The sequence below is a fragment of the Nicotiana tomentosiformis genome, chromosome 9 (genome assembly GCF_000390325.3).
Source record: "Nicotiana tomentosiformis chromosome 9, ASM39032v3, whole genome shotgun sequence".
In the NCBI taxonomy this organism is placed as follows: Eukaryota; Viridiplantae; Streptophyta; class Magnoliopsida; order Solanales; family Solanaceae; genus Nicotiana; species Nicotiana tomentosiformis.
This window is the reverse complement of record NC_090820.1, coordinates 112620582-112680042: the sequence shown is the minus strand read 5'-3', so window position 1 is coordinate 112680042 and position 59461 is coordinate 112620582. Positions and strand designations below refer to the sequence as shown.

The 59461-nt window shown below is 37.4% G+C and overlaps 4 protein-coding genes and 1 long non-coding RNA gene across 5 annotated transcripts; 3 read left to right on the top strand and 2 right to left on the bottom strand.

Moving 5' to 3' along the window:
- Positions 1 to 9847: 9847 nt before the first annotated feature.
- LOC138899376 (uncharacterized) lies at positions 9848 to 11465 on the top strand. Its single transcript, XM_070185542.1, has 3 exons — positions 9848 to 10078; positions 10602 to 11171; positions 11238 to 11465. Exons 1-3 carry the CDS (start codon positions 9848 to 9850, stop codon positions 11463 to 11465), a joined length of 1029 nt encoding a protein of 342 aa, XP_070041643.1.
- Positions 11466 to 28132: 16667 nt separating this feature from the next.
- LOC138899629 (uncharacterized) lies at positions 28133 to 29388 on the bottom strand. The gene is made up of 2 exons (XR_011411379.1): positions 29204 to 29388; positions 28133 to 28428 (listed from the first exon to the last, which is right to left on the bottom strand). It is a non-coding gene; the product is annotated as an uncharacterized lncRNA (long non-coding RNA).
- Positions 29389 to 37292: 7904 nt separating this feature from the next.
- Positions 37293 to 39659, top strand: LOC104092268 (myb-related protein 315-like). Its single transcript, XM_009597817.4, has 3 exons — positions 37293 to 37471; positions 38269 to 38398; positions 38965 to 39659. The coding sequence occupies exons 1-3, from the start codon at positions 37339 to 37341 to the stop codon at positions 39530 to 39532; spliced, it is 831 nt and encodes a 276-aa protein (XP_009596112.1). The 5' UTR covers positions 37293 to 37338; the 3' UTR covers positions 39533 to 39659.
- Positions 39660 to 39746: 87 nt separating this feature from the next.
- Positions 39747 to 43464, bottom strand: LOC104092269 (cystinosin homolog). The gene is made up of 8 exons (XM_009597818.4): positions 43227 to 43464; positions 43002 to 43134; positions 42101 to 42190; positions 41847 to 41971; positions 41203 to 41245; positions 40881 to 40998; positions 40725 to 40774; positions 39747 to 40225 (listed from the first exon to the last, which is right to left on the bottom strand). Exons 1-8 carry the CDS (start codon positions 43343 to 43345, stop codon positions 40079 to 40081), a joined length of 825 nt encoding a protein of 274 aa, XP_009596113.1. The 5' UTR covers positions 43346 to 43464; the 3' UTR covers positions 39747 to 40078.
- A 4973-nt stretch (positions 43465 to 48437) lies between these two features.
- LOC138899375 (uncharacterized) lies at positions 48438 to 49631 on the top strand. Its single transcript, XM_070185541.1, has 3 exons — positions 48438 to 48450; positions 48563 to 48999; positions 49320 to 49631. The coding sequence occupies exons 1-3, from the start codon at positions 48438 to 48440 to the stop codon at positions 49629 to 49631; spliced, it is 762 nt and encodes a 253-aa protein (XP_070041642.1).
- The last annotated feature ends 9830 nt before the right edge of the window (positions 49632 to 59461 follow it).

Genomic DNA, 59461 nt, shown 5'->3' with positions numbered 1-59461 from the left:
CGTATGAAGGACTAATCGGTTTTTACCGTATACAGATAGTCCCCTCGTTTCTCGGGAAGGATGTAGCGAGAAACGACATGATTTCCCAACGGCTTGATCAGATATAAGCTGACGTTTACATTCGGCTCGATCATGACACACATGATAGTTGTCCCGTCGGTTTAGTTTTTCAAGGCATTTAATGCGTGTCAGACGGTGGTCGGCCATTATCGAAATTGAACCGCCATTGTTATACCTATAAATAACCGCTTATTTCACTTTTAATCACTTTTACATCTTCAAACTCTAAATTTTCTGACTTCTTTCTCATACTTTCTGAATTCACTCACAAATCTGTGATTCTTCTCTGCAAAATCTTTCTTCAAAAATACCAAATCTTTGTTACCTCCTTCTATTCTCGATCTTTAAATCCAAAATGGCGAAAACATCAAAAAATATTCCTCAGAAAGAAAAAACTTCTTCTTCACAGCTTGCCGCCGATAAAACACTGGTGGCGCCACGGCCTGAGGAATGCGTTCCTGGGGCGCGTGTTCTTACGTCTGATTTTAAGGTCGACAAAAGCTCGTCGGTTCCCGGCCGATGTGAGCCAGTATCGAGGTATATGTGTTCGATAACCGAGAGGCACTTCGAACAGCTAAAGAAAGATTGCAATTGGGAGAACAAAGAAATAGTAATCCCGTCTTCTGAAGAAGATATCACCACTTACATGAAAGGGTTTTTAAGTGTGTATACTTACCATTTCACGTTAGGTCCCCTCAACCCTGTTATTATTAATTTTTGTCGTCAATACCAAATAACCCTAGGCCATATCCATCCTTCTTTTTGGCGGATCGTTATTTTGATCCGTACTTCATGAACAAAATCTAGGGGATGCCTTTAACCCTCGACCATCTCATCCGATTGTACTGCCCTCGCCTCTTTCGAGGCGGGTTAATAAAACTTCAGTGTCGGGCTACCAAGGTTCTATTCTCGAGTATAGATGAGGACATGGATCGAGGCTAGATGGGAAGGTTTGTTTGAGTAAAGACTTCGGACCTGATTCCGATTGAAAAGATGCCTTTTCCCGAGGAGTGGAACATGAAACATAAGTGTAATTCTACTGTTATCTACTACTATTTTTCCCCTTCATTCATTTTCTCACCGATATCCCCATTTTTGTGATGCAGCGGTTCCTTGGATGCCCGGTGCAGTCCCTGATCTCAAGAACTGGGTACGAGATCTAGCTTTGACCTCCACATATGCCGAATGCTTGTGGCGTGATTTGTCAAAGGGCCGATGGGAGGCCAAAAATCATGGTGAGCCTCTTTCTCGTTGTCACGACCCAAACCGATGGGCTGCGACAGGCACCCGATACCTTACTCAATCGAGTACTAACATAACGTATCTTTTCATGTCATACTATCATAGATAACTAAGCCGGAAGGCTGCCGTGAGATAAGTAGAATACAACATGTAATACCAACTTATACATAAGACATACGGGCCTATAAGACCAAAATAACCACTTGTACACTGAACATAGGCCGACAAGGCCATACAATCTTTTACGTACAAGAGATCTGTCTACAAGCCACTAAGGATACATAATTTTCATAAAGGTCGGGACAGAGTCCCGCCATACCAAACAATATATGTCTGAATAATACTAACCAAACAAGCAACTCCGAAGCAAATGGAGTACACCAATATCTTCCGCTGAGCTAATAGCCTACTTGGAGGGATCTCGAAATGTCTATCGGGACCTGCGGGCATGAAACGCAGCGTCCCCAGGCAAAAAGGATGCCAGTACAAATAATATACCGAGTATGTAAGGAATGAAATTCAGTAAATAATAGACATGATAGAAACATGGAGTAAAGACTCAATATGTAAATCTGAATAACTTTGTGAATCATTGATATTTACAATGCCATGCATATACGTATAAATGTCATACCATGCATAGGTATATGCATTCATAACATCATCAAGCCTCTAAGGGCATCCCATCATATCATCTCGGCCACTATGGGAAAATCATCAACGTATACCAGCTGATCAGGTGGTGATGCGTATATAACGCCGTAACTATTTTCCATATCCCATATACATATAATATACATATATACGCGTATATAACGCCATCTGGTCATGGGTCAATGTACATGTATAAATGCATGAAATGCATAAGAAATACGTTAATAAGATTTCACAGAATGTCATAAATATAATATACATGTCGGATAAACTCTATCAAATACGTATTTTTCTGAGACCCATAAACAGAAGATATAATAATAATTCACATGGGGAATCAAGAATATAGACACCCCTAGTATTTCTATGAATAGAGTCATTTATGGAAGTTATGCATTTGCTCGTTTCGTTTGCGTCGTATAGATCATGCCAAAAAGAAAGAAGGGATAGCCTTAACATACTTGGAGTAGAGAAAAGTACGTATGATATTCTTGTAAAAGGTTGCACCGTACTCCTTTAGAACCGCAAAGTTTTATGTTGCTAAGGTGCTAATAATTCCCGTTGGATTTCTTTTGTAGGAATTGATTGAAGAGTTTGTAAGAAATCTCGTTGAAGCCAAAATAATCGTTGGAATTGTTCTTTTTGGATTGAGATAAATGTCCGTTTTTGAAATGTTGGAATTAGGAACAAAAGTTATAAGATTACCTTTGATTATTTTAAGGCCAAAAAATATGCTCAAAATGCCAAACTTCTAATATTTTTTACTTAAGTGTCATGTGTATGACCGTCTAAATAGCCACCTTTCATTCTAAGCTATGAGTCACTTGATGTGAAAGGGGGGTTGCCACCTCATGCCCTTTAATACTTATCCAATATAGCCCCAATTAATTAGGTAATATCCACTATCTAATAATTAATCAATTATTCACATAATTAAAAATTATCTCAAATTACTTAAAATACTACTTACTTTTAGCACACCTTATACACCTTACTATCATGGCCATATTGTACCTTGTATGGTACTAGTCCATAAATATCGGGTATTTTAGCTTGGGCCGTATTTTATCCCAACATGTCAAACTTTGACAAAAATTCATTTTCTTTAATTTTCTTACCCTCTCTCTTTCACGAATTTACTCATCACTTGTTTAAAATAACGTAATACTTATAATTCCAAAATAATCTCATTCCCGAGCTTACGTCGATTAACTTACGACGAAACTTTTAACGTACGAAAGTGCGGGATGTGACATCTCATTTCCGAGCTTTCATCAATTTATTTATGGAGTACTCTCACGTACGAAAATATGGGGTGTAATATCATTCCCACCTTTGGAACATTCGTCCTCGAATGTTGACTGATGCACTTATCATTTTTGTCACTTATGTCTTTTGAATACTTTAGTACTCTCCTTGCCATCTAGGCAACTGTTCTGTGAATAAATCCAAAGGCTAGGGCATTCCCCCCTTTAGTCCTCTTTCTCACACCATGACTTGTGGTCGGAATCTTTCCAATCTTGTGACTGTTGCTACCTTTTATCATGCAGCCTGTACGACTCTGACTTCGTAAGTGCGTCTATGCGACTCTTCTCTCCCTTTTCCTCCAGTTTTTAGGCAATCTCTAGCCCTCACTTTGTAAACATATACAGAGCTTGATAAGATGTCCCTCTGGGCATCTGTAGATATACTGAAGTTCTTCGCTCGGTACTTTGTTGAATTTACGAGTATTTCTATATCTTATTTCATAGACCCGTTTATCCATCCATATGACTTTACTGCATCTAGGTAGGTCATAGTATATCATAACTCTTACTTCGATTTATCATTGTTGAGGTCTGCTGCCAAATTCCGGCTTACTTTTGTTGCTTATCCCATATGTATAAATCTAGGTCTTTTAATGCTTCCTCATTACTGTTCATCTTAAGAATGACGACCTAATTCTCATCTCATACTTTGTGACTTTTTTTCATCCATTGTTGATTCACCTCAATATTGATCTATAATATACCACCAATAACTTGAAACTTCTTACGTAATACCTTGCCACTAGGGCTTACGTTGCATCGAGGAATATTTGAAGTGATTTTCCTAATCCACTTAGGGGCTATATTGTACTTCAATAAGCGTATTTTACAGCATCCCAATGTGATTCATTTACGTGGGTATTTTAATCCCATATAATTCATGAAATCCTCTTCAAATCATTACTCAACCGAAGGCCCAAACGTCATCCTTTATCTATCATAATTACATCATCATTGTACGCTAGGGCAGCATTCCATCTCTTCTAAATTCTACTGGTCTTAGACTCCTTTGAGTTCATTTAGGCTATACTGAGCTTTTTTTAACTTAGAGAAACTATCAACTCTCTTATTTCATAGGCTTAATCCCGAGGACTTATCCATTCTCATCACCTTCTCACTCGCCCTTTCTATTCCTTACTCTTGTCTTTCTAAAACCTTGTCTCTTTACCATACTTTAACTTGCTACCTACACATATCTATTTATACTACTCGCAACGTTCCTTCCACTTTCTTGCATCATATATTTTCTTGTGTCATTCTGGGACATCAAGCGAGATATCACATCGTCTCTAACTCTTCTTTACTCTCTTGGCTAGATCTCTCGGTACCTAGAAACCATAGGCTGGAAAATATGCCGCTGACGATGCCGCTATCATTCCTGGTTACTGAATCCCAGTACTTTTAGCCGTCTATCCGAAGTATGGACTATTCTCAACATTCTGCTTTTGAGTATCTCGTACGTTGTTCACCTTTACCTTACTTACCTTAAAGCCTCACATCACATCTTCTATCTCTTTCATGACCTCCCATCCACATATGTATAATTCACATCCACGTCATGAAATTCTATTATAATACATGCACCTCTTTACACAATCTCGTGAGAGCTTCATACTAACTTCTTATGAGGTTGGGACGCTTCTAACTGGCTTTATCATAGAACCGTTATAGAATATGGCTACTGCACTATCTCTCTTGTAGCTCTGATATTAAGAGTGATTCTGCAATGTTCTCAATTATGATGTCTATAAATTTATGGGTCCAATAAGAAGACTCCTAATTTACTTAGTTGATGTAACTCTTTAGTTTCCTCTTCCTTCTGATTAGCCTTTATGTAGGCTTAAGCTATCTTTCGATCTGTGGCTCATGGCATTTAGTTATTACTTTAGCCTTTCATGGACGCTATGGAAAACCATGATACAATCTTCTAATGATTCCATCCTTTGTCTATGAACTGGACCCAATTCCTTCTTTTAACTTATACTGGAGTCTTCTACGGCTGATCATTAATCGAATAATTCCTTTTGTTCCATTTCAACTTTCTTCAAACGTAAGCAATTGCTTTTCCTGGTCTTTTTGCCCCTTGTTGCGTGCATACTTAGCTTATCTGAGTTCTCACGCATGCCAAAATTTTTGTGCAACTCATATGGCCTCGAATATTACTTTTGATTTTACTCTCCACTCATTAGCCATGGTAGGTGACACTTTCTTTTGTAGTGCATACAATTTTGTAGTGGGATTGTTGTTACAAAACCATTTCCTCTTTATGTCACTGTGCTTTGGTTGAAGTCTTCTTCCTTATTTCCTCAGCTAGTCTTTCATTGTAGTACTTAGGGAAGACCTTCTGACTCTTGTAAAGCTGCGAGCTTATTACATCGCATACCCTATGGAATTCTTGATGTTCGTACTCACCTATAATTATTTGTAGTTCTTACCTCCACGCCCTTGTGCTTGTAGTGTTGCTTCTGAACTGATATTTTGACTGTCTCCCCAATGGACTTCTATTTTATTTCCATAACATTCATACGATACCTTTAACTACCCCAACTCCTATCTGAATATTTCTCAAGTATTACAATGTCATATCTGCGAGACTGAATTCCCCATGTTGGGGTTCACTATGTTTATCTTGCACGATCTGTTGATATGTATGTATCCTCTTGTCTAGCCATAACTAGGCTCTTCCTGAATCAACTACTCATTTGCTCTTTATCATATCAATATTCTGCGTAATCTTTCATGGGTCATTTCCTTTATCTTAACTTACCTTTCGCATTGGCTCCTTATCTATCAATAACATCCCGGGCAGGAACCCTTACTTCCTTTCCTTGACGTCGTGTTTGCATAATATTCTGGAATTTTAATATATCTGTAGGATTTGAATAAGTTCAATCTCATCCCTTTCTCATTTTTATCGCATTCTTCCATTACCATTCCATAATTACTAAAACCACTTAATTCAGACTTAATGCCACATCACTCTATATTCACTCCTTTAGGGGAGTACTAAGAGTTGGAGACATGACGATCTACCTATAGATGTTTTACCTTTTCACCTTTGGCGTCTTTTCACATCATCGATGACCCTTACTCGCCTTGCGGTAATCCTTTTGTACCAAGGGAAAACAAATTCCTTACTCGCGAGGGTGACACTTAGTATAACTGGCACATACAGTCCCTTAATCTTTACTTTGCTTACATTGGTTGTTATAGGGAAGCGTTTTCCTGAATGACCATTCTCTGAATTTCTCATGAATCTTCTTCTGTTGTCCATTCTATTATCGCCGGAACGAAATATGAAATTCTTAAGATGCCGACCATTATCAAATCACTCAGTCCCTAATTCATGTTTAGTTTATCTTGTTCACCAACCCATACTGATTTCTATTATTTTGGGGTCTAACTTTTCCTTCTGGTAGTCGCGTTAGAGTCACGAACTTATTTCTCGAAATGAGGATATGACTTTATGGCCTATAATCTTTTGTTGTCTCAAGGCCCGTCACTTCTCGTCTTTTCCTTCTTTTGACCTACCGTTGTAATCCATGTATCACATCTTACTCTTACTGCTTCATTAGCTCTCTTCTTATTTCCTGCTAACATCTCTGTCTATCACTTTATTTGAAAACTTCAACAAGATATTATTTTGCTTTTAGCTCCATTTTGCTCCATCCACTGGATCTTCGGGTTGTCTAGCATTATCTCTTTACTAAGGACGGGAGCCATACTAAGATAATATTCATCCCTTTCAGGCTTCTAGTGCCCATCTTTGTGGTACTCATATCTAGCTGTACTATTTTAGAGTGCACCATCTGGGTGTCTCACCAGGATATCTATTAGCACATTTGTAATATCCTTCAGAAAGGTAAACTAACGCAAATAATTCATCCACCATTTTGGGTCACTCTAACCCCAGCCGGATCCTGATATCCCGTCCTTCTCTTGAACCATATCTGTTAACTCCCATAAGGCATAACTAAGATCGACGTAGCCAATTGTACATACTTCTATTACTGTTGAATGTAACTCAAAAAGCTTGTATTCCTCTACCAGAATTGTAAATACTGTTAACCTTCATTAATTGGGCAGCTCGTACCCTTCTTCATCTTGCTTCTTTTGCTTGTTGAAACTTGTATTTATCATCTGAATTTCCCATTGTCTTTCACCATAAAGGTGGATAGGTATTCTTGCCTCAAGGCTCCTTATCAAGAGGCTTACATATCTTAGTACACACATGATCTACTGAAGACCTTATATTTACTTATCATGAGCATCATGAAAAATCGAGTACCTCTAACTCAACTCTTCCATTGTCGCATTCAATCTCTTACCAACTGTCTTTCTGGATGTAGGTATCGTCTTATTACGAATCAAGTAGAAGTTAGGAATTTGAATTCTTACAACTGAGCTCTACCACACGATGTAGAGTAAGAAGAAAGAGTGACAGTCCTAAATCCCCTGTAGCCTCCTGCTTATAAGTGTGGTGCACGACACACCCATAAATAAGACTCTACTAGACACGGCTTGTAGACTCCCTAGGACTAAACTGCTCCGATATCACTTTTGTCAGGACCCAAACCAATGGGCCACGACGGGCACCCGGTACCTTACTCAACCGAGTACCAACATAACGTATCTTTTCATGTCATACTATCATAGATAACTGAGCCAAAAGGCTGCCGTGAGATAAGTAGAATACAGCATGTAATACCAACTTATACATAAGACATACAGGCCTATAAGACCAAAATAACCACTCGTACACTGAACATAGGCCGACAAGGCCATACAATCTTTTACGTACATGACATTTGTCTACAAGCCTCTAAGGATACATAATTTTCATAAAGGTCAGGACAGAATCCCGCCATACCAAACAATACACGTCTAAATCATACAAACCAAACAAGCAACTCCGAAGCAAATGGAGCGCACCAACATCTTCCGATGTGCTGATAGCCTACTTGGAGGGCTCTCGATCTGTCTATTGGGACCTGTGAGCATGAAACGCAACATCCCCGGGAAAAAGGGACGTCAATACAAATAATGTACCGAGTATGTAAGGAATGAAATTCAGTAAATAATAGACATGATAGAAATAAGGAGAAAAAGACTCAACATGTAAATCTGAATAACTTTGTGAATCATTGATATTTACAATGCCATGCATATGCATATAAATGTCATACCATGCATAGGTATATGCGTTCATAACATCATCAAGTCTCTGAGGGCATCCCATCATATCATCTTGCCCACTGTAGAAAAATCATCAATGTATACCAGCTGATCAGGTGGTGGTGCGTGTATAACGCCGTGACCTTTTTTCATATACCATATACATATAATATACATATATACGCGTATATTACGCCATCTGGTCATGGGTCAATGTACATGTATAAATGCATAAAATGCATAAGAAATACGTTAATAAGATTTCACGGAATGTCATAAATATAATATACATGTCGGATAAACTTTATCAAATACGTATTTTTCTAAGACCCATGAACAGAAGATATAATAATAATTCACATGGGAAATCAAGAATATAAACACCCCTAGTATTTCTTTGAATAGAATCATTTATGAAAGTTTTGCATTTGCTCGTTTCGTTTGCGTCGTATAGATCATACCAAAAAGAAAGATGGGATAGCCTTAACATACCTGGAGTAGGAAAAAGTCCGTATGATATTCTTGGAAAAGGTTGCACCATACTCCTTTAGAACCGCAAAGTTTTATGTTGCTAAGGTGCTAATAATTCCCGTTGGATTTCTTTTGTAGGAATTGATTGAAGATTTTGTAAGAAATCTCGTTGAAGCCAAAATAATCGTTGGAATTGTTCTTTTTGGATTGAGATAAATGTCCGTTTTTAAAATGTTGGAATTAGGAACAAAAGTTATAAGATTACCTTTGATTATTTTAAGGCCAAAAAATATGCTCAAAATGCCAAACTTCTAATATTTTTTACGTAAGTGTCATGTGTATGACCATTTAAATAGCCACCTTTCATTCTAAGCTATGAGTCACTTGATGTGAAAGGGGTGCTGCCACCTCATACCCTTTAATACTTATCCAATATATCCCCAATTAATTAGGTAATATCCACTATCCAATAATTAACTAATTATCCACATAATTAAGAATTATCTCAAATTACTTAAAATACTACTTACTTTTAGTACACCTTATACACCTTACTATCATGGCCATATGGTACCTTGTATGGTACTAGTCCATAAATACCAGGTATTTTAGCTTGGGCCGTATTTTATCCCAGCATGTCAAACTTTGACGAAAATTTATTTTCTTAGATTTTCTTACCCTCTCACGTTTACGAATTTACTCATCACTTGTTTCAAATAACGTAATACTTATAATCCCAAAATAATCTCATTCCTGAGATTACGTCGATTAACTTACGATAAAACTTTTAACGTACAAAAATGCGTGATGTGACATCTCATTTTCGAGCTTTTATCAATTTATTTATGGCATACTCTCACGTACAAAAATATGGGGTGTAACACTCGTATCTTTGGTAATTCGAACGAGATGCCTTCCATATACTTAAATCAATTTTCATGTGTGTACGTGTGGGCAAAGATGCGGTTTTGAGTCCCTCATCCGTCGAGGAAGAGGCTTCGGCCTCTGATCCAAAGCCGATGAAGGATAATAAGAGAAAAAGGTCCTCCTCCTCCAAAGATCCAAAACTGAAGACGAGGATGGCTCGTAAGCCGAGGAACAATACCATTCCTTTGAGCGTAGAATCAGTTCTGCGTCTAAGGGATGAAGAAGAAGAAAAAAAACGACGGGTCTGTGCTGGTGGCTCGAATGAAGAAAACCATCGATGCCCCAAAGGCAGCTAAATCGATGGTGATTTATAAAGCTCCGCCTTAGACTGAGGAGATATGGGAGGAAGATTCGGGCAGAGTCCCCAAATCATTAGAGATCGTAGATGCTTCCCACCGAAGTCAACAAACAGTGGGTATATAGGAAGGGCCCGGTCCTGAAGCTCTCCGAACTGAGGAGAGTGCCCCAAGCGAGTCGCTTGGTGCAATAGTAATCGGAGACTCGCCCACTCTCCCTGCCTTTTCCAAAGGGGCGATTCGGGAAGCCCAAGCATTGGGGGCCCTCGAGATGAGCCAATCTTATGAAGGGGAGGACCCCTTCTGTGATTTGTTTACTAGGGTCGAGGACGCTGCTGGCCCTAGTGATGTGTCGGGCCTTTTCTGCGAAGTGCAGCAAGCTCTGAATCGGGTAAGCTTTAACTCTCTTCGTTGATATTATTTTTATGTTTGATAATCTTTTCTAACTTTTTTTCTTCTTCCTTCATAGGCCGCAGTAGTTCATCGAGAAGCATGTTCTCGGTCTCGAGCTGAGCTGCGTCGATACGAGGCCGACCTTCAATGGGTCATGGAGGAGAGGAACACCCTTAAACTCCTCTTAGGGAAAATGGGAGAGGAAATCAAAGACCTCCGAGCTGAGTTGGCCAAGACTCACCAAGATCAGACCGATCTGTCCGAGCAGGTAATGATACTATTAAAAGCCTATGGGCTCGATATCGGAACGAAGGCTAATTTTTCGGTCTCACAGCTGCAGCAGAAACTTGAGATGATCAGGAAACTCTGTGAGGAGGTCGATGTGATAAAGGCGGAGTCCTTGAAGTGGAAAGAAAGCATGGACCGCTTTGCTGCAGAAAAAGAGGCTGCTCGAGCTCAATTATCATCAGCCGAAAACCAACTCCAGAGCATGAAGGGGAAAAGCTCGGTTCAAGCAAGAAGAATAGAGGAGCTCGATGCTCGGTTGGCCTCCGAACTTGCCAAGGCCAAATCTGATGCCGAAAAGGCAAAGGTCGATGCGGATGCATTCGTGGCTGTCTATCGGGCCGATGCTGAAGCTTTTCAGGTACAAGAAAGAGAGGCAGCCGAGATCGCCAACACTTGAGCACATTGGGTTGCTGAACTTGCTAAGTGCCAATCTCGGAGGGAGACCCTTAAGGAGATCCATGCTCGAGGTTTCGATCTCTCCGAAGAGATAAAAAGGGCTAAAGATCTCAAAGCCGATGTTGAACCCTTAGCTTCCGATGATGGTGATGGTGATACTGATGATGATGGTGATGATGGGAGCAAGAGTGGGTCCGAGAGCGGTGAGGAGCCCGATGTAGGAGAGACTGCCCTCGTAGATAACCAAGAAACATAGCCCTTAGTTTTCATTTTGGTTTTTTGTGTAGGGTCTTGTTCGGACATTGTAAACATTCTTGTATATATATAAAGATCTTTTCTTTTCCTGAAAAGATCTTTATATATATACAAGAATATATATATATATATATATATATATGCTGAAAAGATCTTTTCCTGCCTTGAGAAGATTTTGTTTCATTCATGCCTTATGAAGGTTTTCATAAGGCTTTAGGCAATTTGATCGAATTTGGATCTTGTAGCCTTTATAACCGAGTGAGTGCTTGCTCAAACTCGAAATAAGGTAGCCCATAGGCTTAGTAGTCGAGTTGAGTGATTGTTTGAACCTGAAGTAATGTAGCCCGTAGACTTAACGGTCGAGTGAGTGCTTGCTCAAACTCGAAATAAGAGTAGCCCGTAAGCTTAGTAGTCGAGTGAATGATTCGAACTCGAGGTAATGTAGCCCGTAGGCCTAATGGTCGAGTGAGTGTTTTCTCGAACTCTAAATAATAGTAGCTCGTAGGCTTAGTATTCGAGTGAGTGATTCGAACTTGAAGTAATATATCATGTAGGCTTAATGGTCGAGTGAGTGATTTCTCAAACTCGAGATGATGTAACCCGTAGGCTTATTAGTCGAGTGAGTGATTCGAACTCGAAGTAATGTAGCCCGTAGGCTTAATGGTCGAGTGAGTGATTTCTCAAACTCGAGATGATGTAACCCATAGGCTTATTAGTCGAGTGAGTGATTCAAACTCGAAGTAATGTAGCCCGTAGGCTTAATGGTCGAGTGGGTGATTTCTCAAACTCGAGATGATGTAGCCCGTAGGCTTATTAGTCGAGTGAGAGATTCGAACTCGAAGTAATGTAGCTCGTAGGCTTAATGGTCGAGTGAGTGTTTTCTCGAACTCGAAATAAGAGTAGCACATAGGCTTAGTAGTCGAGTGAGTGATTCCAACTCGAGGTAATGTAGCCCGTGGTCTTATTAGTCGAGTTAGTGATTCAAACGCGAGGTAATGTAGCCCGTAGGCTTAATGGTCAAGTGAGTGTTTGCTCGAACTCAAAATAAGAGTAGCCTGTAGGCTTAGTAGTCGAGCGAGTGATTCAAACTCGAGGTAATGTAGCCCGTAGGCTTAATGGTCGAGTGAGTGTTTGCTCGAACTCGAAATAAGATTAGCCCGTAGGCTTAGTAGTCGAGTGAGTGATTTGAACTCGAGGTAATGTAGCCCATAGGCTTAATGGTCGAGTGACAGTCCCCGATTTGTGGGGTAATCATCGGCCCTTGAGCCTTTTTGCGTAATAGATCATGAAATAGAGGACGACACGAGATATGGGCAAAAGAGTTTCTTTCCATGTTGTTATACAAGTGTTTATATTTTATACCAGGGATCGAGCATGGTTTGTTTTGACCATTTGGCTCTTACAATTTTTCCTATCGGAACCCTGTTGTTATGAAGTAACTTTCTTGCATCGAACTTGATATATTTGAGGGTAATGTCCCACCAGTATTCGAGGTTGATTGTAAAGAGGCCTCGGATACTGTTAAATCGTTCTAAGTTAGCACGATCAATGGTTGCCTCATTAAAAACCTTGCCGAAAAACCTATTTGGGATAAAACCGGTCTAAGGAAAAAAGAGTGCAACACGTGCTTTCAGACCTAAGGCTTCGTGTTGAATGATCCATCCTTATTCTTTGATTGAACTCCTGCAAGGGTTAGTTTCGAAATATAAACGAATATGGGAGGGTCGTACCTTAGCAGTAGTATCGTTTTAGGTGTGACACGTTCCAATTGCTTGGTAGTTATTCGCCGTTTATAATACCGAGTTTGTAGGATCCTTTACCGATGTTTTCGAGTACTTGATACGGTCCTTCCCAGTTTGGACCCAGTTTTTCTTCGTTTGGATTACGGGTGCTGAGGGTGACTTTCCTTAGCACTAAGTCCTCGACTTCGTAGCCATATACTAAAGAGAATGGGGTTGCCCACGTACTGGATTTTGATGTTTTTCAATATGCCCAAAGAACTTCGGGCAGGATTTCTCTCCATTTTCCCTTAGAGTCGTTCAACCTTTTCTTTAGGTTTTGAATGATAGTCTTATTCGTTGATTCGGACTATCCGTTCCCACTAGGGTAATACGATGTCGATATTATCCTTTTTATTTTGTGGTCTTCCAGGAATTTCGTCACTTTGTTGCCGATAAATTGTTTCCCATTGTCACACACTATTTCGGCGAATCTCAAATCGACATACGATATGATCCCAGATGAAGTCTATAACCTCTTTCTCTATCACTTTCTCGAACGCATGTGCTTCAACCCATTTAGATAAATAGTCAGTCATAAATAAAATGAACTTAGCTTTACCTGGGGTCGATGGCAGAGGGCCGACGATGTCCATTCCCCATTTCATGAATGGCCATGGAGATAGAACTGAGTGAAGTTATTCTCCGGGCTGATGGATCATCGGTGCAAACTTTTGACATTTGTCACATTTTCGAACAAACTCCTTTGCATCTTTGTCCATATCGATCCAATAATATCCTGCTCTGATTATTTTTCGGACTAATGAATCGGCAGCGGAATGATTTCTACAAGTACCCTCGTGAATCTCATGTAGGATGTAGTCGGTGTCTCCTGGACCTAAACATACTGCCAATGGTGCATCGCATGTCCTTCGGTATAATGGTCCATCTGTATTCAATGTGAATCGAGCAGTTTTGGTTCGCAGGGCCCTCAAATTTTTAGGGTCTGATGGGAGTTTTCCATTCTTCAAGTATTCAATATACTTATTCCTCCAATCGCAGGTTAAGCTTGTAGACTTTATCTCGGCATGACCTTCTTCGATCACGGACCTCGAGAGTTGAACGACAGTCCCCGAGCTGATCTCATCTTCCTCGACCGATGATCCCAAATTTGCAAGTGCATCGGCCTCACTGTTTTGTTCTCGAGGTATATGCTGTAAATTCTATTCTTTGAAACGATGCAAAGTTACCTATAGTTTGTCCAAATACCTTTGTATTCTATCCTCTTGAACTTCGAAGGTTTTGTTTACTTAATTTACCACCAGTAAAGAGTCACACATGGCTTCAATGACCATTGCTCCCAAGCTTTTAGCTAACTCGAGACCTGCAATCATGGCCTTATACTCGGCCTCGTTGTTAGTCAACCTAGTAGTTTTGATAGATTGCCTAATAGTACTACCCGTAGGCGTCTTTAAAACGATGTCTAGTCCGGACCCTTTTAGGTTCGAATCCCCGTCTGTGAAAAGGGTCCATACCCCCGATGGCGTACCCGATTTCAACAAGAGTTCTTTTTCGACTTCGGGTACGAGGGTTGGCGTGAAATCGGCCATGAAGTCCGCTAAAATTTGAGACTTGATGGCCATCCGGGGTTGATATTCGATATCGTACCCACTGAGTTCGACGACCCATTTGGCCAATCGGCCTGATAGTTCGGGCTTGTGTAAAATACTACGAAGGGGTAACTAGTTAATACGCATATGGGGTGACATTGAAAGTATGGTCTTAACTTTATAGAGGCGCTTATCAGCGCCAGTGCCAATTTCTCTAAGTGTGGATATCTAGTTCCTGCTTCCCCTAAGGTTTGACTTATATAACAAACGGAAAATTACGTACCTTGCTCTTCTCGAACTAGGACACCGCTTACCGCGATTTCAGATACTGCCAAGTACAAGCAAAGTTTCTCGTCTGCCTTTGAAGTGTGCAACAGTGGTGGGCTCGATAGGTATCGTTTCAATTCCTCTAATGCTTGTTGGCATTCTGGGGTCCAGGTGAAATCGTTCTTCTTTCTGAGCAGAGAGAAAAATCGGTGACTTCGATCTGATGACCTTGAAATGAATCGGCATAAGGCATCAATCCGTCCCGTTAGCCTCTACACGACTTTAACACTATCCATGACGGTGATGTCTTCGATGGCCTTGATTTTATCGGGGTTGATCTCGATCCCTCGATTCGATACCATGAGGCCAAGAAACTTGCCCGATCCAACCCCGAAAGCACATTTCTCGGGGTTGAGCTTCATGTTGTATTTCTTTAAAATCATGAATGTTTCCTGCAAATGAGCCAAATGGTCCTCTATGCAGAGGGACTTAACTAGCATGTCATCAATATAAACTTCTATTGATTTACCTATTTGTTCCTTGAACATTTTATTTACTAGGTGTTGATAAGTAGCTCCTGCATTTTTTAGCCCGAAGGGCATTACATTATAACAATAGGTTCCATACTTGGTGATAAACGAAGTCTTTTCTCGGTCCTCCGGGTTCATTTGGATTTGATTGTACCTGGAATAGGCATCGAGAAAAGTAAGGATCTTGTGGCCGGTCATGGCATCGATCATGTGATCGATGTTAGGAAGTGGAAAAGAATCTTTGGGGCATTCCTTGTTTAAATCCGTGTAATCTACACACATTCTAAGTTTGTTCCCTTTTTTAGGGACTACAACCACAATGGCTAACCATTCAGGATATTTCACTTCCCGAATGGACCCTATTTTTTGAGAAGTTTAGTTACCTCGTTCTTTATGAATGCATGTTTTACCTCGGACTGGGGTCTTCTCTTTTGCTTCACCGGTTTGAACCTAGGGTCCAAGCTTAGCCGATACGTCGTTATATCCGTTGGGATCCCTGTTATGTCTAAATGAGACCAAGCAAAACAATCTATATTATTAATAAGAAATCGAATAAGCTTTTTCCTGAGTTTGGGGGTTAATCCCGTTCCCAAGTATACCTTTCATTCGAGCAGATATTCGATTAGTACGACTTGCTCCAGTTCTTTGACCGTTGATTGGTTAGCGTCGGAATCATCGGGGACCACGAAGGATCTTGGGATCCCTTGCTCATCATCTTCGTCAATCTTCTGATCTTCTAGTTGGTTCGAAGCTGACATTTGTAATTGCTATTTGGCATCACGTTCCCCCTTCGAGCCAGACCTATTTGTCGATGAAGGCGAGGATATCAGAATTGCTTTTTCGACGACAAACATTTCCCTTGTGGCCGGTTGTTCCCCGTATACTATTTTGATTCCCTCCGATGTTGAGAATTTAAGAACCTGGTGGAAGGTCGAAGGTACAGCTCTCATATTGTGGATCCACGGCCTTCCAAAAAGGGCGTTGTATCTCATATCACCTTCTATTACGTGGAACATCATTTCCTGGATAGTCCTGGCCACGTTTATCGGCAGAATTATCTCGCCTTTGGTAGTTTCACATACCATATTGAATCTGTTTAGAGACAGGGTTGCGGGTACGACCTGATCCTGTGGACCGAGCTGTTCTACAACCTTCGATATAATAATGTTGGGCGAGCTACCTAGATCAATTAACACACGCTTAACTTTAGTTTTATTCATAATTACAGATATTACCAGTGCATCGTTGTGAGGTTACATGACTCCTTCTGCATCTTCATCATTAAAGGACAAGGTTCCTATGGGTGCGTAATCCCAAGTTCGAGATCGCTTTTCTTTCATAACCGATGTCTTAGTGTGTTTAAGTACCGGCCCCTGAGGGGTATCGACGCCACCAATAATCATGTGGATGACGTGCTGTGGTTCTTCCTGTTCGTTTTGTTTACCGAAATCCCTGTTTTTGAAATGGTTTATTGAATAACCTGGCTACCTCCTCTCTTAGTTGCCTGCAATCTTCCGTTCTGTGTCCATGGGTGCCATGATATTAACACAATTGAATGGCGTTCCTCTGGGCAGGATCGGTTAGCATGGGTTGAGGCCATTTAGTGTCCTTGATGTGTATGATAGCCGACACGATGGCGGATGCATCGATGCTGAAGTTATACTCTGATAACCATGGTGCTTCCTTAGGTCTGGTATGCCTATCGAACCCATTTCTGTTCATCAGTCCCCGACACCCTTGGCTTCGATCATTTCTCTTTTCGCCTCGTACGGGGTTACGTGAAAGTTCGCTACCCCGACGATCTCCATTGTACGACCGGTATCGATCCTTGCTTGACCTTGGTTCTCGATCGGTATCCCTTTTAAAACCGGACCCGAAACCCAACTGGTCGTCTTCGACCCTTATTTGAGATTGATGTCGATTGTGCACATCGGCCCAAGTAATAGCTAGGTATTCGATTAAGTTATGCTTCAGCCATCATGAAGCCATCAAGCTTCGTTCGTTCAGACCTTGAGTGAAAGCTTGAACAGCCCAATTGTATGTGACTGGTGGTAGATCCATTCGTTCTATTTGGAAAAGAGATACAAATTCTCTTAGCATCTCCTTATCCTTTTGTCTTACCTTGAATAGGTCCGACTTTCGGGTCTCGACTTTTATGGCCCTGGCATGTGCTTTTACAAAACAATCTACAAGTATAGCAAAAGAATCAATAGAGTTAGATGATAAATTATGATACCATATCATTGCCCCCTTCGACAGGGTTTCTCCGAATTTTTTCAATAATACAGATTCGATCTCATCATCTTTTAGATCGTTTCCTTTAATGGCACATGTGTAAGAGGTGACATGTTCGTTGGGGTCGGTCGTCCCATTATACTTAGAAATTTCGGGCATGCAAAACTTCTTTGGGATTGGTTTAGGGGCCGCGCTCGGGGGGAAAGGCTTCTATACGAATTTTTCGGAATCTAAGCCGTTCAATATCTGGGGTGCCCCCGGGATCTGATCAACCTTGGAGTTGTACGTTTTCACCTTTTTGTTATTTTCTTCGATCCTCTTTTCTCCTGATTCTATTCGTTTTGTCGGTTCTTCGAACATCTTAACAATTTTGGGATTAGTCCCCAATTCTTGCTCATTTGACCTCACTATAGCTGGTTCTGTTCTGTGCGTGACTTCCCGGGGCGGATTGGGATCCGGCCTGCTCGGCATCTGGGTTTGACTCTGCAACTTAGCTATTGCTACCTGTTGAGCTTGCAACATTTCGAAAATCATACGCAAGTTGACTCCGTTTTCTTCAACGTTATGGGTATCTCGAGCTGCAGATCGAGTACCACCATGAATGCTATTTTCAGGTTCAGAACATTGGTCTGCCTCGATGGCCACATGTGAGTTAACGTCCAATGGTACTTCAACTCGAGCTCCAACGGTGTTGATGAGTGGCCTTCCGCCACCGGGCGCCAAGTTATTGTTCTTATCTTGAAGGCCAGCTTCGTTGTCGATAGGCAAGGCTATTGATCGGGAGTTCGCTGTTGCTAATCTGAAATCAGAGATGCTTCAAAATAAGCGTGAAACGGCCAGTATTTCAGAGATTCGTGTCAAATTGCCATTGTTATCCTTAGCCCCACGGTGGACGCCAAACTGTTTACCCGAAAAATAGATAGAGTTAAATTTGTACGTAGTTCTAAGGGTATGTGATGTACCTAGACACAAATCGTAAGTATAAATAGAAATATCGAGTATTTGACTGTAGAGAATGAAAAATAAGCAAAGTTGAGAAGAAAATGATTTATGGATTAAGCAAAGATGAATCAATCTATGAAGCTAAAAAAGAGATAACCCTTCAATATATGAGTGTATGATATCTCAGTTATAATGTATGTCAAAACATGGTCCTTACAGAAATAATAATCATCCCCTTTATAGTGAAAGGATCCTACTTTAGATATAATTACAAATACATAGTGGGAGACCCATGATAAATCAGTTTTTCCATAATTCCTGCCAGGATTCTCTCCTCTAGTGGAATTGCAACGGCTCTTGTCTATGAGCTCGATATTGACTCGAGCTTGAACTCGAGCTCTCGATCTTGACTCGAGCTCGATTCTGACTTGGATCCTTGTATTGATTCGGAGTCAGTGTTGGTCGGTCTCTGTCTCACAAGCTCGATAAATTCACTTTGCATCATAGTTCGATTTGGATTCGAGCTCGATAATGATATCGAGCTCGACATTGATCGGGACCTAGGGCTCGAAGCTTGGTGACCTGACTTCGGACCTCAACATGACATTATGAAGACACTTCTCCGATCCAATGCATTACCTTTTCAACCAGTTCGTACGAAGGACTAACCTGTTTTTACCGTATACATTCGCAGACCTGACTTCAAATTTGTGCAAGCACGATTCAAAGAGTTCAGCATCACTGTCAGAGAAGATTTTGCAAACATTTAACTTCAAACTTTTTACTGCATGATTCCAATGGCCTATAGCATTCTTCTCCAAAGCAGGGAAGATTATTGGCAATATAACTTTATGATTTTGTTTGATTAGGTTCCCAATATGATCATTTTTCCAGAGGAACAAAGCGCTCTCAGCCACCTGCAGATTCAAGACTTGGTTACTAAAATAGAACAAGAGAAATAAGAGAGAGACACCACAATTAGGACTGGGGGAAAAGAAAAAGTGGGAGAAATATCACCACGAGAATTCAGTTTATCCAATTAAATCAAATAATACTACTAGAAATTCGCTAAAAACCGACCAAAAAAAATAACCAAAGTTGGTCGATTATGGCCAATTACCGACCAAAACGCGACCATTAGGGTGTGGACGGTGTTTTTATGGTCTGAATCGCTTACCGACCAAATTTGGTCGGTAGCTTAAAACGACCATCTAATAAGTTTAAGTACTTACGGACTAACTTTGGTCGAAAATATATTTTATTAATTTAATTTTACCAACCAAAGTTTGTCGGTTTAACTAAATTATATTTTTTTATTAATTATTAAAATTTAAAATAACCGACCAACTTTGGTCGGTAATTGAAAATATATATTTTTTAAAAATAATTAAAATTAAACATTACCGACCAACTATGGTCGGTAATCTCAACAGTGCAGGCAAAATACCGACCAAAGTTGGTCGGTAATGTTGAATTCTGGGAATTCAATGGTCATTAACCGACCTACTTTGGTCGGTATTTTGGAATAATTTTTTTTTTTTATTAAAAACCGACCAACTTTGGTCGATTTTTTTGGGTTTAATTTTAGCATAAAATGCTTGTTTTGGCAGCTACACCACCTGCCAGCATACCAATACACCTAATAACAACAACACAACAACAACAATAACAACAACACAACAATAACACAACAACAACCAAAACATTCAATAAATACTTTAAAACTAACAAATTAAAGTTCAATTGAACATAAAAATCTAAAACCAAGTTAAAACTAATTACAACTAGTTCAAAACTGGTTCTATTTGTCTAGTTCAAAGTATATAAAAGTCAAGGGATATTTTCTACAACATCATCATCACCGTCTGATGAACTTTCATTTACAAGACGATATAGAGAACGGTCTTGTGGAGGACGGGAAACACGATCACGGGGAGGACGGGAGGAACGATCACGAGCAGGACGGGAGGAACGATCACGTGGAGGTCGACCTTCTGGAGATCACTCACGAGATCGGGGCAACGGAAAAGCTCCACTAGATAGGAGAGTTCTGATCTGAGCTTGCATGCCAAGGAATTGAGCATCTCTAAGTCTTTCTCTTTCCTTGGCCGCTTCTAGCTCGGATGTGAGCTTTGTCACTATCTCCCGCATAGCGGAGAGACTCTCCCTATTAAGTTGTTCGCCTTGCGAGGAAGTCCCTATTCCTCGCATTCCACACTTATAGCGATGAAAGTTTATAGTAGGAAGCCCGTATACCTTCCCCCATTTTGGACCGCCAACAGACGCCAACCATATTCTTTCAGCATCCTCGTCCGAAGGTTGGGTTGGCTCACCCGATTCACCAGCTGGATGACTACGGATGAATTTCTCAACGTTACTTTGGTAGCGACCCTATATTATTTTAAATTAAATCAGTATTTCAAAAATTTTATAAAAGTAAATTATAATATTTAAAGAAAATTGAAAGCTTACATATGTAGTCGAGGCCCAGTCCTCGACCCACCTATCTTGATCCCCTCTTTCTTCTTCTTCACAATATGCATCTCCTTGAATAGCTCATCATGACTCATTGGACGCCCATAGTTTTTTTCCTGAAAATAAATTAATTTAGTTAATAAACAGAATAGATATACTTAGAAAAATAAAATAATTTAAGCAATTACGTACCAATCTTCTTTTTATTGTCCCTAGGCTGATCGCACCTCCAGTGTGCAAGGAGCCTCCCTTGTCGGATGCGCGAGCTTTCTTTCCTTTTTCGCTCCTCTCTAAGAACTCTGCGGTAAGCCATTGCCTTTGCAAATCATTCCACAAATTCTCAAGTAACCAGCCAGGCCTCTTGTTCTTCTTTATAGCATCCGAGAAAGCATTCGCCAATCTCTTGCGAGCTTTATGATGAATATTTGCAGCCACTTCCGCGCTATAGTGGTCTTCCCATACACACTTGCTCTGTATTTCAAAAGTTAAATATTATATGGAAACATCATAAATATAAATTATTAAACTGTTTAAAAGAACATTTATACCTTAAATTGATTGAAAATTTGCTCCTTCAGTGAGAATGGGCAATCAGTTCAAGTCGCATAAGGGCCATCATAAAGCTTTTTGATGGCATTGGTGATTATCTTCGTAGTCTTATTCCCCGGCCTGAACCTGCAATTTAACAATAAAAACACATTAATATCTTAGTAAAAATGTTACAAATCAATAGACGCAAAAATAATGAATAACACTTACCCATCATCCTCAGGGACTATGATGATCATGCCATATCGATCATAATGCACTACCTCGTCATCACCATCCGAAGCATGTGTATCAGAGGCATGTGAAGACGGTGTAGGCGGGTCAGAGCTACTGCCTCGCAGGCGAAGGCCTACAATAGATGGAGTCGATGATGAAGATGGTTGTGATCCCTGTGACTGCGGCATAGCTGGATGCGACCCAAGTGGATGTGATATCGATGGCTATGACCTGAGTGGCTGTGATATGGATGGATGCGATCCATGTGGCTGTGATATATAGGGATGTGATCTATGTGGATGTGATGTAGATGGCTGCGATGCAGATGGCTGTGAGGCTTTTCGCAAAATTTACAACTGTCTAAAGTTGCATCATCTTTATAATATAACATGCAACCATCTTCACAACAATCAATTCTCATTGACGAAAGTTCTAACTTAGAAACCAATCTTTTTGCCTTATAGAAATCACCAGGTAAGTTGATATTAGGGTCAACTAGTTCACTCATAAGGTCAATGAAAGAGTCCATGGCTGCTTGAGAAATATTCCAATCAAATTTGATACTTAGTAATCTAACTGCAACAGACAGCTCAGAGTGCGGACTTCCTTCACGTAGTGGACGACTAGCTTCCTCTAACTGTTCATAAAAACGTTTTGCGTCATCATTAGGAGTTTGTTCAACATTTTCATTGGGCTCATCCCCGAAGTGCATCCCAAAAGTATCCGCAACCATATCCTGAATTCTAGAATCAATATTTGTATTCTCCACCGACATACTACTTTTACCAACAACCATGTTATGAAATATCCCACGGCTACCATCGATCTCTCCGATCTCTATAAACCCCTTCCTATAAAGATGAAGCTTAACTTCCTCCGATTTTTTAAACTTCATACAATCGCACCTGACACAAGGGCACCTAATTAGTCCTTCACTTTGGTATGGTGGAAGTGACATTGCATGTCTAATAAAGTCATCAATCCCTTCTAAAAAATCCTCTCGCAATCTTCGTCGATTAGGATAATTCCTATTGTACATCCAAGTACGATGTTCCATCTATACAAATAAAACAAGAATAAATTAATTTATTCTATAATTATAAATTAATTATATCTTTTTTAGTTAATTCAAGATAATAATTGGCTCCTAATTACACCAATTTATATCCTAAAAGTTCAATTCATATCCAAAAGGTCCAATCCATATCTTAAAAGTTAAATTCATATCCTAAAAGTTCAATTCACAAGAACAAATCCTAAAAACTAAAATTTCAATTCATATCCTACGAGTTTAAACATAAACTAACTAAACTAAAGAAATTCAACACATACCCTAAAAGTTCGATTCACAAGAACAAATCGTAAACCCTAGATTCTAACTAAACTATTCAAGACAATACAAAGTTAATAATTCAATTCTAACTAAACTATTCAAGACAATACAAACTCAAAATTGAAACACTCATCAATTAAAATTAATTCATAACTAATTGACTAATTAACAAAACTAATTAAAACAAGACCTAAACCCTAATCCTCAATAAAATATAATGTTCAAATAATTGAAACACTAATCAATTGAAACTAATTCATAACTAATTAGCAAAACCTAGAAATAATAAATAAATGGGTTGTAATTCAAACCTAGAATTTTTAGGAGATGGAGAAGGAGAGGGGCGGCAGTGGCAGTGGCAGCGGCGACGGCGACGGAGCGGCGACGGCGACGGCTGGGCGGTGGCGTCGCGGGGTGGGGAATGGGATTTATGTGAGAAAAATAGAGAAGGAGAGGGGAAGGTTTTGAGTGAGAGAAATAGAGAAGAAGAGGGGAAAATAAGAGAGAAATGGGGGTTCCCCCGTTTTTCAATTCTGATTTCAGAATTACCGACCAAAGTTGGTCGGAAGTTTTGGTCGGTACATTAAGTGTTGACCGTTTAACCAAAAAACGAATGGTCGGTTTTAAAAAAAAAAAAAACTTTTTTTTTTTGTGTTTTTTTTCTTAAAATATGATAAACTATAAAAAAAAATATTATAAACTACAAGCATTTATTTTATTTAACTATGCAATTATTATAAATAATTATAAACTATAAGCATAATCTTTATAAATAATTATATTAACTATTTAATTTTAATAAATTATAATAGCATCTATCTAAGTAAATTTTCTAAGTTATAATTAAGTATGTGAGTAATTTCTCTCACACACACATACACTATATGGTAATTGATGCTAATAACTTCTTTTTTCATTCGTTCATCACTAATAATGCATGACATAGATTAATCGATATATAGGTCGAGACGTTTTGATGAATCATCGATTAATATTCATCGATACATCTAAGTAAGTTATAAGTCGATGAATCAATTTACAAATAGATATATTTGATGATAAAGTATATATACTAATTAGTATCTTCCCAAGTCTATCCCTAAAAGAACCCGACCCTGTGATCCTAGCGCTTCGTGTTCTTATATATATATATATATATATATATATATATATATATACACACACACACACACACACACACAAACACACTTCACTGTAATACTTTAACTATATATATAGCTTGTTATAGTATATGTTAGTGTGTATATGTATAGCTTGTTAAAGTTTGACCATGTTTGACCTATTAATTTAACTCGTTTACTTAATACTAATAGCTTCTTTCGTTTATTTAATTTGTGATCCATATATATATATATATATATATATATATATATATGTCAAAGATGTTTAGTATTAATTCTTTTATTTTTCATTCATTCATCACTAATAATGCATGGCATAACTAGATTAATCGATATAGGTCGAGACGTTTTGTTTTTACTATTAGTCGATATAGGTCAAACGTTTTGTTTTTAATATTCATCGATGCATCTAAGTAAGTTATAAATCGATGAATCAATTTACAAAATAGCATGTTATATATAGTATATGTTAGTGTATTCATTATTTGTATTACAAAAGTGTTAACGAATTACATTTATATTATTTAGATAGTAAATATAAAAGTAATTCGAAAGTTTGACCAATGTTGACGTAATAACCGACCAACTTTGGTCGGTTATTTTGCAGAAAATAACAATTACCGACCAAAGTTGGTCGGTAAATGCTTCCCCTACATTAACCGACCAACGTTGGTCGGTAATTTTAAATATAAATTCTTAAATATTATAAAATATTTTAAATAATCAAATAATTATTAAAATTTAAAAATTTGGATCCAGATTATCGACCAACGTTGGTCGGTAATCCAAAATTTTCTTGTCTGACCAGTTGGGTCAATTCGTTGACCAATTTACTGACCAACGTTGGTCGGTATTTAGTTTTTAAAAAAATATAAAAAAAAATTCCAGTTTCTATCCAAGCTGGACGGTTTTTGGTCGTTTTTTTTTACCGACCAACGTTGGTCGGAAATATTTGGTCGGTTTTTAGCAGATTTTTAGTAGTGTAACCACATTATTTTTATATCCACTTTCATACTTGTAAAAAATATTCATACTCTAAGTGCAGTTGAAATTACGACTAATGAAACACATTCATGGCTTGCGATTTATGTTTAAGATTTCAGACTTGTACTCCAGAATATTTGTACTAAACGCATTCACGAGTTGCGACTATGTGAAATTACTTGTCAATTCAGACATAGCTCAGGCTTTTGCAGTCAGCTGTACCTAAGTCGCATTTGGATGCAACTTGTTAAGAAATTAAAGAGCTTGTGGTCTTGTGGAGAACCTTGTACTTAATTATGATGACTATAGTTGGGTTTGAATCCCATCAGAAGAGGAAGAAGACAACGACATCGAAGTGCCTTAGAGCTATTATGTTGTTTCTTTAAATTTCCGTACTTGTTATGAATAAAATTTGTGGCCTTTGCAAATAATCGACCTAAACTCTCTGAGAACGTTTTTGGAAAATCAAAACAGCTACTAATTCTCCGAATACCAACTATTCAATTCATTTATCTTTCATGAGTTTTTAATAATTTAAACACTAACAAAATGTCTTCATAAGTCAAAATAATAAAGAATATCATAGATTAGTTAAAAACTTACCTAAAATCAAAAAAACATTGCTGAAGAAGAATAAGTCAGAGATCGTGAAGCTTGGCATTGAAGTTCCGTTCGTCGGAAGGGGGCGGGGATGGTTTCTGATAGCCAGCGAAGAAGGCAATGAAGATTATTAGTGGCTATTTCTGAAACCCTCTACCTCGGATTAAGTTTATACGAGGTATGAGTCAGCCGAAAATGGCAAAAATGGTCCCATTTGAGGATATGTTCAAACTAGACTCTCAACAGTTTTTATCCTTACCCTGTTTAGAAAACTACCTGTCAATTGAATTTGAGTGTAATTTGGCTTAATTACACAGTTGGGATATTTGTTTGGCCAAGTAATTACTTGGTCATTATGAAATTGGGTGTAATCGGAGCGGTATAATTACATTCTCTAATTCTTAAGGGGAAGTGAGAATCGATGCTAATTATACTGTGTAATTACAATATTGCATTTTAGTTTTTTTCTTTTTTGTTTTTATTTTAATTTATCTTCTTTATAACTTTTTATTTCTATTTTTTTTAAATAATTTTATTTTTACTTTTTAATTTCTTTTGAAAATTTAAAATATATTTGACTTTGTACATTATTTATCGTTTACTTCTCTACTTTTGCTTCTTGTAATTTCATGTAATTGCTTATATTTTATTTTTTATTTTTTTTATTATTCTATTTTTTGAAATTACACCTCATAATATTAGAAATAATAAGTCACTAACAAACTTGACATATAATGAGTGATGCAATTAAAATAAAATTTCGTTGTTGAACGTGATACAATCCAATTATCTGGTGGCTTTCCAAACATACCCTTAAGTTTGCAAAAACTTTAACATATTTGGTATCAAAGTCAAATAGTTACGAAATTTGTAAGTTAGATTTGACGAGAACTTACATTTACGGGTATAATTTTTTGTAGCTATTGCAATTTGATATATTTATCAAGACTGGTGCAGTTTTTGAAGTGCAATTTCTACTATTTTTGTTTTTTATGCCTTTTATTGCAATTTGCAACTTTTAGAATTTGATGGAGCTTTTCTAGATTAACTCTTGTTTTTCACAGTTGATGAGAAATATAATATTATTTTAACAAGAACTCTCTGATATTTTAAATAGGAAAATCATCAAAATAAAGGAATAAACATGCTAAATTCAATTTAGTCTAAGGTTATCTAATTTTATTTTGACTGTCTAATCTATTATTAGTAATTCTTAAAGTTATGGATCAACCAAAAAACAAGAAAAGAGAAGAAGAATGGTTGTTTCGCTAAAATTGAAAACTAAGGGTGTATTTGGTAGGAAAGAAATTATTTTTCGGAAAATATTTTTTAATTTTTCATGTTTGGTTGACTTAAATGGTTTGAAAAATATTTTTCTTCCAATTAGAGGAATTTTTTTTTTCTATCAAGAGAAGTAAAAACATTTTCCAAAGCTCCTATTTTTCAACCTTCCCCACCAAATTCCCCATGCCTACCAATCCATCTCACACCCCCAACCTACCGACCCCACCCCCACCACCACCTAACCCCCCGTCCCATCCCACTCACCATCCTAAACAAAAATATTATTAATAGTGTATTTTTTTAATGTTATAGATAGATTTTTTTTTCATTTCAATAAATGAGTATTTTCTTTTTATTCTGGAGGGAGGGGAGGGGAGGAGCAAGGAAACATGTGGACTTGGGGGAAAGGGGTGAGGAGAGTATAATAAAATAAATATTTTCTATTCTCTAACCAAATACTAAAAAATATTTTTCGGAAAAAGTTTTCCACTCACCAACCAAACAAGAGAAAATAAGTGATAAAACCACTCATTTTTCATGAAAAATATTTTCCTTCGTACCAAACACACCCTATGTCACGACCCAAATCAGAGGTTCACGACTGGCACCCGATACCTACTCAACCGAGCGCCACGTACCTTATTTTTCTTTTTCTTTTTATAAGTCTTATCACGGGCCATGATAGGCCACATCTATATATATATATATATATATATATATATATATATATATATATATATATATATATAATTGACAATATTAGAACTTAACTCACATAACTAATCCAAAAAATGATTTATATGGATACATAGGGGTCGACGAGGCCGTTGACATGTCATACCTAAAACTATACACAGGACACTGTCTGCAAAACCTCTAAGAAAACATGACCATAATATATAAGTCGGAACAGGGTTCCCGACATCCTCATAAAACAAAGTAACATATATAGAACGTGACTCGGCAATACTCCAGGAAGATGTGGAGCTCACCAACCAAAAGTTGATATCTGAAGGCAGCCTACAGTGGATGGTCCTCACCTCGCCTATCTACACCTGTGTGGCATGAAACACAGCGCCCTAGGAAAAGGGACGTCAGTACGAATAATGTACCGAATATGTAAGGCAGAAATGAAAAATAATAATGATAAGATACTATCTCGGGGAGAGATAAGAGTGAACTTATAACTTCTGACTTGCCACTGAGGGCCGTAACATATAGAATAAAAACCATTCGTATATATAAATAAAACTACAATATAGTAGTTCTGATTACATCATTCTCGTGGCGTTAACTGCCCAACTGATCAGTGGTAACTGCCCGACCGGCCGTAGTGCGGTGGTAAATGCATGACTGCCCGACCGGACGTAGCTCGGTGGTAAATGTGTAACTGCCCAACCGGCCGTAGCTCGATGGTAAATGCATGAAGATGCATGTACATGTATCACTATTTTATAAGCATTAACATTTCTATCATATAGATCAATATGGAGTAGGGACATACTCAGACATGCTTGAATATCATTTTACAGGAATAACGAACATATACATCCTTAACTGCTAAGAGTAGAAACACTTATGATATAACTTTACGTTTACATATCGTTACTCGGATCACGCCAAAAGAAAGAAGGGATAGCCTTAACATACCTGAGCCGATTCTCTTGACAATCCCTTTAATATACGTCAATTGCGATAAAATACGTAACGGCGGATCAAAATTGGAAACAATCTGTATGATATTCTGGAAGTAACTAAATTTTTAGTGGGTGAAAGGGAGTAGAGCTTTTTGAAAAGGTTTCTACTGTAGGTAGCAAACATAAAACATGGATCATGCTTGATCAAAAAGTAAACCTGAATTTTGGAGATTGGGAAGTCGATCCTGATCTCTGTGGCACCGTTCGACGCTTGTCCTTAATAGTGAAAATGGATAGCAAGATTGTTTGAATGAGCCATTCGTTTGAAAGCATGTATCCTCCAAGCTAATGCACAATTTTTTTCATCTTGACTAATGGAGTTATGTTAGACAATGTGATATTCTGATCAACTATCATTGAACTTTATCTTCTAACAATGTAACACCTATTTTAAATGACTAGTGAGTCATTGATTAGAAGGGAGGGGGCTGCCACGTTTTTTTACACCTTGAGTCCAAAGATTTTAGTCTTTATCCAAAGACTTTAATTAATTAACCACTAATTATTAATTAATTAGGTAATGTCCTATTATTTAATAATTAACTAATTACCCACATAATTAAGAATTATCTCACACTACTTAATATACTACTTACTTTTAACATACTTTATATAACTTACTATAATCGTCATGTGGTACCATATAAAATAAATACATATACTATTATTTTATTAAAACATCCATGTAGAAATATATATATATTCTCAACTTTTAATTTTCGTAATCTCGAGTAAAAACTTTCGTACGCTTAGTTCTTAAAATGGTAAAAAGATAACCTTCTTTTCTTGTGAGAAAATAATTTTTATCTTTACAATAAAGAAAATCTCATAAATTTTTTCATATTATGTGTATAATTGAAAGTAGTAATATTAATAACTATATAAAATCATATATATATTTTTTTAAACTGTTTTACAAAAAATGTTCTACTCAAAATACCATATATATATATATATATATATATATATATATATAACGGTATCAAGGTTGTTAAACTTACGGGGTCTTACAATGACATAGTCACAAATCCTTTATAACCTCATGAATAGTCTTAATCCCTTCAAGCTCATACAGATTACTACGACTTATCCTAATATTAAAGTACGGGATGTAACGCCCTAAATCATGTTATTTGAAAGAACATTATCAAATAAAGCAATACTTATCTACGAGACTAGACAACTTTCTCATTGAATTTTGTCTTTAAAAAAAATATGCATATACCCCACCCCCCCCCCCCCACAACCTATAACCGAAGTCCCAAATACATATTTTTTTCTTTCCGGGGGTCCTATTACTCCCCTGAACTATTTTAAAATAAAATTGTTACACCTTTGAAAGGCCACATGTCACGACCCCAAATTTCCTCTGTAGGAAGTTGTGATGGCACCTAGTCTCTAAGACTAGGTAAGCCTATCTATGCGGAATAACTAAATATAAACTGAAATTTAATCCTTAATAATCGAATAAATAAGAACTGCAAATTTAAAAATTTCAACTCCCAAAATCCGGTAGGAATAAGTCACAAACTTCTAAGAATTTATTCTTAATGTCTCTATACATAAGAGTCTAAAGGAAATAAGGAAGACAGCATAATAATATAGAAGGGGACTCTGGAGTTTACGGACGCTGGCAAATACACCTCAAAGTCTCCTCGTACGACTAATTCACTAATGCCTGGTCTGATAAGATGTACCTGGATCTGCACAAAAAGATGTACAGAAACGTAGTATGAGTACACTACAGCGATACCCAGTTAGTGGTCAGTCTAATCTCGGTAAAGTAGTGACGAGGTCAGGTCAGGCCCTACTAGAATAATAAAATACAGGAAAAAAGTTTAACAATATAATAACAATAATGACAATGGGGATAAATCAAGTAAGTAGTATGTCACAATTTAACTACACAGAATAAGGGCAATTAATACCTCGCGGAAGGGAAATAGAAATTTACAAATTTAAGAAAAACACCAAAAATAACCAAAGGCAATGCAGCCATAAAGAAATATCAACAAAGGCACTCCCGAGGTATCGCCTCGTAGTCTCAAATCATAAATAAATTCACAATATCTCATTTCCTTGTATCACCGCGGGAGCCTTCACATTTAATTTTAAAGAAAACATGTTTCCCGAAATAGCATCCCACGTTTTAGCCACTCTTATCACACCGCATGACTTCTAATAGTTTCCCTACTAGCCACGCGTATCAAGCCACCCTTATCTCACCGCATGCGTTTCAACACACAGACCTTATACCACCGCATGCGTATCAATATCACAATATATCACAATTTTCACCTCAAGTGCCCAAATATTTCAACTTACCAAAAATAAATCAACAACAAGAATATTTTCCACAATAAGGAGGTCATGGCTCAATCACAATGAATACAAAGTCTCACAAAATATTCAGCAAAATAATATCTATTATTTTCACAATACGGAGCTCACAGCTCAATCACAATGAATACAAAAATCTTCACAAAATATTCAACAAAAATAATATTTCACAAATTTACCATCTTGACTTAACATCAAATTTTTAAATATAAAATACTTCATTTTTAATAATATTTAAATTCAGAAATCCAACCTTCAAATAATGCACGGAACAAAAGGAACAGAGTTTCAACTAAACAGGTAAAACACTTAGCAGGAACAGGTCAGCCAAATTTAAAATACGAAAATATATTAATGATGATGAATATAACATAATAAAATAATTTAATTAATATGCAACAGTGCTCTACACAATTTAAAGACATAATCTTTCACATTTAACCCGTGCACACACTCGTCACCTCGTGTATACGACTTTCAACACATCAACATTTTTATATCAATACAAATCCCAAGAAAAATTTTCCCACACAAGGTTACACAAGTCACTTACCTCGAACCACGCTAAATCAGTCAATTAGTATACCTTTTCCTCGATTTTCCGACTTCGATTAGCTCGAATCTAATCACAATTAATTTGATTCAATCACTACAAATTATAGGAGTAGATTCCATAAGAAAATATATTTTTCCTAACAAAATCTGAAATCTAACCCAAAAATCGCTTGTGGGTCTCACGTCTCAGAATCCGACAAAACTCACAAAATCCGACAACCCATTCAATTACGAGTCCAACCATACTAGTTTCACTCAAATCTGACTCTGAATCGACATCGAAACCTCAAAAAATTATTTTATGAAATTTCTACAATCTTCCCCAAGTTTCCATCTCAAAACACTAATTAAATGATAAAAATAATGATATATTCGTGTATATTGACCAAATCTGAGTTAGAATCACTTACCCCGATGTTTTTTCTTGAAAATCTCTCAAAAATCGCCTCTCCCCGAGCTCCAATTTGTCAAAAATAGAAAATGGGACGAAGGCCCATTTTTTTTTATAACTTAAAGTTTTTGTTCAGGCGCTGCTCTCGATCCTATCCTCGATTTCTGGCCCTCGATTTCCAGCAGAAAAATTTCAGCAGCTATTTAAGTCCAAATTTTGATCCGTTAACCATCTGAAACTCACCCGAGGCCCTCGGGACCTCAACCAAATACACTAACAAGTCCTAAAATATCACATGAACTTAGTTGAAATCTCAAATCACATAAAACAACGCTAAAGCCACGAATCATACCCCAATTCAAGCTTAAGGAACTTAAGAATTTTCAACTTTTACATTCGATGCCGAAACCTATCAAATCAAGTCCGATTGATCTCAAATTTTTCACACAAGTCATAAAAGACATAACGGAGCTATAAAAATTTTCAGAACTAGATTTCGACCTCGATATCAAAAAGTCAACTCCCCTATCAAACTTCCCAAAAAATTAACTTTCGCCATTTCAAGCCAAATTCCACTGCGGGCTTCCAAAAATAATTCCGGACATGCTCCTCAGTCCAAAATTACCATACGGAGCTATTGGAATCATCAAAACTCTATTCCGGGATCGTTTACATATAAATCGACATCCGGACACTATTTCAACTTAAACTTTAAAAATTAAAACTAAGTGTTCCAATTCATTCCTAAAACCTCACCGAACCCAAACTAATCACCTCGGCAAGTCACATAACAACTGTAAAGCATATATTAAGCAGTAAACGGGGAAATGAGGCTACAACTCTCGAAACGATTAATCGAATCGTTACACCACAACCACATCATATGCTGATCGTTGAAGTCACGTGTCAGGTACATTTCATTAGGAATTTTTTTAATCTTTTCTTATTCTTTCCCTTGTTTTTTGTTTTATTATTCTATTCTTTTTTTATTTTTTTTCTTTCCCTTCTCTTCCTCCAATTACGTACCTTCTTCCTAAACGTGACCCCCCCCCCCCCCCAACTCCCACAAAATTCTTTCCAAATTTTTTAATTTATTTTTGTCCTTTTTCTTTTTTATTTATCAAATCTGAAATTATTGTTTAGTTTGTAGTTATGCAAGAAGAATATAATCATAAATGGTGGGATTTGCTATTAATATGATGAACCTGCTGATGAAAGTTCTGCAAAATTTGGCCGGAAAAAATAGATTTCGATGGTCGAAAAACTTTCTGGTGAGGAACTTCCTTCACAACATGATTATTTTTCTTGCAAATTTATGGACCGATAATAAAAAAAAATTCTACAACCCCGAATCCTTCACAAATTATTTTACTTCTCAAATCATTTAGAATGTATCTGCAATTACTGAGTTGTTTAAATAATTTTTATCTTCTTAAAAAGCTAGTTACACTATCTTCAACTTGGTGCTTCAATGGTATTTTGGTGACTTACTGTTGATTTTGAAATTGGGTATAGGGTGGCCTCTTGCACTACTAGAAATTCGGTAAAAATCGACCAAAAAAACCGACCACCGTTGGTCGGTAATGGTCAAAAACCGACCAAAACGCGATCATTTACCTGTGGACGGTATTTTTGTGGCCGGAAAGGAATACCGACCAAAGTTGGTTGGAAATTACCGACCAACTTTGGTCGGTCAATTAAATTCAAAAAAAAAATATTGCAAAAAAAACCGACCAAAGTTGGTCGGTATTTTAATTATGTAATAAAAAGATTCACCATCTGAGAATCGAACCGGGGTCTATACTTTGGCAGGATAATATTCTACCACTAGACCATTGGTACATTTTGTTTTAAGACTGTCTTTTATTTAATTTATATTCTTTAATCGTATTTTCGCACGAAAATAACCGACCAAAGTTGGTCGGTTTTATTAAAAAGTAAAATTACCGACCAAAGTTGGTCGGTTTTTTTAAATGACCCGCCGAATTAACCGACCAATTTTGGTCGGTTTTTTTTAATATTAATTTTTATTTATTTTAATTGAAAAACCGACCAAAGTTGGTCGGTTTCTTGAAACATAAATTTCGCGGGACTCAAAAATAGTTTTCCGCATTTTTGTGCTAAAGAAAACCAACCAAAGTTAGTCGGTTTCGTAAATATATATATATATATATATATATATATATATTATTTTTTAAAAAAAACTGACCAACTTTGGTCGGTTTTTTGACTGACCAAAGTTGGTCGGTCGACCTTGGTCGATTTTTGTCGAATTTCTAGTAGTGGTGGTAGTAGTAGTAGTAGTAGTGGGGGGGATGGCAAATCTGAGTGATTTTGCTTATGATTAGATCTTGTTGAGAGTTTTATTTTTGTGTGAAACGGATAGAAAGAGGAAGAAGATAAACAGAAAACAAATGGAAGAAGAATGGTTAGACAAAGTCGCCAGCGAGTGAATATCCGTCGGAATTAGAGAAGAAACGACAAAAGAAGTAAAAGAAAAAGACAAAGAAAAAGGAAAAGGAAAAAAATAATTATATATCTCACTAAAAATGGTAAAAAGGCAAAAATAAAAATCTAAAAAATTATTTTTTCTTGCTAAGAAGAGTGAAATACGCACACTCTGCCACGTAAGGTTTAAGGATACAAATAATACTACTTTAAAAAAATTTAGGGGAGGTAATAAAACCCCCACAAATATAGAGTATGTAGTTGAGAATCTGGCTATAGATCAGGGGGATACTTATGCATTTTTCCTAAAAAAAAATATAACAAGCAAAAAAAATCTTAGTAGTGTATTAATTATGCAGTTATTATTCTATATGACCAAATGTCATATTATTTCAAGCGACATATCAGGATTATCTTTACTAATGAGTCCTTCGTAAAGATTATAATATACATAATGTTATATGGTAAATAACATAGAGAGACAATTACATAGTGATTTATAATATAGAGATTATTATGTCATTGTTTTTTTATTAATCTATTTTTTCAAAAAAAAACATATTTTTATATCTGGATAAAGAAAGAAAGATAGGATAAAAGAAAAAAAAAAATTACAATCTGGCGGTGCGATTTATAGGTCGCATTTGAGGAATGCGATTTTTATATTGTAAATCGCAATTAGGCAAAGCCTCCCTTTGCTTTCAATAGTTTCGTTTATTGATGACTATTGAAAGAATGTTCACTTTTTATTGTCAAGAGAGAGAAACTCTACAACTATGTATATTATTGTACGGTATGAAATCCTAGAGTATATCATGTTCTTCAATATTTTAAATACAAAAATCAGTAAACCAACTGCTTAAACAACTCTTTAAACTTAGTTCGTTGAACTTGACTTAGCATTGAGTTCATAACAATCATTAGAGAATATATGCCTGACTTGTATGCATGAAAAAACTTAGATAGGTACATGAACCCAATGTTTAATTTGTTTATTAAGTTTTAATTGTATAATTTGGTTTGAAGTATTTTTTTAATTGATTCCTTAAAATTTGATAATGATGTTTTATTGTAAGTTACTTTACCGAGTCATAGGACCCTTTATGCCACCAAAGAAAACCACAACATGATTAACACTCTTGACTTTTTTATTGGTTGCAATTTTGCTGATTGCTTTGACCTTTGACAAATTAAAGTAGCTATGCTTAGTGATGTAAAGTTCAAATTGAAGAATTTCTTTTATCTTTGTCCGGAATAATTTTAAGTTTGGTCGTCCAACTCTCAGTTTTATTGCACACATTCACAAAATTAATTTTTGTAACAGAAAAATGACTCAAGTATGCTTATAGCATTATATATAGTAGAATGAAAAGTTAGAAAACTTTAAATTAGTAAGCTATTATATGCATAAAATAGCCATGTAAGTATCGCTATGTTAAAAACTCCTTCCACAATATTCACGCGGTACCACTTAAAAGCAACAAATATTTCGGTTCAATCTAATACTCACATGTCTTTCACCATGTAGCACATAAGTATTTAATTTTTTTTTAATGTGACGAATACGATTTTATTTTTGGTTTTTTTAAAGGGGTAGGACGTGGATATTCTTGCAATGACTTAATCTCTGTAACCTTATTGTTTTAATTTTCTGGCTTGAGATAGTTACACGTTAATAGTATGTGAGATAGCAAATTAAATTAGCACTAAACAAGATTACATGCAATGTCTTTTTTCTGTATCTTAACCTTTAGTACTTTGAATGATTTTGAAAGGGTAGAGAAAAGGAGTTGCCTACAACGACAAAACTGGCCAACTTTAAAGGGACAAGAGGAATAATCCATTTGAGTATTAATAAAAATTCCAATTTTTTTTTGGCAGCAGAATAAACACTAATGAAGAAGACTTTGGAAGAAATATTCTTATTAAATTTGTCAATGGAATCAAAGACGACCCACGTCTGTTGATACTTGGTGGCTTGCTTTATTTTTTTCTTCCTTAATATATAGAAGAAAAAAGAAAAGAAAAAAAATCAAAGAAATAATACCTTCTGAATTGTTTATTATACTCCAAGCAATTGAGAAGTTGCACTATAAGGAGTATCGCGGGACAGATGAGATCCCTTCATCATTAATTCGAACCGTTGAAATTGAAAAATTCTTGATAGAGTATGTGTCACCCTTTAATCGGCCATATGCAGTGTGCAAATCCTAATAATTAGTCGAGCCAGTAAATTTCGGATATCAAATAGTTATATAAAAAGATTGAGAAGTGTCATATAAATGGTTATGGTGATGGTGACTGACCACTTCTTTTATTAAAAAAAAATATATGAGATAAAAGGTCTTGCATGCCCAACAACTTTACAAACTTTTTTTCATTCAATCATTTATATCCCCTCTTTTATTATTTGTCCTCACTGATCTGGCAGCATCTTTTCTTTGCTTCTAATACAAACTAATCTTTATTTGCCCCTATATATTTGTGCTTTTAACTCTGCTTATTAGTTTGTTTTCAGCTTTCCAAAACTAGAGTACTCTACACAAGACTCAAATAAAATGGGAAGGCAGCCATGTTGTGACAAAGTTGGAATAAAGAGAGGTCCTTGGACTATAGATGAAGACCACAAGCTGTTGAACTTTATTCTTAACAATGGCATTCAATGTTGGAGAATGGTTCCCAAGTTTGCAGGTTTCATTTTTTGCTCATTGTCTGTATATATTATATCTTTCTTTTTTTGTATTAATCATCTGGTATCCGAAGTGCATCGGCTCGACTAATCCCGACTCGTGCCCAGTATGACTGTTGAGGGATAAAGTGCTTTGTAAAAGCAATCGTTTGGTACGAGGGATCAGAGGCGAAGCCAACCTATTATTTATAGGTTCAATCAAGCTCATAACTTTTATCTTAGACTTGGATTTTCAGTATAAAATTCATTAAAATTGCTGAAAAAATTGAGCTATGAACCCGTAACTCGAACAAGGTGATGGTTTCAGTGGTTGAAGTTGAAATCTTGAAACCATAGAATTAAAATCATGGATCCGTCTGTGCAAGAGATAAGGGGTAACTAATTCCGGGATTAAATTTGAGATGAGTTTATCCCACGTTAGGTTGGGATAAAATTGCGGTATAACTAATCCCGAAATTAGTTATCCCGGGATTGTAGTGTTATTTTTATTCTTATGGGAGGGTGGGATAACAATTCCGGGATAACTAATCCTAGGATAAATAATCATTGGATAACCTGTTTTCCAACCAAACGACCTCTTAGTTCTCTATTCCTTAGGATCGAACTCGAGACTTCCTGGTTAAGAGTGGAGGAATCTCAATCATCCCACTACACTCCAACTCGATGATGTATGTATATATTATAGCCGCAACGCCTACATGCAGAGTTTTGCAGCTCGCATATTTTAACTATTTTTTCCTATATAGATGATTAAAAGTACAGTGCTTAATTTGTGACGCTGAATTATTGTGTGATGAAGGTTTGCTGAGATGTGGAAAGAGTTGCAGACTAAGATGGATTAATTATTTGAGACCAGATCTTAAAAGAGAGCCACTATCAGAAGCTGAAGAGAATCAGATTATACAACTTCATGCCTGTTTTGGTAACAGGTTTGTTCATTTGAGATAGTATAGATCAGTACTATTGCATGTTTTTTACCACCTAATGTTGATTCAGATAAGGATTTAAGTTATATACACTGAAAAATATATAATTATCTATACGATGAGTTTAATTTAACTGATACAATAGGTTATTACTCTATTTTTCAGAGAGCTTAACTTTTATGCATTGTCAGTGTTGAATTTTAAGCTCACCTAAAAGATAATTACATGTAATCATCCGTAAAAAAATAAAACAAATAACTTGAAAATTTTAGCAAGTTACCTGCTATAGCTTAATGTGATTTTGCAAAAAACTATACGCTATTAGGGGTCGTTTGGTAAGCGGACTAAGTTATCCCGGGATAATAATCCCAGGATTATAATCCCAAGTTTGATGGAATAAGGGGAATAAGGTGGGATATCCAGTATTAAGTCTGGGATTAAATTTATACCATGTTTGGTTGATGGTATAAATTTATCCTTAATCCCTTACCTTATCCCACCTTATCCCGCGTACCAAACGATCCCTTAGTGTGCAAAACTTAAACTTTTCTGTTAAACTCTTTATGCAGGTGGTCTAAGATAGCATCACATTTTCCAGGCCGGACTGACAATGAGATCAAGAACCACTGGAACACACGGATTAAGAAGAGATTAAAGCTTCTGGGAATAGATCCTTTAACTCACAATCCAATTGAGGCACTTAATCTTGAAAACCTTGAACAAAAACCAGATGAGACGATCACACAATCCAACATGCCAACACATGATCATGAAACAGAGAATTCGTCGACAAGTAGCGATACTAAGAAGACAGAAACAGACATCAAGATTGATGATATTACTAATGATTTCTCAATAGTAGAGAATGATTACTCCAATTTTTGTGGAAACTTGGATGTGGACTTGCTGAGCAATACTACTAAAACTATGTCATATTCTTTGGAAACTGCTGAATCCATCAACTTTTCATCAGCATCAACTGCTACAGAATACTCAAGTAGTGTTGTCCCTGCAGAAGGACAACACTCTATACAGCAATGGTTTTACAGTGTGGATTCACTTTTCTCATGGGACAACAATGTCAATCAACTTGGAGTTGGAGAAGACTTCATCTTTTGGAGAAACTACAACCATTGATTACTCTATTTCTATTCTTCCTTCTATATCAATAGCTACATATATCTTTTTCTATCATAGTATTGCAGAATTTAATACACAACTTTCTTGAACTCATTTTCATAAAGAAGTCCTTTGTGTTATTGAACTATTGTCGTGCGACGAACATGACTTGTAAACTACACTAGTCAGATTGGAAAAACTTCTCAAAAAGGAAAGTCGATATCATACCATGTTAAGAGTTCGGTTATCATCTTTCATCAATCAGCCAACTAGATACACATAAAAGCCAAAGAAAACATGCAAGGCATGGCACCAATATTATTTCTTCATGCTTACATGTTCACAAAAGAGGAAAGTTACCTAAGCAGTTCCTTTTCATTTAATAAGTGTCTTTACTTCATTACTGGTGTACAACAACACATATGCCTCAACCCCGGCAAGTTCGGGTTAGCTATATGAATCCTCATTGTGTCCATTTTGCTCCATTTAGGCTCAACTATTCAGAATAACTGTGTGCATGATTAAAAATTACATTTGCTATTTTACAGTGGAGACAAAGATGTATTATACATCTTCCTTGTGTTCATGATCGGAAGATTTAAGTAACGGCTTCTTGCCTATCACATCAACATCTTGAGAAGTTGTAGTCTTCCAAGCAGGATAGAGCACATAATGTTGCAAAATGAAGAGAATGTCAAAGAATATTGATATCTGCAACATTCACCCACCAAACCAAATAGTAGTCAGAGCCTCATGATACTAGCAATAGAAGTGCTAACATTAGGAAAAAGGAAGAACTTAATTAAGAAGAAATTAGTTTTTATTGGTTTTGTGTGCAGGTATCCCGGTATCTTAGGCTTCAGTTTCAGGAAAAGGAAATTGTCTAACAAAGGGGAAAGATCATAGAAGATATTCATAAGGCCAAGCCGATCCGCGGTTCATACTAATAAGGCCTTGCACCATTTCTAGCAGTAAGTTGCTGCATTTCCTTGTAAGTGTAAACCCCTCATTACTTGATCTATTTCTTTTTCACAAGTCTTCTATGCTCTAACGCTATGGCATATGAGCCGTTCCAGTGGATGAAGTGGTTTTGGAATGAAAAAAAGTGAACGAAGTAGAATAAAGTTTCTAAACGGTGAAATCAGATATAATATCTATAGACATGATGACCACAGCAAATTGACAGATGGATGAAAGTAACGATCCATACCAGTGACAATAAAGTCTTGCCTATGTTTCCATAAAAGTTCACCCATGAATCTGTGGAAAGGCACATATACAACGTTTTTAGGCTTCACCAGAAAATTAACTAGAGACCGCAAATTATTTCGGAAGAAGTTCATATACTTGAAAGACAGAAACTCACTCTGATCTATGGATTGCACTGCCATCTGTCCATAATTCGTCAGACCTCCAAGCAAGTCCAGCAAAATGTTGCCAATACTAAATCCAATAGTACTCTTTCGCTGAAAGTTCATAATAGCCTATAAATTTGAAAGAAGCAAGAAGTTAATCCAGGCTGTGGAAAGAAACTAACACTGACAAGCAGAATCAATGAAATACAGGAATATAGATGTATCAAACAATTTTAGTAATTTGAAGTAAAGAGACAACCAAAATGAGGGCGCAATTGATCGGAAGGTGCAAGAATTTTGAAAACAAACAAGTTGAACGTGTGCAGTTATTACCTGAGGAATGTACTTAATCACTGTCATAACAACCTGCAACGTGCTGCAATCAAGAGTCAAACATAAAACATTAGCACTTGGAACATGCACATTAGCAGTGAATCTAAATAACTCATACACCACATATATAGAAGTATAAACACTTGCCTTTTAGAAAGAAAATGACAAAGAAGATATCAAGCTCACAAGGTACTTCATAAGTACACACAAACACCACACACACCACCCATCTTTGGTCTAGTGGTAAGAGCTCAGCACGTGATGTGTGGGTTAGGCGCACATCACAGGTTGGAACCTTGCGCAGATAAAAGCCTGGTATTAAGTGGAAGAGTAGAGGGACGGCCCATTATCCATTGAGTTTCGAACCATGTACCACTGGCCTCGGGGATTTCTCGGTTATCCAAAGGAAAAAGGTATTCCGGAAGTGGCCAGTGAATAGGCTGATGTCTGATAATCTATTACTATACAAATCTCTTATCCATTAAGTAAACACTCAATAATCGGTGCCTTATTGATTAGTACTTATTTATCTTAGATGGAGAGGGATAGATAGCACGGGCAGCGCCAGCCTTCTAACTTCAATCAAAATAACTGATAAAATTTTCTAGGGGAGGAACTATGTATCAATTAGGAATGGTTCTTACTTGAAGCAGGAGACCAGCCAAAGCCAAGAATGGCTGGGGAGAGCTACGAACACACAAACTGCAACAGTTAACCAAGCAACAGACACGATTGCTATAGAAGTCTTTGCAACCTTCTGGTTTCCGCGCTGTAAAGAAAGCAATCATCGTCAAAGTGAGTAAAAGGCTTTTATCAGGGTCTCAATCCTTCACCTCATTTCCAGTTCCCTATCCATAGAAAATTTGAACTTAAGAGCAAATAGGAATGGTCCACTTACATCATAAATAGCAATCTGAAACAGGGTAAATGCAGTCAATAGAACAGCATGGACTGAGAAAGCAACATCATTGGCAGCCACAGGTATCATCTGCAGTTGAATATGAAAGGCAATAAGCATGCAAGTCATTAAATTACATGGAAACTTCCTTCAGATAATATCAATAGTTAACAAGAGATCAAAATGCCAATAGTTCTTAAGAAAAGGAGACAAGACAAAAGTAGTAATACTATTATATGACCAGTTAATTATGAAAAACCCACTGGTTTTCTTTCCAAAATAAGGATTTTGTTTTCTGACCAGCTTTCATGTATTCTTTCCATTTCTTGTAAGATGATGGTGTTTGACCAGCTTGAGTGCCTCGACTAATCCACCGAGCAGTTTGCTACAACTCATAAGCACAGAAACTACAAGCTAGCGAGCAACGGCTGAATCCACCCCTTTGGTGAAAAACTGTAATACTCCCTGAGGAATTCCCAACAGACCTCCAGTACTCAAAGTGAATTGTCTATGTGCTCTCCTTTGTCTCATTGTTTATCTCGTAATCCTTTGACTCCTCCCTAAAGCTAGCTCCTGGAGGTAATCTTGACCAACAAGATGGGCTTTCACTAGTGTTCTAGTAGCCGGGATTCGAACTATGATCTCCAGGTTATTACTCCTATGCCCCAACCACTCTACCATCCGTTGGCGAGTTTGTTTCAAACCAAATTCTACTAAAGGTTACCAAAACATCCACTATTTCTTTGTGACAATATGTCCGAATTTTAAATAAGTATAAAGCATCTATCTTAATATTTTTTTGAAAAAATATAATCAGTGCATTTGACTGCACACAGCTGCCACAAGGCTAGATCAAGCAGTGAACTAAGCTAAGAAAACCACAAAAAGCAAAAAGTCAAACCTCATTATAGCCATATTTCTGACGGTACTGCATCTGAACAGCAGAATTAAAGAACATGGAAGCATTATAAATGAGATACGATGAGTGCTTGGTCAAATTCAATACCACGAAATCGAAATTCAACCCCACCACACTGCGTTTCAATACACAAAAACAAAAAGGGTCAAAATTAAAATCCATAAAGATATGAACTTTAATGTAAACAAGCAAAAAAAGAAACGAAACCTTTTGCGTCGGAAATTCAAGATGACTTGAGGGTAAAAACTAATGGACCAAGAGAAAAATGCAACCCATCCTAAAAAATTGTATAGAACTTCGAGAGGAATTGAATTCCACGACGCCATAACTTACTCTTTGGATTGTTTTCTCCAAATCCAAACAATGAATCTTTATATTTGTAGTAAAGTGAAGATTCTTTTTTGGTGATGAAATATGGTTAAGCCAATGAAATTACTGCACCGGTTTAAATGGCCAACTGATATTTTGACCCGCCTGGGAAATGAACTGAAACGGGCCCCAAAGATGTGGCTTTTTTTGTAAATGTATGTGGCCCGGAATCGGGTCTCATTCACACCACTTCCACCATATAAGACATAGGGAAAATACATACTTTAAAGTTTAAAGACATTTTTCCGTTCCTATATAATATTTGAAACCTTATTATCAAAAATATTTTAGTTTTAGTATTTACCCGACCTAAACATGTTTTAGCTATAAAAAATACATCTTTGTTTAAATTAGACTCCTTTATGCGGTAATCTTCCTTATTTAGACGCGAGATTTTGGGATCGCTTACATTTCAGTTAGAGATTTTACTGACGCAATCATCGCACTATAATCAAGGCAACATATTTGTAGAATCCTTCTATTATGCAGATTTCATCTGGTTATCATCGCATCATAATCAAGGCAACATATCTGTAGTATCCTTCTATTCTCTGGTTTTCTTTAGTTTCCTCTAGTTTTCCATAAACAAAGGTTTTGAAGAAAACAATTAGCTACAATTGAATTGAATTTTGCGACATAATATCAAAATTAGCGATTATGCTTCAGCTCAATGGTCGGTGGGATAGCGTTGGGAGATACAAAGATTTTGATGTTGACGGAATTGTAGTCAATGAAGATTCAAATTATAGTTAATTGAATTTCACAATTGCAGAGCATCTAATGATCGATACCTCCGCAAAAATTATCGAAATCAAATACGCTGTCAACGAACGTTGTCCTCCAATGAAAATTCGGAACGATATGGGAGTCCGAGTGTATATGGAGACAAAAAAGGAAAATAAAAACTTAGGAATGTATCAACAGTGTATAACATTGCGTGATTTCGATTTGGAATACAATATGTCGAATGCGAGCACAATTGCAGGTTTGCTCTGTTTTTCCAGTGCTGATGTTTTTTCAATTTCAAGTGTTCTACAATTTTACTATTTATTATCTACAATAATATTACATAACAAATGTAGTTCAACTATTATGTCTCTACAAGTATTCTGTCAAATACTGAACACAACTATTATGTCTCTACAAGTATTCTGTCAAATACTGAATACATGAATATACAGAGGTCTGAATTACTATACTTTTAATTGAGTATAGGTTCTTATAATTATCGTAATACTAACGTAGTAAAATTGTCAAGCAATTGTAACACAATTGGAGAAGTATCAGGAACAGTGAAGTTGATTGATATGCAAACATCTCCGGCAATTGTGGAATATGAAAGTATCATCGTAACAGAACATACGCCAAATGTAATTGAAGTAGGCCAAGTTTACCAAGATAAGTAAATAATTGTCAGTGCAATGAAATACTATTCTGTCATGAATAAGTTTGAGTTTAGGGTGAAAAGGTCTAGTGCAAGAAGGTAGGAACATTTTATTTGTCAAATTCATATTGTGTATAAGTTATAGTTTTTTCTATATAAATTGTTTGTGTAATGACCCAACCGGTCATTTTAACTTTTAGAACCACGTTCCCTAAAATAAAACTTTTCGTAGGTGCTTGTAATAATTTATGACTTGCGGGGATGGTTGGTTCGGGATTTGGAAGTGTTTGAGGTGAAACCGGAACACTTGGTTCCTTAAGTTGGCCTTAAAGTGCTAAGTTTGACTTCGGTCAATATTTTGAGAAAACGACCTCGGAATAGAATTTTTATGATTCCAACAGCTCCGTATGGTAATTTTGGACTTAGGAGCGTGATCGGAATTTTATTTGGAAGTCCGTAGTGAAATTAGGCTTGAAATGGCTAAAATAGAAATTTAAAGTTTGAAAGTTTGACCGGGGGTTGACTTTTTGATATCGGAGTCGGAATCCAATTTCAAAAATTTTTATAGCTCCGTTATGTAATTTATGACTTGTGTGTAAAATTTGAGGTCAATCGGAGTTGATTTGATAGGTTCCGACATTGAACGTAGAAGTTGAAAACTCTTAGTTTCATTAAGCTTGAATTGGGGTATGATTCATGGTTTTAGCATTGTTTGATATGATTTAGAGGTTCGACTAAGTTCGTATGATATTTTAGGACTTGTTGGTATATTTGGTTGAGGTCCCAAGGGCCTCGGATGAGTTTCGGATGGTTAACGGATCAAAAGTTAGACTTAAAAAGCTGCTGCAATTTTCTCTTCTGCTGCATACTCTGGGCTGTGATCGAGCCCCAGATATCGAGCCTCAGATCGAGCCCCAGATATCGAGCCTCATATCGAGCCCCAGATATCGAGCCCACGATCGAGGCTTGAGTCGAAGCCAGGGACGAGGCTCAGTATCGAAGCCTCGATCGAAGGCAAGGCTCGAGGGCATGATCGAAGATAAGGCTCGAGGGCTAGGATCGAGACCCATGCTCGATGCCCTGATCGAAGGCTCAAGCTCGATGCTATGATTGAGGCTATGATCGAAGGCCCAACCTCGATACCCTGATCGAGGCCATGACCGAGGTCCAGGCTCGAGCCTGTGATCGAAGTCACGATCGAAGGTAAGGCTCGATGGCATGATCGAAGGTATGGCTCGAGGGCTAGGATCGAGGCCCAACCCTCGATGCCCTGATCGAAGGCACATGTTCGATGCCGCGATCGAGGCCCTGTTCGAGGCCCAGTTCCGAACTGCTGGGCAGTTATAAAAACAGAGGACATTCGTCCCATTTGCCATTTTTGGCAAACTTGAGCTTGAGCAGAGGCAACTTTTGGCAGATTTTCAAGGGAAAAACATTGGGGTAAGTGATTCTAACTCGGATTTGATCAATATACAAGAATATATCATTATTTTCACGATTTAATTAGTGTTTTGAGATTGAAATTTGGAAAAGTTTAGAAATCTCATAGAAATGAAATTTTGAGATTTCGGTATCGATTCGGAGTCGGATTTGAGTGAAACTGGTATGGTTAGACTCGTAATTGAATGGGTTGTCGGATTTTATAACTTTCGCCGGATTCCGAGATGTGGGCCTCGCGGGCAAATTTTTAATTAATTTCGGATCTTTTCTTTAAAATGTAGTATTTTCTTATAGAATTGATTCTTATAATATTTAGTGATTGTATCGAATTATTTTGGCTAGATTTGTGCCAGACGGAGTTGGATAATCGTGAAAAAGGCCTTATAGAGGATTAAATTGGAGCAAGACGAGGTAAGTCTCTTGTCTAATCTTGTGAGGGGGAAATTACCTCATAGGTTATTAAGATTAAATAATTGTTGCTAATTGTGGGGGGCTACGTACGCACGAGGTGACGAGAGTCCGTGTGTAGCTACTATTAATGCTAAAGTCCGGGTAATTTAGGACTCAAAGCATGTATTACTTGTGTAAATTGTATTCTTTGATTAATTAATATTAATTGATATATATATATATATATATGAATATATTGTGAATTGTTTGATAAAGATATTAAAGGATGAAAATCTCATAGGCTTGATTTCTATTTAAATCAATTAATTGTTAAAAGAAATTGTTCTCCTCCCAAATTCATCTTATAATGAATATACTCTCCTTCCGGAGGCACATAAGAAAATATCCTCCTTTCTTGTGGAGCGGGCCGAACGCCTCGGCAAGATAGATGCATCTATGGATCGCGCCGCACGTCCCTCGGCAGTGTACACGACACTCTGGATCGGGCCGTACGTCCTCGGCAGAAATCGTGCTTAATAATAATAATAATTACACGATGCTTTAGAAATTTACTTCAGCTTGTAAAGCTAATTAGTAAATTGAAAAATCTTTGGAATTTAATAAATTATTATTCTTGCTTGTTAAGGAATTAATTGTTACTCCTGTAAATGAGATTTAATTGATAAATTAGAATTTGATTATTTTCGCTGATTAAATAAATTCTGTAAATCACATTGATTTAAATATCCTAGTTTTATTTCAATTGTTATTGACCTATAGTGAGTGTCAAAGTCGGCCATCTCGCCTCTACCACTTTGAGATTAGGCTTGATACTTACTGGGTACACGTTGTTTACGTACTCATACTACACTTGCTGCACTTTTTGTGCAGGATCTGAGACAAGTACTAGTGGAGGACCTATCATCACATACCCACGTCATCCCGAGGCATAGTGGTGAGCTGTCTTTCTGAGCCGTTCTGCAGCTACCAGTGTCTCTTCTGATATTTCTATTCTGTCTATTTTATTTCAGACAGTATTTGAAGTTTTGTATAATCTACTAGATGCTCATTCACTTGTGACACCAGGTCTTGGCACACACATTGGTAGAGTTTGGGTTTATATTTACTTGGTTTTAAATTTTATCAATGTATGCTTAATTTATTAGTTGTCTTGCCTAGCTGTAGTGTTGGGCGCCATCACGACCTATAGGTGAAATTGGATCGTGACAGTTTAAAATAAGTTGTTGTGCATAAACAACCTCGTATAGCTACAATTTGCATAATATTTTTGAATTGTTTTTATTCTGTAGCTACTGCCTTGTATGTGTTGGGGACAATTGTACGTGGCACTTCAAGTCCACCAGCATAAATGAATCAGCATTGTTCAAGGTTCGAAAATTCAATAGCTTGCACACATGCTCTTTGATGGACAACACATATATACAATGTAAACTTACTGCCATGGTAGTTGGCAGTATGGTGATGCCAAAATATGCGGATCCTAAGACAATATACACATCAAAAGACATACAAACTGGCATGTTGTCAGATCATGGTGTGAATTTAACATACATGCAAGCTTAGAGAGCAAAGGAAAATGTTTTGGAATTTTTGAGAGGTCATCATGTTGATTCCTATAGTCGCTTTATTTGTATATTCTGGAGAAGACTTATCTGGGGTCGGTAGTGAAATTGTAGAAGATTAAAGATGATTGTTTCTTGTATGCATTTGTTGCACTTAGTACGTCTAGTTGGGAGCATTGTAGGCCAGTTGTAGTAGTCGATGGCACCTTCTTGAAATCGGTATATAGGAAAATCATGCTAACAGCTAGCATAATGGATGCAGCATGTAATGTAGATTAATTGTAAAAAAATTGTTATAATGTTATTTTTGAGACTGTATTTTTTATATTTTTAAGTTTTATTACCAAAATTGAATTTTTTTGCTACCTATGTGATAGGTAGCATATTACCACTAGCATACGTCGTTATTGATTTAGAAAATTACGCATCTTGGAGGTGGTTTTTTGAGCTATTCAAACATGCATATGGTGAAAAACTAAATATATGTGTTCTTTCGGTCCGAAATGAAAGTATATTGAAGGCAACATCTACTGTTTATAAAGGCATGTCACATTATGCTTGCATATGGAATATTTGGATAAATGTAAGGTCAAAGTTCAAGAAAGGTCATCTAAAGTTAAGCGAATTGTACTTTGCCACGGCACGATCATACATGCTTGATGAATTTAATGAAAGAATATCAAAGATTGAAGAGCTCGACATACGTGTTAAAGCATACCTATACGATATTGGCTATTATAGATGGTCTCGGGTACATTCTACGGTGAACAGAACATGGATGATGATATCAAACATTGCAGAGTCCTTGAATGCGGTAACCAAAGATGCAAGAGAGTTGCCCGTAGTAGAACTATTAGAGTACATGAGGACTCTTCTTGAATGTTGGGCTAATGAAAAGTTATTGAATGCAAAGGGTACATTCACATACCTCGAGAAAAAATATAACAAAGAGTTGGAGGACAACAGGACATTATCGCAGAAGATGAGAATGAGTTATGGCCAATAACATCAAATCATTGATTTTATCAAACTAAATATATACTGATAATTGTAGAAATGTTGTTGTATAATTCTAGTTATTTTGTTTTGTACATATTGATGACAACTTGTTGTGTGTTTGTAATAAAATTGTAGGTGAGGGCTTCAATAGATTACATCCATACTGTGATAGATGGTGTGAAGCGCTTCATTGTTTGCCTTCAAAATAAGAGATGTAGTTGTGGAAATTTCCAGCTTGATGAACATCCATGTCCATATGCTTTGGCGGCTTTGAGGCACATGAACGAGTGTTATGAAAACTGTCGTTCTCCTTATTATACGAGGGAGAGCCTTCTGCAAACTTATGAAATACCAGTAGACCCACTGCCTGATGAAAGCAAATGGAATGTTCCACAACATATAGCTGAAGAAGTTGAAATGCCACCTTCTGGGAAAAGGCAGCTATGAAGACCTCAAAAATAAAGATACAAACCATATGATGAAGTAAATACAAAGAATTATAAGGTTTCATGTGGCAACTGCGGACTAGAAGGGCATAACAAAAGATCTTGTAGGAATGCCCCTGAAAGAAAATAAAAATTGATATTGTTTAAATTTTTTTTTACTGAGTACTGTTGATGATAATCTATCCTTTAAGACATATTAAGTTGTATTTGTTTTGTTCTAGAGAATTATAGTTGTGGTGTAATTGTGTTGCTAATTTGAATAAAGATTGTCTCATATAATAAATGTTTGCTAAACAGATTTCAACTCTTAATGCAATTGGTTTGTAGTTGTTTTGTTCAAATACTGAGTTTATTTATTACTTTTCAGCCTTTCCTAACAACACTGCTAAAATTGAATAGATTATGTATTTTTGTATAGTAGTTGTAAACATAGTTGTAGTTATGCTGTAAAATAATTATATAGTACTAATATCGAGATCAAGTACTAACAACTTTCAACCAAAAAAAATGCCATAGATATTTTCTATTCTAAGTAGTAGGACTATAGACAAAATAACAAAACAAAAGGTAAAATAACTGTAGCACAAATCTGCTACAAATAAATTGTAGCTGACTTGTTCTCAATAAATAATTTTTCTACAACTTTACTACAATCCAGGTACAACTAAGCACTTTAACTACAATTTTTCTACTGAGAAGGGCAACTAATTCTTTATGTTCCGGACGCGTGTTCTCTCCTTCACAGTTGGTGCACCTTTTCTTCTTGCTAATCTGCCAGTCACCTCACTTTCACTAATTGCATAAAGCTCTTACTTTTTCCTAGCATAATCCCAAATGAGCACTCCATAGCTTCTACGATGTTGATCAATACTAGAAAGGTCTTCCTTTAAAATCGATAGCTCTCCAATGCTGACATATTCTGCAAATGCCTCCACGTATACACCACAGTCACTGCAAAAAATAATAGGAAAAAATATTTAGCATTCAATTAAAATACAATTAGTTAAATGGAAGGAAAAGCAACACATACAGTGATCCCTCTTTTTGCTGGGATATCTCACCAACCAACCACTGAATTTCAAGAGGGCCAGTAACACCTTTTTCAATGTATGCCTTTGTGATCTTGTAGTTGATCTCTGGACGCTTGCCATAGAAGTCGGTGCATGGCAAGTAGAAAGGGATCATAATAGCAAACGTCGATAATAGATTCAACAAGATTGTGATTTCGTGAAGAGACCATAGAATCATAAACGTATAGAACCCTATCGGTAATGTCAAACACAACCAACAACCAATGAAATTTCTCCACAATATTTATGTGCATAATCACAAAATCAACTTTGTTTCATGCAATATTTGCAAGTAATCGGTAGCCTAATATGTTTTGTGATTCGACGTCCTGAGGTTTGACAACATCAAGCTTCCCATCGGTAAGAGCATTAATGTACCTCTCATAAATTTGTTCAATTCTAGTCTTGAAGATATAGTCAGTGGTTGTAAACCATGTGTCGGGTCCAAACACACTCACGCAAGTATACGTAGTCGTCAAGTAATAAAGTAGTGAATAGAGTATCGTTCCCACGAGGACTTATGATTAACTTTTGACTAATTCAAACTCAAATAGCTTATTGATTCAAGCGATTTCTTATAAAATAGATAATTGTCTAATTTACTACCTAAAGACTATTAAGTAATGGAATACCAGAAATCAACACAACACTTAAATAGTTTTAAATAACAATTAATGGGAGATAATATTCCAGGGTCACGGGTTATTTAACAATCATGTTGCATTCTTAGCTTAAAATAACTAATTGATTTATCTTGATTATTGGTTCACAGGGTTGATGTTACTCATAAGAGTCTGTCGAGCCCTTACTAGCCTATTCAAGCTAACTTAATACCTATATGTCTATGGAATTAACTTAACAAGAACGCATGTACAATTCCTGTATTGCAACCGAGCAAGACAATTAGGTATATGTCTATCCCACTTGCGAATCCTTTCCCCTATGCCCGGGTTTAAGAACTTGCTCTATTTAATTCTATATGCAATCTAGAGTTTCCACTTTCGAGTTCAACTCTAGATTCGTAGATAGTATTTCACTATTAGCTACTCAGCAAAATAATTAAAAACAGAATTAAATAAACAACCCAATATGATAAAATCAATTTCGTCAAATTACACTTCAAACATCAACATTCATGTATACCCATGACCCTAGAACAATAGGGTTCTTAGCCACTCATATTCAGACAATCATCAAAAATTCACAAGAGTGCATAAGAATCAATAAAAGAAAGAGAGAATAGGAACTCAAGACGAATTCTGTGATTTTTGAACTTTGTTGTGTCTTTTTACTCTTCTCCAATATGTTCCACCACCTAAAGGAGGCGTTTTTGGCTTATATATTGCGTACAAAAGTCGTGGGCCAAAGCTCTCCTATTCCTAGTCCAAATCGGCTTCAGGGATTGATGCTAAGGTGGATGCGACGCATCCACCTCGTCCTCCATTTCAATTTTTTCTGCGAAGGTGGATGCGACGCATCCACCTTGTCCTCTATTTCTCAGCTTTGCATGCGAGGGTGGATGCGACGCATCCACCTCTAGTTCCTCCATCTCAGCTTTGCCCAGGTGCGGATGCTATGGGCTGACTTCACTGCTAAGGGTGCACGAAATCTGATCTTTTTTTTTCTAGATTGGATGCGACGCATCCAATCTCTCTTCCTCTACCTAGAGCACCTTTTCTTCATATTTTTGCACTCCACACACCCTAATTCACCACACACAACTCAATTAGTCATAAAACCAATAATTAAACCATGTTGGGCATTTTAAAGATCAAATAACATCAAGAAGCGGTTAAAATATGGGTAAAGTAACATCAACACATATCGAAATATGCCAAACATCACTACCCCACACTTAAACCTTTGTTCGTCCTCGAACAAACCATCCTATAGTAGACGAAACAAAATTAAGCTCTTATCATTCAAAGCACACTGCACCTATGACCATGGTTATTTGCAACAATTAGGCTCTAGACTATGCATCACACACACTTCCCTTTACTTATGCCCTTCTTTAAACATATTAGAACAAAGACAACATGCTCACAACAATCCTAACCTCAAAAACTGACTCAATATCACAATGCACTCATGGCTTGAACAACCAACATCATAGAGAAGTCTAATAACGTTACCTATCCCTCGTAAAACCATGTGGTCTCACAACAAGAACAAGAGAGCGAGTTCAATCCACACATTCGAATCTCATGATCAAATATTTTAATGACTCACATATATCAAAGAAAATCGCTCACTCTCACAGAGAAGTCACATGCATGCAATTGGTACCATAGGCTTGCCCTTAATGTAAATCTCTACTAATGTAAGCTCACTCGATCTAAAATCAATTAGGACTTTTTTCATGGTTGTAATGTGGGCTAAGGGAAAGGTAGGATATATTTTAGGAATAGTGACTCAACCTCCTAAGCACTTTAACACATCATCAAATAACTTAAGCGCAAATTCTTCAACACCACTTCAATTTCACAAATAATATCACCCCAACAATATTTCCTCTTTCTTTAAGCACTACTTTAATTCATACCCACTAGCAAGAACAAGACAACAATTTATTCATTTATATTTTTCTTTCTTTCAATTTCCGCTAGTGGTGTATTATTTTACAAAATAAGTGCACCCTTCTTTCTTTCATTGGTTCCACTCAAAAGTCACCCCACACTTAGTCCCTTCTTACTTCTTTTAGCGCTCATCTAACAATTAAAGTGCTTTAAGAGGTAAAGGGATCAAAACAATATCAATTAAGAATAAAAAGGATATAGGCTTGTAATGTGGGTACCAAATAACAGGTCTACAGGCTCAAAAGGGTTAACTAGGGATAGATTTTATTTGTGATAAGCAATAAGCTCAAAAAAAAATCAAAGAAAGCCTAAAATCATTTTTCAAACCGAGCATCACCTAAAATTTCGCTTCAACTCACATACCGGGCAAGTGCTAGGTACAAGTACAATACATGGACAACACAAAAACCTCACCACACATGGCACATGACTCACTAAGGACGATCACATTCCGACTCTCAAGCAATGCAAGTATTCACGGAGCCACGAGATATTGAGCATGAAGCGCAAAGTGAACACAAGTCAAGAAAACGAGAAATAGGTGCCACAAAACATGCTATCCAATTTATAAAGGCTTCATGATCAATTTTTAAAACATAGGAAAGGCACTACACATGCCAAAACCTGAACATGCTACTATCAAACAAGTCAAGAACCCCTATGAATCTCATATTTCTTCCTCTATTTATTTTCTAAACTCTAATCTATTCTCAAAGGAAAGAAAGAAAAAAAAATTAAAATTTTAATTTACTACCCGGTTCAAAATACATCCCATGGAAAAGAACCGATGCACAAAGAAAAACCACAGGGGATTATTACTACCTACACAAAAAGTTTACTAATTACTCAAGGCTACTACTCTAAAAAAAATTTTTTTTTTTTTTTACTAAACTAATTTCAAGAATCAACTCCGAGAGTTACTCCATATAGATGAATTTATTACTATTACATGCCATTAATCCTTACAGCCCCCAACAATCAAATTGTAACAGTTTAGTACATTCATACATATAAAAAGAAATATGAATAACCTCCACCCCACACTTAGAACTCTGTGTTGTCCCCAATGCACACAAATAAGGTAAAGTAGGGTGAGAAGAAACTCCCTCAAGTCAAGGTGGAAGGCTCATCCGCAGTCTGTGAAAGAGCATCGGCATCCATGGCATTCATCAAGACCCCCTCCGGCCTTGCAACATCATCCTCACGCATAGGGAGAGCTGTCATTGCCCTATCATCACCAACTGGAGCTGATTCTGTAGCAGGTGGTACATCGACCTCAGTAGGCCTGGTGTGTGGAGCCTCAGGGACTATAGGAGGAACAGGAGTGGATGGTCCGGCAGTGGACGATGCAATCAGCTGTGAGATGTCTATATCTGCACGTTGAACCAGAGCTCTGAGGAGTAATGATATCTCCCTCATCATCGTTGCCTGCTCAGTCTGTACTCGGCTTAGATCCGCACGAGTCTGGCTCAACTCATCCCTGGTGGCACTCAACTCGACACGAGTCGCTATCAACTCAGCCCGATTCTCTTGCATATCTGCCTGCATCTGCTCAAATAACTGTTGAATGATGAGCTTAGAAGACCTTCCCTTGTTCGGCTCTAGAACATGAGTGACATCGTATGGTCCTGGAGCTTTAGCCTCAATGTCGTCATTCTCCTTGTCCCATAGTACTCCCAGCTCTGTCAAGAAAGCCGATAGGGTATTTGCAAAGAACAGCCTCCACTTGTAATTCATCCTGGTGCGTTGCATTTGATCATGCATGATGGCTCCTAAGTTGAGCGGTATCCCCTCCAATAAAGCATACAATACTAGTGCGCGGTGACGAGGAACATCAGTTTTGTGTTGGCATGGCATCAGGCGGTTGCATATGAAATTTAGAGCCACACGTGCTAACGCACTCATGAATTCCTTGGCTATAGAATGGTACTCCATACTCCCATGCTTCCAATCTGCATCCTTCCTGGTAGGGCATAGGACAGACTTAATGTGTGCATAATCTGGTGTTTTGCATATGGAGTCAAACCTATCTGTTAGTGTGTGTGGCACCCCTAAGAAATTATTCAGAGCCTCAGCTGACACATTAATATCTACCCCTCTTACTCTCACAATGTTGCCCCTGGCGTGACGCCAATTGGCGTAAAGCTCTCTAACAATAGTGAGATTGGCTTTGCCGTGGCCCTTCAAGATGGGTCCCCATTGTTGCACCTCGCGAATTGATTTCAGAAACTCTGGGTACTTTTTCTTAAGTGTTCCGATGTTGATCGGCTTTTCTGGAATGTACTTCTTTGAACCCAATATCTTATCATAGGCTCGGAATGCCTTCTCATTAACAAAGTTCTTCTCCCAGGCAACTCGGTCTATGGGTTCACCCTCATCTTCATCACTCATGTCGACATGTAGAAGGTCATTATCCGAATCGGATTCGGATTCAGATTCTGCAGTAATCTTCTCCTTTCCCTTCTCAGTCGGATCACTCTTTTTGGAGGCTTTTCTCTGGTATGTCACAGGCTCTCTTATCTCTATCCCTTTGCTTGGTGGATTTAATGATGTTTTTGTAATACCCTTCTTCACTGTCCTCCTGACTAATGGTTCCTCTTCTTCTTGCTCTGAATTATTACTTAACTGCCTAGGCTGCAGTTCCTTTTCCTTCTCCGTCCGCTTCCTTTCTTTCTTTTTTTCTGTGGATTTGGGGCACCTGCTGCCTTTTCGGTAGGTTTTTTGGGCGGTTGTTTGTTATTATCTTTGTCTTGTTTCTTGGACGGTTTACTCGTTGCTGCCATTTTACGAACCTAAGTACCTGCAATGCAAAGAAATCAACAATTAGTGTATAAAACAGTGAAGTTCAGCTCTTAAAACAGTTGCAACAGCTTACACTTCCAATTATTCGCAGAGTCATGCCATTCAATACTTCATGAAACTATAGCTCATGGCTATATAGATATCATTATGCCCAACATGAGGTGTATCCGAGCGACGCTAACTAATCATGTTCAATTGCACATAGCACCTCACTCGACCCCATACTTATTCTCACGACATATCATTACGCATAGCGCTCAATTGACCGGATGTTCAATTCATTTAGACAATATATCATAGGCTCAAAACATTGCTGTACACAATCAACACAAACAACCTCACACTTATACACAAGCATATACCAATGTTGCTCGGTTACTCAGACTTCACCGGCGCCCAAATTTACCTCACGGTCAATTCATCGAACATGTGATATGCAACAGTTGTGCCTAGTTCATTCTATCAGTTGGGTAATGCGACTACCCTCCCAAAATTAATGAGATGAAGGGAATTATAGTTTATCATCTCGCAACCATTACAACTAACAAGAACAATAGCCCTAAACCTCAGGCTTTTTCAGTCCCTCTCTTAATCACATGTGTGATATTTAAAATAGGCAAAACCTAACTTGTTGCTACCATTGAGAGAGGGAAGAGAGGAGAATTAGGATAGAAGAAAAAAGAAAGAACGAAGAAGATGATGCGTACCTGTCGCGTTTGGATGCGTCGCAATTGGGATTAAAGAAAGAACGAGGGAGATGGGCTTTTTATGTTAGGGTGTCGTGTTTGCTCTTATGTTTGAATTTTGTTTTGGGCCAACGATGTGTTAAAATATAGCACTTACCTGTGCGTGCGAGCTCGGACGCGACGCATCCCCTCTGCTTTCTCCAAAAATTGGTTGGATGCGACGCGGACGCGATAGACAGACTTCACTGCCTTGAGCAATTGGTCCGTCAATTTTTTTATGCTGAGGGGGATGCGACGCATCCCCTCTGCTTTCCCATATCTAGACCAAATTTCTTATTTTTTTATTTTTTATTTTATACATACAAGATCTAATTCCTACAAAACAATGAACTAACTAACTTGGGTGGCCTCCCAAGAAGCGCCTGATTTAACGTCGCGGCACGACGCAACACGTTCTTCATGCCTCCACTAAATCCATCGAGGTCTTATGACGTGCAATGTCACCACCCCAATAGTGTTTTACTCTCTGGCCATTTACCAAGAATGTCGCATTGGAACCTGTATCACGCAATTCTACCGCACCATGAGGTTTCACACTAACCACTTCAAACGGACCCGACCATCGAGATTTAAGCTTTCCTGGAAAGAGCTTTAGCCTTGAATTAAACAAGAGAACTTCTTGACCTGGCTCAAACTCACGATGTTGGATGTGCTTATCATGCCACCTTTTGGTCTTTTCTTTATACAATTTGGCATTTTCATACGCATGCAATCGAAACTCATCAAGCTCGTTGAGTTGTAGCAATCTCTTCTCACCGGCCAAGTCCATCTCCATATTTAGCTTTTTAATTGCCCAATATGCTTTGTGTTCAAGCTCGACGGGCAAATGGCATGCCTTCCCATAAACCAACCTGTACGGAGATGTACCTATGGGGGTCTTGTATGCAGTGCGATACGCCCATAATGCGTTATCTAGTTTCCCAGCCCAGTCCTTTCTATTCCCACTTACTGTTTTTTCCAAAATCTTCTTTACCTCTCTATTGGAAACTTCTACTTGACCACTCATTTGGGGATGATAGGCAGTGGAAACCTTGTGCTTCACTCCATATTTTGCAAGAATATTGTTCAGCAATTTGTTACAAAAGTGAGTTCCCCCGTCGCTTATCAACACTCTTGGAGTCCCAAAACGTGTGAAGATGTGCTTCTTTACAAATCTTACCACTACCTTTGCGTCATTAGTAGGAAGAGCAATGGCCTCCACCCACTTAGAAACATAATCGACCGCCACCAAGATGTACCTGTGCCCATTAGAATATGGGAATGGTCCCATGAAATCAATCCCCCAAACATCAAACAGCTCTACTGCCAGAATATTTTGCAAGGGCATCTTGTGTTTCCTTGTGATAGTTCCGGTTCTTTGGCATCTATCACAATTTTTAACAAAGGCATGTGCATCCTTAAATAATTTTGGCCAATAGAAACCTGATTGTAGCACTTTTTGGGCGGTTCTATCCCCGCCGTGATAACCTCCATATGGCGAAGCATGGCAATCATGCAGTATAGCGTTCATCTCTTCCTCAGGAACACACCTTCTCACCAACTGATCTGCGCACTGCCTATATAAGAATGGCTCATCCCACATGTAGAGCCTTACATCATGTAAGAATCTTCTTCTATTGTCAGGTGTCAATTCTAGTGGTGTCACCCCACTTGCAATAAAATTCACATAATCTGCATACCATGGGGCTTCACCTGAGGTTACTGCTAATAATTGCTCATCAGGAAATGTTTCTTTGATTGATCCTCCTTCAGCTACATGGTTTCGACTTTCTAATCTGGACAAATGATCAGCCACTTGATTTTCTGTCCCTTTTCGATCTCGGATCTCTAAGTCAAATTCTTGCAAGAGGAGGACCCAACGAATCAGCCTCGGCTTGGCGTCTTTCTTTTCAAACAAGTATCTGATAGCTGAATGATCTGTGTAGACGATGACTTTGGTTCCCACTAGATAGGATCTGAACTTGTCAAACGCCCACACCACTGCAAGCAACTCCTTTTCAGTAACTGTATAATTCATCTGAGCTGGATTCATAGTTTTGCTCGCATAATAAATGGAGTGAAAGATTTTATCCCTCCTTTGCCCCAACACCGCTCCGATTGCTATGTCACTTGCATCGCACATCAACTCAAACGGTTGTGCCCAATCTGGGCCAATGATAATTGGTGCTGCCACCAATCTTCCCTTCAGCTCCTCAAATGCTTTCAGACATGCATTATCAAACTTGAAGGTGACATCTTTCTCTAGAAGCCTGCACAAAGGAGAAGAAATTTTTGAAAACTCTTTAATGAAACGACGATAAAAACCTGCATGACCCAAGAAACTGCGAATGCCTTTGACGGATGTCGGTGGGGGCAATTTCTCAATCGTCTCCACCTTTGCTTTATCCACCTGTAGACCATCTTTTGACACCTTGTGCCCCAAAACTATACCTTCACGTACCATAAAATGGTACTTTTCCCAGTTTAACACCAAGTTCGTCTCTTCACACCTAGCAAGCACTTTATCAAGGTTCATCAAACAATTATCAAAAGAACATCCAAACACAGAAAAATCGTCCATGAATACTTCTACAAATCTTTCAATCATGTCAGTAAAAATAGCCATCATACACCTTTGAAAAGTCGCAGGTGCAT

Coding starts and splice junctions, on each gene's coding strand:
- LOC138899376 (XM_070185542.1), top strand. CDS start 9,848: ATGTGTGTACGTGTGGGCAAAGATGCGGTTTTGAGTCCCTCATCCGTC. Junction 10,079..10,601: donor AAGAAGAAAAAAAACGACGG/GTCTGTGCTGGT, acceptor CTTCCTTCATAG/GCCGCAGTAGTTCATCGAGA. Junction 11,172..11,237: donor CCGATGCTGAAGCTTTTCAG/GTACAAGAAAGA, acceptor GAACTTGCTAAG/TGCCAATCTCGGAGGGAGAC.
- LOC104092268 (XM_009597817.4), top strand. CDS start 37,339: ATGGGAAGGCAGCCATGTTGTGACAAAGTTGGAATAAAGAGAGGTCCT. Junction 37,472..38,268: donor AATGGTTCCCAAGTTTGCAG/GTTTCATTTTTT, acceptor TGTGTGATGAAG/GTTTGCTGAGATGTGGAAAG. Junction 38,399..38,964: donor CATGCCTGTTTTGGTAACAG/GTTTGTTCATTT, acceptor CTCTTTATGCAG/GTGGTCTAAGATAGCATCAC.
- LOC104092269 (XM_009597818.4), bottom strand. CDS start 43,345: ATGGCGTCGTGGAATTCAATTCCTCTCGAAGTTCTATACAATTTTTTA. Junction 41,246..41,846: donor TGGCTGGTCTCCTGCTTCAA/GTAAGAACCATT, acceptor TCTTGATTGCAG/CACGTTGCAGGTTGTTATGA. Junction 40,775..40,880: donor AGTGCAATCCATAGATCAGA/GTGAGTTTCTGT, acceptor GCCTTTCCACAG/ATTCATGGGTGAACTTTTAT.
- LOC138899375 (XM_070185541.1), top strand. Junction 49,000..49,319: donor TTGCAGAGTCCTTGAATGCG/GTAACCAAAGAT, acceptor ATAAAATTGTAG/GTGAGGGCTTCAATAGATTA.